Source organism: Aplidium turbinatum, chromosome 8 (genome assembly GCF_918807975.1).
Source record: "Aplidium turbinatum chromosome 8, kaAplTurb1.1, whole genome shotgun sequence".
NCBI lineage: Eukaryota > Metazoa > Chordata > Ascidiacea > Aplousobranchia > Polyclinidae > Aplidium > Aplidium turbinatum.
Window position 1 is genome coordinate 14,436,927 of NC_137479.1, and position 72,089 is coordinate 14,509,015.

Sequence of the window (72,089 nt, forward strand, 5' to 3'; positions counted from 1 at the left end):
TGTTATCTTATATAGCCTACCCCATGGAAACTACTCTATTAGGCCATAACTTGCTCTTCGTCAAATTAGCCGTTCATAGTTGAGGCTCTGTCACAACTGTAAACTCTTCGGCCTAGTTTAACCACTAGGCTTTGAACATCTGTGGTGTAGTGTAAATTTTTGTCCGACTTAAAAAAAAAGCTAAAAGCAGGAAAATTGCTGTGCTTGACATGGCTAGCTTCTGAGAATTTTGAGCGGTTATAAAGCGACTAAAAAGGCGAAAACAGCTGTCTGCACTCCAATATTTTTTCTATACATTGCAAGCTTGAACGCCACTCTCACAGCTTGCAGGAAGCTCGTCGTACACAGTTAGTAAAATGAAAAAGCTGTAAACGCCCATTCTTTTTCAGAAAAAAAAAATTCCTTCTGTCGACATTGTTGATTTGGCTGTAGCGGTTGATGGCATTTGTTTCTTCTTTTCACTATGAAAAGAACGCAATTGGCTGAGTATCATCCACACCATTGGCCCGGAAAAAGTTTCAAACAGTCTTCAAGTTTTACGTAACTCAACTTGATCTTGCTTGTGAAACTTTTGACATCGCCATTATTGGTATAAAGTTTGCAAAGTTTTAAGTCCGCAATCATTCGCAACTACCGTTGTGTTTTAAAGCGGTACACAAACCATAAAACCACACGTTTCAAAGATCCACTTTTGAAAAGTATGTTAAGGGTGGAAACGGAGATTGGTCATTGTTATTTTTAGACTACATAGAAACAACTTCATGTTTGGTAGACCACGTTTAACGTATCACAGATGTGAAAAGATGTTATCGAACGTGAAAAATGTCCTGTTATCAGAACTATTCACCAAGATATACGACCAAAAACTTGGTGGATTTTCTTGTAATTCAAGACGTGAAGAACCGCTGTGTTGGTTGGCAAGTAATCACGTAGGTACGCAGTGGAATGTCCAACTCGGATAGCAAATCCTACCAACTGTCAAAAATCTGTACGTAGCCCATCTCATTTGCGCAAAAGTTTTTCAAGTCGGCTGCTATGCTGCATTAACTTGGCTGTAGACTGGATGTAGATGTAAAAAGAACTGGTTAGCTGACTGAGTAAAAGTGCGCGAAACAAGCAGATAGAGCCGCAATACTCATGAAAGGATAGTAACTTCAAATAGAAATGCACACACAGAACTTGGTTTACCGATTTCGTGTCAAAAATTTATTTCAATGTTGTGCAAAAGCAGTGACGTAAGCGATGCACACCCATAAAGCAATGGGAACAGTCACCGTGTCTAATGACTGAGTTCGAAGTTGCATCATACAAAGTGAACAGATGATTCGAGTCAGATGTTTGTTGACATGCACAAAGTATGATAAAGTGACGTCACACAACAAAACCTTCAGTAAATATTGCACGCCCAAAAACTGTTCAATGTGAATATACAGACGCTCAAGAAACGACAGATAACGTTCTTGCTTGAGCTTTGTACAATTTTTTAAGAGATCCATCGATGTTTGCTATTGTTTGTGTGAGCCTACCGAGAAGTGACTTTAAATTTTCAAAGTAGGCCTACTACAAAAGGAAATGTGACAATGCCCAAATGTTACCAGCTTAAGTCTCATTGTAAAAGATACAAAAATACGAGTACACAAAGGACAACAAGAAGTCATATATATCGATTAATACAAAAAGGCGCACCTATCGTACTACAAAGGTTCTGCTTTTTTTCAGTATGTTTCATAACCAGACTTCCCAGCTGTGTTACACATCACGATGGCACAAATCATCAAAAATACCTGAAAAAGAAGTAGTGCACAGTTATAATTTGCAATGCAGCACAGAGCGCTGAATTTGCAACATAACAAACCTCTACGTTTTCTTAAGCGAATGAAGAGATTTCTTGTGTAAAGCAAGTGGCGTAGCTAAAAAGTTAATTTTAAGGGGGCAAAAGCAACTATTGGGAGGGGGTAAACATTTTAATATTTGAAATAGCTTGTTTAAAAATGTAGCTACTAAATGGAGCCAAACAGTTATGAAACGTTATTCAACATGTAATACATTGTCATTAAAACGTTAGTAGTAGCATTAAACCCATTTCTTGGGGGGGGGAGGATAAATTTTTTTTTAGGGGATTGCTTCTCCAAGCCTCCCGTGGCTGCATCCCTGTGTAAAACTATGGTTTTCCTTGCTGCGATCGCAAATTAACTTCCACTGTACACTTAACCTGGCGCCAAGAAATTAAATTGACAGCTAAAGTTATGTTATATCGATTGTCGAGCACTCAGCATGAAGCAAGACGTGAATAAGAATTATCATCATCCTTCAGTATGAACTTTAACAAAAGTTTTGTCTCCAGTGTCATAGAGAAAGGCATTATCCACAGCTCAAACAACTCAAAGTTTCGCGCGTGAAGAATGATATTTGTTCTGTATAAACTATAATTAGATTGATATGTTGGTACTTCGGTCACGAGCAATCAATCGAGTAAACATCATGTGATTAGTCAAGCGAGTAGTCACGTGTCGCCGGATGTCTCGTGACGTTGTATTTCAAGAGTGTTAGTCGGGTGATTGAAATACTTTTTCAACTATAAACGCTGTCCTTATGGGGTTTAACAAGGCAACATGTAGTTAAAACGACCAGCCACCAGAATAATCAATATACAAATGGCACAAGAATGACTGGAAAAGCCAATCGGGGAACAGAGAGTCAGGTGCCATCATACGTAGGCCTACACATGACAAAGGTTCTTATTGTGACACTCTCAGCAATGATCACGTGACAAAGCGGTAACTTACCTCGGCTACCGCAATACCGATTGCAACACCACCGAAGATGGCGATATGATCGTTGATGAACTGGACTATGGCATCAAAGCAATCCTGCAACATGTTAAAATTCATTAAAGAAAATAGCGAACAGAGTGTTAGATCAATTCGTAAACTGACCTACGTCAGTTACTCAAATCGCCACACGACAAAAGGTTGAAATTTACCAAAAGTAACAGTAAGTAAAGTCAGTGGCGTAGCCAAGGGGGGGGGGGGGGGTTTGGGGGTTACAACCCCCCCTTTTGGCACGCGTGTGACGTCACGATATTGAGAATGATGCTTTCAATTTTAAAAAAATTGCCTAATTTTAAACAAAATTGCATTAAAAGAGCGAGTTTTGCCAATACCAAACGTTCAAACATCTCAGCCAGGAATTACCAACAAGAAAACACAGAGTCTTAGCTTTTTTTCCGAAAAATGCCGAAGAAAACATGATCTTATCCTTTTGCTATGCTACCGGACAGCACCATTTTACAGGAATATTCGTACCCACATTTTTGTTGAAAATGCTCTCAGAATGCACCAAATTCAAAATAATTTTTCAAAATTTTCTGGGGGAGGCCCCCCGCCGTTGTGTGGTCAAAACCCCCCCTTTCAAAATTCCTGGCTACGCTACTGAGTAAAGTAACAAAAGTAAATCAGCGCGTAGACTAGTTTCGTTTTATAAAATACTCATTGCCTTTTATAAAATACTCATTGCGTTTAAAGTCAATATATTTGCTAAAGCATCAAAACACGCATGAAGTCACTTACGGTGGCATATATGGGCTTGCCTGGGCTATCACCGTTGGTGCAAGTAGTGGAAACCTTGCAGGTTGTATCGTTGGTGCCCTGTGATGAGCAAGTGCAACCATAGGCGACCTCATTATTCCAATCACCGCATCCATTGACCAATCCGCAGCATTTGAACTGGAATTAAACGCTTTGATAAATAGGAGAACTTGAATCATATCAATTGCGTGATGCAGCAGAGGCAAGTTGAAAGAGCGAAAAGAATAGGATATCAAATAGCTGAATATTTAAAAAAAAAAGTCAGCTGCCGCTACTTAAAAGTTGAACGGTATTCTGGGCACCAGATCGTCACAAATAGTATTCTAATATAGAGGTTCCCAACCTAAAAGTTTTTCTAGTTGTTTTTTCAAAGAAAAATGTTCGATGTGAAATACTTGCTTTTATAATGTTCAAAGTAAGCATATCACCTTATGCTTAGGTCGCAAATTTTCGATTTTTTTTTTTAAAAACTCTGAGTGCTTCAAAAAAGGTTGGAAACTACTATTCTAATCAGCAATTGAACACAAGCTCCTATTAGCCTATGCTAGGCACAAGAGTGAAAACGCAAATACTTTAGGAACCAAAACGACACACGTGGTCGGCCTATTGATTCTGTGGCACATGCCTTCAATTTAATTGCCATAGCAAACGTTCTTATGACAACGTAAAGGTTTTTAGTAAACTCACTTTTACAAACGATTGAAGTGGGTGCGATTTACTTTTGAGATGTCGGAATCAGCATGTGGTAGCTAGGTGTAGATATACATCGAAAAAAATAGCAGCAAGGCATCAGGCTTCAGCAATCGGTATAACCAGTAATTAAAATTGCTAAATATTCGCTCACGTTCGCCTGGATGGCAATCACTGAATCCGTTTGTGACTGGTTGTCTGTGCCGTTGATGGGCAAGGTATCGTTAAGGCCTTTCTTGATCACATCTTCTATCTGTAAATGAAGCATACACAGGTTATGAAACTTGTGAACTATAGGTTAGTTAAAACATTAATAGGCTGATGCAAACACATCTTGTAACCTGATAACGCAATGGCTTCATTTAAGGTTAACAAAGTATGGACTAAAAAGTTAACCAAGCGCTTATCAACTCATAATAATTAAATGTTTTGTACATGTTTGGCTGAGCTAGAAAATTAAATGTTAATAATCGCTTTCACGTTATCAACGCTATCATTTCTAGGGCGTAGCTTATAGCAAAGTGGGCATCAAAGTACTGTAGTTTACTTTAAGTCTCTCACAATGTATGGAGCTGCGGTTCTGTATGTGAAGAAGGCGTTACTTCAAGGAAATTGTTGGCTAACCCTTATGCAAACTCAATCCATTGTTGCGATGCAATAGCTTATTCAGACGAGAAATAACATTAGAGTGACATCGCTTTATGTTGATTTAAAGAAAAAATAGCGATCGCGTAAGCTATGGGATTGAGGTTGTATAAAACTTTCTCGAAATTTCTTATATTGTGCCACGAGCTTGTTTACAATTCGCATTCACAACGAAACCCATTTCAAAATCATCGCTAGGTGAGGTTGATAAAATACTTCTGGGTGGAAGCAAGGTAAGCGTCAAAAGGAATGCTGTTGCCACCAAAACCAGTGGAAGATGGATTGGCAACAAACGTCGCGATAAGTTCGTGGACTATCACAAACACCAGTAATTCAACGTCTACAGACGTTGATGCAATGTAAAAAAGACGAATTTACTAATTGAGCAAACGATCGACTTACAGTGGATTGCGACACCAATGCCCAGATTCCAACTCCAAGTTGAGCCAAGAAGATGATCAGAACAAACGTGAAGTACTGTAAACAGCAGATTAAATTAATAATAGCGCAATGGTCACAAATGGTAGCATTACTAAAGCACACTTACTGCATAACATCAATTACAAAATATAAAACAACCCACACTGTTTACAAAAATCAGAATGCATCACCTGAGTTGATGCCTGGGAAAATGAAAAAAATCTATTAGAAAAGCATGTACTTAACATCTAAAGAGTGTCGTTCTATTTTATATCACTGTGCTCTACAGTAAGTCTAGGTGTGCACTTCGTGATCTCGTAATAAGACCAAAATCTCAGGATTATTTCCATTGAAACTCTGAAATTTTGAAAGAAATAGCTGGAAAGTGGGAAAAGTCATAAAAATATGCCCGTGTAACTTCGAAAGGTTTCTTATAAACAACATGAAAATATTACCGTTCCCAAAAGGCATCTGCTTTCTTTCATGGCCCCGCAACAACCAAAGAAACCGATGATGAACATGATGCATCCCAACACAATGAAGCCCACGGCCGCTGAAACATAAGACACAGTTTAGCACAAGACGACACGACCTGGGCTTTATGGAGCCAACTCAAATCCAAACGACAAACAAATAGAAGTAATTGAGCAACAGAGCAGCAATTACTAATCAGTAATCATAAATAAGACGAGAACTGTTCGATACTTTTTGGATCAAAAATGAAAACACACCAAGGATTTGACGTTGAAATATGAGTCAAATGCAATGTTTTTATTTCGAATTGTCACATTTTAGGTGTAACTAACGAAAACCCCCATGACATACATAGATATGTCCACAAGACACTTGGTAACAAGAGCAACGGAACACTTAAATTTAACAGACATCAATAAACACAGTGCAATCGAAGACCACATTTCTCGTCTTAGTGCGGAAAATGTTACCCGCTTAAGCATTATCATAACAAATAACGTTGGTAAGTGTACAACTGTACATTCTTTTAGACTGCAAGGATTGGTCAAATCTTCGAAAAACATGGTTCAATACCACTTAAAAATGTCAATATTTTTCTTTTGCATTTTTGATGTAACGTTGGACATTTGTGCTTGAAAGTCAAAACGACATTGAGTGAAAGATATTTTGAAACGGAATCAAGACAAAAGTTCACTTGAAACAAAACAGTGTATTAAAACAAAAATGAAAGTAATCTCACAAAATTCACTCACCGCCTTGACTGAACGACACTCCAGCAACTTGAATGATGTTGTCAATGTTAGGGTCAACTTTTAACCAAATGCCTACGCCCAGCAAAGCAGCTCCAGCAATCTGGCAAAGTATCATTTAAACATAAAACCACGAGTATAAATTTAAGATTTTTGGTGCAAGAGCTGTCCCAGAAAGGCTATTTCATGTAGATCCTGAGAGCGGTCAGAAAATAGATGCATGTACGACTCCGGCTTCATAGTGAGAACAATCAAGTGTTTCTCGGCAGTCGAGTGTTGAAAACAATCAAGCTGGTTTGTGTAATGCATGGAGTGGAATTGATTACACAAAACATTGCAGTTGGATAGATCTACAATTGTACTATCTTCTTTGTGGCGTGAAATTGCTGGCAAAAGGGGGGTGTTATCATACCGCCAACGTTACACCATATGAATCTCATGTTACGCCGGTCACATGACAGCGTTTCACGTTGGAGTATCAGGTGGGTTATTTGGCAGTTTAACGAAATATATGAGAGACCAAAACTATGAGATTATCGAACTAACAAAGTTAAAGCAGTGACATGGTTTGAATGACGTGCAACTCCCTTTATGTATAGCGACGACATAACGTTTGCAGTACTGCAATATTAGGGCCTACGTCATAAGTCATGCATGTTGTTCACATGACAAATAAGACAGCAACTCACCCAGAACAAAATGTTGAAGAAAAACAGAAAATACTTGATGAGACTAGTGCAACAACCCATTTTGAAGATAAGACAACACTCAAAATACAAACGAAAAAACTTATCTGCTACACAAGATATATTTGCTGAAAAAAAAATCAAAAGTTGGTCTAGATTTTAATTTTCGTGTAACAGTAACCTGCAACAGTAACCTGCAACAGTAACGTGCAACGAACCTCTCCAAGATTATTTTCCTTATGTACACATTACTTCACCCTTAAGCTTCTATACAAATTTTGTCATCTTTGCATGCAGTCAACGCGTAATACGTTCTGTCACCTTCACAAAAACCGAGCAAGTAGGGTTGGTTCAATAAAGCCTTCAAGCAAAAGGGTTTTTGTATCGTTTTAACGTCGTTAGATGTTTCTTTTACAGGCTATGCAGGCTTCCGCTAATCTGTTTCTCAGCAGTGAGTTAGCTTTGCAGTAACTTCATCTCTACAGTTCTACCTTCTGTGAGTGAGCGGATGTCATAAAGTCGACAAACTAGCCTGTTGCTTTGTTGCCAACTGGTCTCAAACTTTTTAATGGGGTTTGAGTCAAAACTACCAATGGCGACGACAAAGCGATTGTTCCATTAGCACCAAATGCAAATATTTGCTTTGTATGTCCGTGTACCAAAATGAAGCTTTCTGCATTTTTATAACAAATGACTGAAAGCCTTTGAAAGTACAACACTCAAGAGGCCAAACTGAACAGCCAGCAAACATTAATCTACGGAATGCGATTTTAAATGAAACTAAAATTTCTGAAAAAAAAATTTTGTTCTAACAAAAGAAACCAAGGCCACGATATTTTGTTAAGCTAAAACTTCTTTTTGTTAACTGTAAATTTTGATTTTTTTTGTTCATTTTGAATGTTTTTTTATGCTGATTTTCCAAATAAGTGTTGGAAACAAAACCAAAACACAAGGAACTTTGTGTCAAAACAAAATCCAACCAACCTTGTTAATGCTTTACTGAAACCTTACTGCATGTACGATGATTTAATCGTAAGACAAACAAGAAAAAGAAGCAAAAACTAAACTTATGTTTCGCATACAAACCGTTTGGACAACTATAGCCTACTGTTCATCTTTAACCCAACCTATCTCTGCATACAATGCGCCCATTTACCCTGAACTAGTTTCCATACTGCCCTTGTAGAATTTTATATCGCATCAAACCTCAGCCATTGCACAACAACCAGACCAGCCAATGCAATTAAACTGCTGCTTGCTCTCAGCACTACCAGCCACGAGACTGAAATTAAACAACAATCACATTCATGTGACCAAAGGCACTTGCGAACAACGTCAAAGCATGTGACTAAGATAATGGAGCAATTTTACCTTCGTGCGTTCTATTAATCTCGCGACCCGACTCAGGTCATACAAAACAGCTTTGTCAATGAATTTTTTGTACAAGCGCCTTTAGCAAATTGGTACAAAGGCCGATAAATGAGAAGTTTGAATTATTTCAGTGTTGCAACATCTCAACCATAACCTAGACCTAGCCAGTTTAATTCGCCTTATTACATCGTTTCAACGTCGCCAGACTCGGTGTAAAGGCAATCAAAAGACGGGAGATTCTCGTGCAAACTGGTGGCTTAGTGGTTGGTGCGTCCGCCTCTGAATCGGTAAGCATGGCTTCGACACCCTGTCGGGTCATACCAATGACTCTAAAAATGAAACTGAATCAAATTCCTGCTTACATAGTTTTCATCCCAATTCCATCATTACCATTCTAAGACGTTTTTTTTTAAACATAAAAAAAATATCGTAAATTAAGTCGAGTAAAAGTTGTCTTTTGATTACGTTGTTCAAACTGAAATAATTCGATTTTTGATTCGTATTAAACCAACGCGATGGTTGCTCGAGAAGTCAAAAACAGTCACAAACAAAGCATCCTCGTAAGTAGCAGCATAGTTTCACTTCAATCATTTACTGCAGGGGTCACCAACCTTTTTTGCATGCGGGCCACATTGGCACTAAGGAGAGATGTGGCGGGCCGCACTAGACGCGACAATTTATCGAAAGACAGTTTATCGAACACTTCATCGAACGACAGTTTATCGAAAAACAGTTCACCGAACGACAATTCATCGAAACGACAGTTTATCGAAACGACAGTTCATCGAAACGACAGTTCATCGAACGACAGTTTATCGAAAGACAGTTCATCGAACGACAATTCATCGAAGGGGCTAGGGGCTAGGGGTTAGGGTTAGGGGTTGGGGGTTAAGGGTTAGGGGTTGGGGGTTAAGAGGTAGGGGTAGGTTTAGGGGTAGGGTTAGGGGTAGGGTTAGGGGTAGGGTTAGGGGTAGGGTTAGGGGTAGGGTTAGGGTTAGGGGTAGGGTTAGGGTTAGGGTTAGGGGTAGGGTTAGGGGTAGGGTTAGGGGTAGGGTTAGGGGTAGGGTTAGGGGTAGGGTTAGGGGTAGGGTTAGGGGTAGGGTTAGGGGTAGGGGTAGGGTTAGGGGTAGGGGTAGGGTTAGGGGTAGGGTTAGGGGTAGGGTTAGGGGTAGGGTTAGGGGTAGGGTTAGGGGTAGGGTTAGGGGTAGGGTAGGGTTAGGGGTAGGTTTAGGGGTAGGATTAGGGGTAGGGTTAGGAGTAGGGTTAGGGGTAGGGTTAGGGGTAGGGTTAGGAGTAGGGTTAGGGTTAGGGTTAGGGGTAGGGGTAGGGGTAGGGGTAGGGGTAGGGGTAGGGGTAGGGTTAGGGGTTAGTGGTTAGGGGTTTGGGGTTGGGGTTAAGAGGTAGGGTTAGGGGTAGGGTTAGGGTTAGGTTTTAGGTTAGGTTTTCGATTAACTGTCGTTCGATAAATTGTCGTTCGATAAACTGTCGTTCGATAAACTGTCGTTTCGATAAACTGTCGTTTCGATAAACTGTCGTTCGATGAATTGTCGTTCGATAAACTGTCGTTTCGATAAACTGTCGTTCGATAAACTGTCGTTCGATAAACTGTCGTTCGATAAACTGTCGTTCGATAAACTGTCGTAGTACCTAAAATTTTAGGTAGGTTGATTCTTATGCAAGAAAAGAACGCACTTCGTACCCAGTATTCAGCGTTACATGTTGTTAATATTTATCTTAAAGTCGAACAACGCTACTGCCAGGCCAAGCTCCTTTAACAACACTTTTAACTTTTTTAACAATGCCTAATACACGAGCCACGAGGCCACTTGTTTTGCGCACTTTAGCGAGGCGAGCGAATATTCATCGCCAAGCAAGATTGGTGTTGTCACTTTGCTTCGCAAAAGATATCTTGCCATTAACAGTTTCAGTAAACAAGGAAATGTTTGACACATCGCAATACAGGCAACAATAGTGACCTGCAAACAAAGGCTATCAGCGAAAAATAGGCTCCGAAAACAGGGGAAAGAAACCAGGCACCATGAAACAAACGCTTGTGGAAATCACCGAAAAAACGTTTTTATGGTAACCCATGAACAGTGTTTCCTCTAAAAAAGCAATGAGTTGGTTTTTCATCCTTTTTGTGAGTCTATAAAACCGTCTTTCTTTGATTATTCGACAACTGTCACTTGCGGTGCTTATGAGCATGGCAAGAATTGTTGATTAACAACATTTCACAGCCTACTAAGCTAAATATTTTCATAATACAACCAGAAAAAGTCTTTAAATTTTTCATGTGGTTAATTGATTTTAAATTATTAAGTTCCATTTTGACAGTTTATTATAAATTAAGTTGGCACACCGACCTATTTTTCCAACAAAAACTTGCATAAAGGGAACCACTGCTCGTGAAACACAATAACGGTGAAACGCACACTAGTGTTTACATGAAATTTACAAACTTAAAGTAAGTAACCCTATACTCACAGACAATTTCGAAAACAGACGTTTTAATTAACCACTGGGACAGTGTGGCTGGACATCGCATTGCAATAACTTTAAGCAACCCCCACCTAGAACTACAATCTGATTGGTCGGTTGGTGGAATCGTATGCAAAGCGAAACTATGCTTCCCGGAAAGGATATTTTGCCTTCATGATCTTTAACTGTTCAAGAAAAGTAATTTTGATTATACTTGTACGCTGATACCTTCCGCGGGCCGCACAATAACAGCGTGGCGGGCCGCCAGTTGGTGACCCCTGATTTACTGTAAATGCTCTACATCGCTCTTGAATCATTTGTGTGAAAATGTGAACAATCAAATCAAACAGTTTGAGAAACAATTACATCGTGTGGCAGCAAGCAGAGCACTTTGAAAATCAAAGTGCTAACTGTGATAATAATAACAATTAATCAATAAGTAAAGTTTATTTTAGTGTAGTTTCACATAACGGTAAGGTACATGTGACAAAAGTCCGGGACGAAAGTAGTACGCTATATTAAACACATAGCCTAACTTTTTAGCCATATCGAAGCTACATCTTAGAGAGAGATACCAAAAAAACAAAGCATGCTGCTATCCAAGGCAATATGCCCCCACAAATATAAATAAAACTTGACCGATAGAATAGAAAGTAGCCTAAGCTTGCCCCATCACAACCTCCTAACACACAATGGATAATTGGACATACATCAACGCGAAAACAGAACACATAAAAGCAGCCGCTCTTACTCTCCACATCCATTTTTGAAGAACCACAAGAGTTTTGCTATGAAGTTTGATCACACAGCTAAGCGAGATATTGAAGAGCTGAAACTCGAGATCATCTTCTTATTTAGCTTACTTGCTTGCCTCAAATCAGGATAGCCTATTCAAGTACTAACGGTGCTCGGATCCACACATCTTTGCTAAATTTTCCAATGCGACTGCAGTCAAGACCAAAGACTGTGAATTGAAGACAAGCTGTCATTCGTTGCGCAATTTCTAAAGTTAAAACTCGTAATAATAGTTATCTAGTTCCTGACAAGCAGTTTCAACTGCAGTTTTTTCACTAAAATGTAAGCTACCATACTCAGCAAATAAACAAAATTGTTTTTGGTGTTACACTTGTTCAAAGTAGGGAGGGGGGCGCAAAGCAACAAATGTTAAGAACCACTGCCCTATATCTAGACTTACCAAGATTTTTTTCAAAAAATTTTCAGACCCTAGATTAACAAATTTATCAACAATCCTTTCAGAGATAATGAATTTGTTGTAAACTAACAGAGTTGCATTTTTGATTCAGAAGACACCACCAAAAATGTAGGCTATGACATCCAGTGTTTTCTAATGCCATCATTATAAATATCAAAATGCATAATAGAATAAAGAAACAGAACATATAATCTAACGATTTAAATTTCTCAACTATCTCACACGTTAGAGCAGAACACAAATATCTACTGTGTAACCCACTCTATAAAAGTCACAGAAATTCACGTCACGTATGGTACCATCCGCTTTTTTAAAAAAAATCGTGCGCGTATGTCATTGGTGTTAGCAAACTTTGAGGAAACCGGCAGAGTTGATGAAACGCTTCAGTGAGTCAAAGGCTTTGGTGGAAAGTAAACTAAGCTAAAACGTTTTACCCAAATTTAGATTTTGCCCATAATAGTTTTTCTTGTGTGGGCTTATTCTTCGCTTCTTTTTCTTATCGTTAAGCATGGGTTTGTACAACCTATCGTAAGCCTACTCTCTTACATTCGCGACAGTGTTTTTTTAATCTGTTTTCATTTGTGTGGCTAGACAACTCAGGCCAGTGGTTTCTAACGCATGGGTCGTGACCCAAAGTTGGGTCGCTTGTTTTTCAGGCATGTTTTATCTTGGGCGAAAAAATAATAAAAAACATTTAAAACGTGAAAAGAACAGTCAAAAGACTTTAAACTGTCTAAAATGGGCCATGTTTCCCCGGCTGGGGGGAACGGGGGCAGTTAACACGGCCCTAAATATGCCTGTGTTATGGGAACGCATTCTGTTGTTTTCACGTTTTATTTTTCAAACTTCACATTTGGCTGAACATGAAGTCGAAACCGATAAATCACCAAAATAACACTTCCAAAAATTAAAAAATGAACTGACATTCTCAAACTTAAAAACAAATAACGATGACGTAAGCGAACTTAAGCTTGGAAATAAGATACTCGGCAATCTTAAACTTGACTTCGAACAAAAATAAATGAGGTTTAAACCATTTACTTACTAGTTGAAAGAATAAGTGACACGCGCAATTAGCCTATACTGGTATTTTAATGATGTAACTGCAAAGTAAAACATACTTCTTTTAATATTAATTATTTTAATAACTATTATTATTATATTAATATTAATTATTATTATAATTTTAATAACTACGGTTACTTCTTTTAATAGATTATAACTTTTGTGAAAATGACACTTAGTAGCCTACACTTCGTACAAAAGACAATTTGCACGAGTCAAATGATATTTGTATATCAACATCTTGTGACTATAACGTTTTTTTCCCTCAGGACCCTCACACAATGAACACAAAAAAGCACCAATATCCCAACACGCAACACGCACAGTTTGTGAAACAAATAATCTTAGGAAGATATTGGATACTGGCAAATAAACCACAATTCTCGGTTACAAGGCACATCGTTCCACAATCTATGCTTTGTAGCATACTCCATGTTCACGCAGTCTTCGTCGCCTAAAGCGTCGTTAGGTTCTCCCTGACTCCACGCATTGAAAATGCTGGCATCCAGTGATGTGCTATCACTAAAAAAATCGTGCAAAACTTAAATTTGAATACTAATAGTTTAAAACTTAATTACTGCATTTCGATAAAAGTCATATTTTGCTTGTTTGTGCAAAATGAATGTGAATTTGAATTTTTGTGGGCGATGAATGTATTTACTGTAGGCTACATTATCACTAAGAAGAATGATGTGAGACTCGACACGTTGTGAGACTACATCAAATTAATCTTGTTGTAATTTTAAACAATAGTACTTGATGGAGTTGTAACTGAATTTGGATAAAAGTTATACAAATCCAAGCTTTTTAAAACGAATATTATGTTTAAAAATCTAAAGGATAAAATTAAGTAAAAGATACACCACTGCAGCGATTGAAAGATGAAATAACGTTTTTTATCAACCTATAAACGAAGACACCCTCTTGAGCTCGATCGTCCAATCCAATCCAAAACAGTGTCCACTGATTTCCCTCGCCGCTGATTAGATCCTACAAACACATGTGATCAATATGCAATCCTGTCTCCTGAAAAGATAGCAACAAATGGCCTTGTGGCTTCAGTTCAGTTCGGTATGTTTTTATTTCTGACCATCGCAACAAAAAAACAATATATGCTAACATAGCAGACGTCTAGAAAAAGGTAGAAGCGACAAAACGCGGACGTTATAACGTGCATGATACTAAAGCAGGACAATCAGTTTAAAATGTGGCACGGTCGCAACACCTTAAACAGGCTTTATGATCAATGGCACATTCAGTAGTCTACTTAATTTTTTAAAGTATCATTTCTGAAAAACTAGTTAGCCATTAAAAGGACGTGTATTAGTCAAGTTATCCACCAGACTCATAATACTTTTATTTAAAATACGACTGGTCTTGAAACATTAATTGACATGAAAGTTTCAAAGCAATCAGTGACGTAGCCAGAATGGAAATTTTTTGGGGACAAAAAAAAGATTTGTAGTAACAATTATTTTTAATGGCTAAAATAAAATATATTTAAAAGTATAAGTAGGGAAAGACCTCCTAGAGTGCCCACTGCCCACCCCACATTCATTTAATGTTTTTTTGTAAAGATTTTATTTGTTAAGTTGACGGTATTAAGTTTTTGCAACAAGCTAATTATAGATGCTAGAACACAATTAATAAAAAAAATTTGAAATTTTATCTAGTTCAGTTATTTACTAACTGGCATTTGAAAACTCAGTTCTAAAAGTGGGCAGTTTAGGGCATGTGTGTCTTTTCTGCCCACCTGTAGTTCCAACCGCCTTTTATTTGAGTTAGGACTTAAGTCTTTTCGTTGATATTAACTTTTATTTCACTAATAAAAAAAAGAAAGGAAACATTTGATTTCCCATGATTAGGCCATACTTCCGTTAATACAAAACTTTGGCTGTTTGCATTGTAAATGTACGCAACTATTTTCACTCGAAATTGTTAATGCAAAAACAACAGAGTATGGTTATCAGTCAATGCGAGTGCTTGGGTTGTTTGTACTGGTCAACTGGATATCTTACTTTTCTGCTCACAACATCAACCGCAAAAACATTTGTTGTAAATGCCAGTAAAAAATCCTTATTGGAAATAACATTGTCATCAAAAAGCCTAATCCTGTTGCCCCAAAGCCAGAAGTTATATTTTTGTAGAGTGTACTTGTGGTTTTGAAAAGTACCCCAAACCTTGTTTTCACATTTCGTAAGACGTAAGCGATGCTCAAAAATACGCACTGCTCATAAACAAAGCCATGCGTTAACCAAGTTAATGCAGCGCAACCCGAGATTATGCCAGTATTATACAGTAGCCTACGCATCAACCCTATAATTATTAGATTGGCTATGGCTTACAGAATTAAATAGCGAAATTCTTGCGCAAACGCTGCAATAAAATATAGTTTTTGCTTAAAAATGTGACTTCTGTTATTGATACGTTTCGCAACGCGATGTTTATTCAACCATATCACTGGTGGATTTCTTAGGAAATGACTAGAGGAGTCTAAAATGCAGCTAAAATGCCTTTCAAGTGTTTACTTTAGACCAGGGGTCGGCAACCTACGGCCCGCGGGCCAGGTCCGGCCCGCCAGGCGCTTCGTTCCGGCCCGCGAGCAGTTCCAAGCAAAAGCACGCAATTCGGCCCGCGACGATAAATAAGTTGTTTTTCGCATGCTAAAATCATAGTGCAACAAAACCACGGATACTACCTCGTGCTACAAATTATATGCTTCATTGCACACGTTTCATTTTTGTGCAAAAGTTTAACTAGATTCAATAAGACGATGCAATCTTGAACAAGCCAGATGACATCACAATGCTGGTAATCAAGAAAAAGGAAATTTTTGCTGGAAATCAAGAAAAAGAAAAAGGGAATCACACGACTGTGATTGCAACTGGTTGAGTGGTTGATATATTTCAAAATTTAGATTCCAACAGTTGGTAGGAGTAACGATGGCAAAACGCAGAAAAGTGGATTTGGAGAAACGAAGTTTTCAGCAAGAGTGGACTGAGAAATACTTTTTTATCGAGCATTATGGCAAAGCAGTTTGTTTGATATGTCAGAAAAATGTGGCGGTCTACTTTGGCAATTTGGCAAAAAAATGCAAACAACATCAACATTCACATTAAATTGTTACACACATTTGTTCTTTTAATAATCGGTTTCAAAGTAATAAATTCCTTTTATCATATCAATGAACATATTATATAAGCATGAATAGGAGTGTAAAACGCCGTGCAATTAAGGGTAAGATATTCGCGTTTCACAAAAGCTGTCCCGGCAGTTACGGCCCGCCAGTATATTTTATTTTATCAAATTGGCCCGCGGCTCAAAAAGGTTGCCGACCCTTGCTTTAGACTTTAACTGTTTTATAAAAGTTTTGGTTTACAGGAAAAACCAAAGCAACACACATGTTGAACTAAATAACGCATAACAAACACCTAATTACCGTTACAAAATCTTGTTGTATTTGGGTTTTGATTGATACTAGAATCCCACCGGCAGAGGCACAGAAATTTGTTGCATTTTGGTATGACCTTCCATTCTTTTCCACTTTGTAGCATAAATTTCCAAACCTCACCCCAATAGGACAATCTAACAAAAAAAAAATTAAAAAGGTTATAATTTTCTGCAAAGGTGGACTTCCACTGTCTTTAGAAATACAATCAATTTATGAATTAAGATCATTCTTACCAAAATACTGCAGCGTTTTAATTTGTATAATTATTGTAAACTTGTTTTCAATATTGTTTTTGTAAGCATGTAATCCTTCCATTACACCACCATTTGTAAATCCCAACTAAACTACACAACCGTAAACATAAAGTGAAAGTTGGCAAGAAATAAATAGAAAAGTAGTTATAAAAATATGTAGATAAAAATTTCGTTTTGTCAGGCTTCGTGGTGCGAAAAAATTTAATAACGCCGTGAATGCAACAATAGCTAGGAAATTAATTGCAATACATTGGCACAAGATACTTTATTTTTATATTGATACGACTATTAGGCTATTTCTCTTTAACACCAGAGGAGTTAGAATCATGTCCAGAAGATTTGAAAGTGTCCATGCCATTACATGTTTAGTAATTAGTCAGCGATTTACGGGCTCTTGAAAAGATGTCAAACCTGCATCGTCTTCACCTTACCTGGCTGGTCACATTGACCTTCTGTGATGGTGATGTCATCAATTGCAATGTCACCATGGTAATCACTGCCTCTCACTCCCTCGATAACAACCTGAAAGGAATCGGCCGAGGCCATTGTTGTTCTACCGAGCAACCATTCGTTTCCTGAGTGACAAAGTTATCTGTTAGTGTTGGTTAGTTTATGCCTGCCAATGTCCAAGATAAAAGGTGAAATTTTAAAACTACATTACAACTCTTTTATGGAGATGTTTACCTTAGAATCCCAAGATTTTTCGTGATGAGCAATGCAACGTCAATATACAATGAAATAAACAAAACGTATTAATTTCGTTTGTGCCTGCAAGGAGCGGAGGTTATAATGAGAGGCTACTGGGAATTGTGGGAATTTTTATTGTCAGACTGAGAAAGCTTCTTTGGCAGCTTAATCCTAGTAGTGTCGCATACTGGTAGACTCTTTGAACAACTAACGCAAGCCGGTCACCGACATTGACAAAGTGAAGGTTTTGTTTGTTGTTGAAGTTTTGTTTTTCTGCAAATTATCCATCTAATAGATGATACTGTACTACATAGAGAGCTCTTATTGAAGCACACATCCCAAGAGTCGAACCACCTCCGCCTGATCTTGCCGTTTTTCCTTCACATTGTTGAGAGAAGTTAATCAACTGAGCTGTTCGTATGTTGAAGTGCACCAACACCTATGCCGGCAAAGACACGATTATAGGTTGCGATGGCTTATCTTTTACGGATGTATTTCCCTACTGATGGTAAATTTTGATGGAAAAATGTAACAAAGCTATTAGATTAACTCATTCATGGTTGACTTTCAGGTCCGTATAGGATAAAAGTCTACAGATGAGATATTCACCTTGAGGTCCTGACTTGCTCCAGATCGGCGTCGCGAGATTTGTCGGATTACTGTCTTCGCGAACATAGACATTCAAAGCACCAATGTCCACTCCCTGAAAATCATTCACAACAACCAGAAAACCTATTAACTATTGCTATCGATGTTTTTCACTAAATTAATCGGATCATCGACTCACGTGCATATGGTAGTAGAATTGCAGGCATTGTGCAGTAGTGGGATTGAAGGTTTGTGACGACAGACGAGTGACATCTCCAAAAGCTCTGTGTGTATGAAGTGATTGATTATAAAATCACTTAAAACCACAAAAAAAACTTTCGAAAGACTTTTCACAAACAAACCTTGGAGTAGAAGCTTCCAGATATAAATAGAAACCAGGCACTGTTCCGTACGTGTGGTCGGCAATCGGCCCAGTATCAGCCGATGAACTTGCACCACTAAGTCGTTCCCAGTCAAAGTCGTCATCACTGTCCTATTCGTACACGTCATAAATTGGCCTGGTTTTAAGTTATTTCTACATTTCATTTTATGTGACACTGATTTATGGTAAGCCTCTTGAAAGTTAAGAAAAATATTTTCACATAATAATGCTCCTAAACTGAGGGTTTATTTAAGTTGGAAAAAAAATACAACAATGAATATCAAAGGTATTCTAAAGTAGATGATTTACAAAATTATTAAGGTGCAAAACTCTCTCTACAAATGATACCTGTGTGAAGCCACACATGTCAAGACTTTCGAATCCGCATTGCACCAGCGGTTTCGGGCAAGGCTCGTTGCGAATTGTAACGTCGTCGATGGCAGTGTCCGCGTGATAATTCAGACCACGAACAGCTTCAAAAGCCAACTGTAAATGTAAAAGAAAACATAACTCCAGCTGTTCACTACTCGGACAAAATGTTTGCTATGAACAGTGAGCAATGAGCAGCCATCGGCACTCACCCTGAATGGATAATCAGAATCAATTGTCACTTTTGCTTTTTTCCATTGGTTACCAAGGTTGCCTGTGTCACTCCAAACTTTCTTGCTAGAGAGCCCATCAGCCCGTTGCACCAAAACGTTTAAATCACCGGTTCCAGCGCCGAACATGTGGTAGTAAAACTCCAAGCAATGGCCTGTAATGTGTCACTGGCGCTTTATACAGTTTGCATGATGAATCAGACCATTTTGAAAAAACAATAAAGCTTTCATCAACCGTTAATGCGTTTCGTTTAAATTTTATTCTGCTGATGATTACTGTATCAAACAATAATTGAAAACATAAAGAAATTGCGACAGTTAATGTCCAGAGGATAAGAACTCACCCACAGTCGGTTCTAAAAGTGGTGATAGCAAACGGGCTACATCTCCACTTTGTCGGGGTCGGGATGCTTCTATGAACATGTAGAATCCAACGACGAATTGGTCTGATCAATATAATAAAATAAAATTGCTAACAGAATAAGCGTTAGGACTATTTAGATGCGTTTTTTATAACAAAAACATAATTAAAGTCAAAATTTTATTAAAATAATTGCTCATCATTATTGTCACGTCAGGATAACAATGAAAAGTTCCTTGATGGTGTTATTGCTCAATGTTTACAAACTGATGTCACAATGAAACGCGGTGATAAACGCGTTTCTTGTGTTGAAGGTTACTCAAACTGATTTTTTTGTTTGAGACTTCTTCAGTCTAAGGGTAGCTGACACTGACAGATTGGTTAATTATATTATAGCTTGTGACACAAAGGAACATTGGAAGGAAGAAGGAAGAAGGAAGAGAGATTCCCAAGAACACAGAAATGTGTTTGTTAAAGTTACACTCAAATTAATTGTGTTAGATTGTAACGTTACCTACCAATCCTTGTTCCTCTTGTATGGTCACGTGATGGCCCGGTGTCAGAAGAAGGTGTGGAACCATTGTTTCGGGTCCAATTAAAGTCGGCTGTGGGATCGTTCAAGAAATTGCAAATGCCATCCACGTCAAAGTCGCAATGCAAGACTGAAGAGGTTCAATTATTGTCTCAACGTTAATATAACTATTTGAACATTAACTAATGTAATAATTTATTATCTGCTGTTCCTTCAAAGAGTCTCTTTTTTTAAGCGTTTCTTGCTTAAACTAAGCTTTATAAATTGTTTTGCTGAGTAATAAAATCTTTACACGTCGTTCAAAAGGGCACCAGTACTACACCTCTCAAGAGCTTACGGCTGCATTTTTGGCAGAGCTCTAAATAGTAGTAATAGCATGCCTGAAGCTGGGCACGAAAGTTCGCTTCCTTGCCTTCTCGTCACCTTAATCTAAATTCTTAACAACTGGGCCACCAGCTCAGTGGCCGAGTGGTTTCGCCTTCGGCTCTGGTGCTGGTAGATCTGAGATCGATTCCAGGTCGGGTCAAACCGAAGACTTTAAAAACGGTACCGATTGTGTTCTTTCTTGCATAGCGCAGTGAGAATGAGTCGGGTAATAATGTGATAACATCGTAAACCTGATACAAATTAAAAATGAGCCCTGTCGCTAAAAGACCTTAGCTGTTGTAGAGCGACAATAAATAAAACCATAACATTATTATTATTACTATTAACAACTGGGCGTAAGCCTAGATTTGACGAAAGAACTTTGAAGTGAAACACTTGTTACCTCTTCGAACGCTTTGCAGTTGATCTAAAGTTAAAACTAGGAGAAAAACTTTTAAGAAAATGAAAATCTACAACCTCGAGTTGATAGAACCACTGTCTTGATGTAGTTTAATAAACAAAAAGTTAAAATGAGATATTCTAAAATCAATGTTCACAATCTTTTTAGATACATGCTGCATTGCTGCAACCCTCTAAAGAAATGACTCTGATAACTGCTCCGATAATGTTAATAAGTTTGTGAAACCATATTCGTTTCTCGTGTGAACCAGTCATGCAGTAAATGTAAGATTTTATATCGATTATGACTTCTGATGACGCGTTTCATACAATTGTCTTTCAGCATGCATTTTTTTATAGAATTTACTACTTCACGAGTCGCTACTACATAGCCTACCTGTCATCCTATGTACGTTAAAACCGGGTGAAAGATTAGCTTCAGGTGCAAACTGATTAGAATGCTCCGTGACAGTTGATGAGGTTGCAGTGGTACGCTCCAACGTTGTCAATGAAGGGGCAGTCACTGGCCTTGCATTAACTCTTGAACCTAGAAAAGTTGCAGTTGTGTGTTTTGTGGGAGAAACTATTGTTTTCAAAAACCTTTAACTGTTGGTAACTTTATCATTGCTGTTGTTTTCCGACAAAGAAAAATAAATTGAATTGAATTTTATGGAAAAACGCCTTACTGGTTTCTATGATTTTGGATATGGATGAGCTGAGTTCCTGATACGACACGGAATGAACTTTTATGAGATACCTCGTAGCTGGAGACAAACTATCAACTGTCACTGGCGGGGCAACTGCGGCAATCTGTGAAGTGTTCAATATCCTTGATGTATATTATAAAAAAAATGATTGCCATTTCGTTCACCAATCATTTGCGACTTGAAGTTGTCGAATGTGTGGAATTTCTTGATTGTTCAGCACTGCAGCCGAAAGTATTAAAAAGTTATCGACCCAACTTGACTTTCACTAGTCGCCTAAAATTAAATTGCAAACAACATTATTCTTGTCCAGTCTTGTGAATTATGATCCATTCTGCTAATGTTTAAATATAAAATTGTGAACAGGACAAATTCGTAATCTTGTGACTGTAGTACCTGTAGAACGTCGTATCGATTAACAACGCTTTGGATGATGATACGGTATTCGACTATCCTGAAGTTTCTCGGAGGAAGCCATGAGATAACAATTTTTGTTGGAGTAGCCAATATCACTGATAGATCAGTTGGAGGAGGAATTGAAGACGATAGTGTGGAGGACCGAGGAGCTAATCAATGAAATATCATCAAATATATATGTTGGGTCTATACGATCAATTAAATTAATAGACACTTGACTGTGCATATCGACTAGTGATATTCAACTCTGGGTGTGCAACAGAGCAGCACACTTCCTGTGACAGTTCTTCTTTCTGTGATATCTACAGTATTTTGAGAATATTAATCTTCATACCACTGAGAAAACCTCTTTGGAAGGTTTATCCTGGCAGTTGTTTATACTTATATGGCACCGTTAAACCACAGTTGACAGCACTTCAACAACAATCATAAACGATCTGCTGATGTAAGCAAACGGAAGTTTATGATTGTTGTTGGAGTGTGGTCGTCAGAAAATTATTTCATCAGCTACGTGCTACAAACGCAGAGCCGAGTAAGTTGCTCAAGTTGAACCTCGAGAGGTGAACCATTGTTTCTTCATTTTGCATTTTTTCAATTTGCGATGAATTCTCAAATTTAAATACACATTGATATTGATGTTCTACAGATAACATGTCTTAAAATCCATGGTAAAATCCAACGCCAAAGGGGCATATTATATCTCAAAACTAGAGCTGATGAACAAAAACGGTTAGGCCTACATTTTTAGAATCAGTGCCCAAATATATTCCAAAGTAGGTCTAAAATTTCAGGCACAATGTTTTGCTGGCCCGTATAATCAACAAGCGGTAAGTTGATTCTTGCTTATGCCGCCCCGATAAATCAGTCGGTTAGCTCGTAAAAACTTCAAGATCAAGCGGTGCTGGTTCGACTCTATGGGTGTGCTCTTGAGCAACGCATTCTAAGGACTGCTCTCGTTTCAGCGGCACGCAGTGGAATGGAATAATTCCCTATACTTCAACAATCGAAAAACTTTACTCTGTCAATCTCGGTAACCGGCCCTGCATTAAAAGCTTTTGCGTGTTTGCGAAACTAGCTACCAGGAATAACCTATCAAGGCTTTGTCAGTCCGAGGATAAAGATTCAAAACAAAATCAGCATATTTGTAGAAAAAAAAATCTAAAGCAGCAACGAACACTATACTAATTATTCAAACATGTTTCAAAATTTAAGTATTTTTTACAATAATTTCACTTAAAAGTCCAAATCCCGACATACGTTTGTATGTAACATTTGATACTGACCGCTTGTGGTTGATGTGGTTTTCTGGAAGGAAGGAGAATCATCGGTTGGAATCACTATGCGAACAGATCCTGAAGGATTTGGTGGTCGAGAAAGCAGAAATAAAATCTAATGATGATCAGAATGGAGAAAGCTCAATAAACAAAACAGATGGTAATTTATGGAGTTTTAGAGCTTAAAACTAAATTGATAACTGAAAAATACACATAAAATGTAATCCCTTTATTTGAATCCTTTTACACGGTGTTTCCCTGTCGTTACACGACTGGTGTCGAGAAGAAATTGGAAATACCTGGTTTTCAATTTGTTCAAGTTTCAGCGAATGATTTGCCATTATTTGAGACAGGTTGAATATGGTATCGAAGTTTCTCGCGCTCCCTTCTAAAACTTGTCCAGTCAGGAAAGTCACTTGGTTGCTGTTTAGATTCATCGAGTCAGACATTGCACCAAGCAATGCCTTTTCTTCCTGATAATTACAGAACTGTCAACTGTTGATCAGGACAGAAGTAAGTTTGAAAAAAAAAAATGATTAGCATTTTCTCTTGAGAAATAAAAACACATCAAAAGGGCATGCAATAAATACCCGAAGCATTGTTGAAAGCCTCTTCAGCTCTACCGAGTGTCGCATTATAGCGAGTTCTAATGTTTGCTTGGCGATGAGAAGACTTTCAGTTGTTCTTTGAAGATCAAACAAATATGAATCTTCTTTTTGTAAAGTTGTGTTGATCCTATCATCTAACTGGTTATATCTGTGATCAGTTTGTGTTTCCAAAGCTCGCATCCTGGAATTGACTTCACCTGTCACATTGTAAAGCAGCTGGACGACCAAGTCCATTTCCTAAAAAAACATTGTATTATCAAGTTAACTTATTACAGTTTTTTCCTGCTGGCTGCATTTTTACAAAAAAACAAAAAAACTTCGGTCAAAAAATACACTTTTAATTATTAAAGTAGCTGAAAGTATAAGTAGTCTATGCTACAATGCTATTAGCGATTGTATCACGACGAATTTCTTTAGATTTCTCAAAAAAACGTTTATAAAACTTAAAAATGGAGTTAAAACTGCTTTGATATAAAACGACATCCTGAAAATCGATCAATAGCAGGACGTACTTGCTGCAGCTTTTGTTCGAAAGATAGAGAAACATCCATTACAATAGTCGTAAGACTTTGACTTTGGTTGTTCGAAACTTCCACTTCCCATCTCAGATAGTTTATGTTTTCTTCAATCACTTTTAGATAATTTTCGAACGACAAAACTGTTTCCGCTGCTTCTTTAGCATTTCTGTGAATTTGATTGCATGCAGTAGATACTAATTGAATGTAAATTAAGCTACTTATCTTAAATCATGTTTTATGGACTTGGGTGAATTTAAGAATTTAATTATTATTATCAATGTTCTGAAACGTAAAGCTTCACAATGAAAAAAGAAAGTACTGTATTATCATAAAAAAGTGTTGCCAAATCTGCATTATTTTAACTTGGTATGAACAATTACAAGACAAAAAATATGGTTTCTTACATTTTCTGTTGCTGTTGATTTTCTCGAATGCTCTGAAGAGAACTTTCAATACTCTCAACCGCAGCTTTCAACACTGGTATTTCTTCTCGCGCAGTTTCACTTGAACGAATATCTAAAGATATTTTAAAAGTTGCATTAAAAGACCAATAACTAATTTTACGCTGCGCAAAGCAAAACGGCCCAAAGTGGAACAGCAAATACAATGTTGTCTTTCAGGAGCTTTCAAGCTCTGAAATTCTTTTGACTTACCTTCTTGCAAATTGCTCACTTGTCGAATCAACGACTTTGATGTGTGATTGAGAGCGGCTACGTCATCCATAAGGTTCAATAATCCATCTCTTGTGGTCGCATCCTTTGCGTCTTGATGTTCTTGTTCTTCCAAGAATCGCATTGAAATTCTAACGATTAAATTTATTTCAGCAAAAGAACGACGTTTGTTTAGGAGAAAGTGAATGTCGTTGCATTTTTATAGCTGTCATAGAGTTAAATAGTCCTTCTACCGTGCTCTGACATAAAAAAATTAGTTAATCTCATCACGCATTTACTGGCACTGGAACTTGTGACGTACACCTAGAAATTGTAACTTTAAATCTTCCACCACAACAACAAATGGACATTCATAGACCTACTAACCTACGATTTTTTAAGGAGTCACACCATCTAATATTTATTTTAACGTGTTAAAACAGCATGTAAAATAAAACAAAGTGGTTTTGATTTTTGTTCTTAGATGAGTTAGCAAAAACTTTTTGACGTCTATTTTGAAAATTAGAAAATACTAAACAAAACAAAAAAACTTTTTTTAACATTATTCATGTTTTACCTATTTTCGTAATCGCGCAACTTTTCTTCCACTTGCTCTACTGAAGTTGACAATCTTGATGATAGATTTCTGGAATTGTTTTTAAAGTCCCAGATGTACCTTGAGTGCGTGTCTTGCAAGAGTCTGATGTTGTTTATTGTTTGCTCCTGCAAACACTTATAGTCTTTAGTAAGTAACAAAAGCACAAACCCAGATGTTCAGTAAAGTCGTTTAATTTTTTTAAAGTTTATTTGTAGGGTACAAGCTTGCTCTTTGCTGGATATGTTCTCTTACAAACCCCTTATACAAACCTGAATTTCTCTTGATGCATGGCAAGAGGAAACAGTTTCATCCAAAACTGACACATTCCTTTCTAGAAGTTTTCGTTCTTTATTTGAAAACTGCACATTCGTTCTTAGATCCGTCATTTCGCTTTTAAGAGACGTCAGAACATTCTAGAATATAAAGATGGTAAGCCAACATTAAATGTTTTGTTATAGAAATCACTTGATACGTTTCTAGCATTAGCATAGTTAAGCTTTCTTCTACAAACGTATTTCACCAAAACCAAGAAAGAGTTTATTCCAATGAGCTCACTCGACATTATAAGACAAAGCAAAAAATGTTCTTCGCTCAAGCAAATCTCCAAACCTGAGTCTGATCCAAAGCTGTAATTTCTTTTTCCAGTCCATAAACAGCTTGTGATAAACGACTCGTGTTAGCAATCAAAGAATCTAACATTGAACTATTCACCGACGGTTTTTGGCTGAGAGTTGTAAACCCTGTGAATAAAAAAAAACAAAAAAACGTAAACTACCATAACTCAACTTGAATTCAGCTGCAAAAGAAGATAATTTCTGAAAAATATGCAAAGCCACGGTGAAACTATAGCCCAGTAATAAAACTAAACAAGCTTATGTAAAAAAAGGATTAGCCTACATGCATATCAACTGTCACAATAGGCAACTTCTCACTTTCGACTGTTGTTAGTCTTTCAAGGACATTTTCTAAAGTCTGGTTTATTTTAATCATCAAATCCAATGAACGCGAAGTAGATGCCTCTCTACTCCTCTTCTGGGTCAGTGGTGGTCTCGCCACAACCAAAACTTTAGATATTTGGCGTAAGGTTGAAATCAAGGTGGAGGAAATACCAGCAGTATTGCGATTGGTGTCTTGTAAAACTTCCTATTATAAATGCAAACTTCTGTTGAGAATAATATGAAGCGATTAACTTACAAACAACAAATCAAATAAGAAGCCCAGACAGTAAATCAGTAGGCTTTTATATTGATTCAACGTCTGCTGACGTTGAATCAATATAAAAACGACTGGTTTGCTGTCTGGGAGGCTACACACAAACTAAAAACGTTTGATTTGTTTTTGATGAATAACAGACGTTTGAACAACAGAATTGACTCATGAACACATTTACGTCAGGGGCAAGCAAAATGGGTCCCACCACTTCTGGTAAACATGGGTTTGATTCTCGGTCGGCAAGAAAAAATGACAAAAGAAATTTGAATAATAAAAAAGTTGGTTGAATAGAAAAATCAACGTTCTAACTTGGCATGTTTTTTTTTATAAGCTTGATTGAAGTTTTAATTTCGGTTTCCCGTTGACAAAGTGTAAAATCGACGTAGGTTACAGCAAATTTCAAACCTCCAAATTCATGAATTTCTGATTGAAATAACATCATCACTCGAATAACTATTGTTTGAGATAAAATAAAAATAATTTTAAAAAATAAAAGAATTATTTGACATGCAATCTTTCAAAAATTTACAATAATTCTACCAAAAAAATCGGACTCCCACAAAAATTCTAACTTTTTCGACAAAGTAAAACTACTGGGAATGTTGAGTCACCTGTAACTTTTCTTGTCCATAGTCATTAGAATCAGAAGGAACATATACTTCCGATCTTTCTATGCCACCCTAAACAGCAGTTTACATTAAAAAGGCTGAGGCGTATCTCAGTTAGCCTACCTACAAGAGTTTGCTCCATACTGATGCTGATGAGTGATTCCGCTAAAAATGTAGTTTTGATATGGTTGGTTGGTTTTGAATTTTTATTCTCGGACTGACAAAGCCTTGATTGGTTATTCCTGGTAGTTTCGCATACTTGTAGAGGCTCTTGACACAGGGCCGGTTACCGAGATTGGCAGAGTGAAGTTTTCCGATTGTTGAAGTGTTGTTGCTGGTGAATTATTCCATTCACTAGGTGCCGCTGAATGGAGAGCAGTCCTGAAAGTGCTTTGCTCAAGCGCACACCCCGAGAGTCGAACCAGCTCCGCGTGATCTTGAGTCGGCGCTGTAATCCAGCGATTGTTTCCATAATTTATTAAACTATACTTACAGTTAGTTAGTTACCTTCAAGAAGTCGAAATTTATTGCATTTTTATAGATATTTTCAAATTCATGATGGGGGCTTAAGTTAAGCCGAAAACGTTTGACTGTTAAACTATTTGTAAATATGTAAAATATATTGTTATAATGCTCAAACTTGTTGTATTGTTGTGTCTTGCCTGTTTTTGGTACAAGAAAGCAAACTCTCTCCCGAAACATTATCAAACTATTCTGTGTAATTCTGTTTTGGCCATTATCGCAGATACAGCAAATACACCACATTCCAGTAACAAGAAGAGTCATTAAAAAGGCACAGGGGACAGAACGTGAACGTAGTGACATGCTTACCACCTACACGGTGAAAATCATATGGTTCCAACCAACACCTAGCTGAAGCAGTAACTCATACCTCAGTTTCCACATAATCGTACGATGACGGATCGTCGTCATACGTCAGAGATATTTGACTAGTTCGGTTGACAAGTGACCACGTGATGTCATTGAAACCGTTCAGGTCTTCTGCTAAATCGTGCAGAAGCGGTGAAACGCGGCCGAGCGTTAAATAAAGACTTTCCAAATCTAAATCCAAAAAATAAAGTTTTTCATGGACATTGAAAACTCCAAACTGTCTTCACTCTTTATCAAAAATGCACTCAGGTTACATTAGCTTTTACTTTGTTCGTAGTAATAGAATTTTATTGCAATGATTAGTCTGATTATACTGGGATAATACAAAATGTAAAATAAGATCTTTGCTTGACAAACAAACAGGTAGCTGTTGTCGTTGCTATATTTCATTAAATTTATTAGTATTGTCAACGTATTTAACTATTCAATGTAACAAGCATTTTGTTTTGATGTAAGATAGCCTATTATCATATTTCAAATTACTTTTAGCTAAAAAAATAATATTTAATGCTATGGCTAAAAACTAATTTGCATGATGTCCTTGTGCTTTTATGATCCATCCCTTTTTTGTAAGATGATTTTTTCGTTTATTTTTAATAATAAATATACCAAATGCATTTTGGCCTTGTCAGCATTGCCCAATGTCTTCTCAATGTAACAACTTGAAATTAAACATAATGTAATATTGTAATCAACTACCCTGTCAAGCCATGACACCGCATTGCAGTGCCGAAAAGCATAGAAAAACTCTTGTAGGGCTATCACAATTGTTTAAGTCATTGCTTCTAACTCTTTTTGTATGATACGCCGAACGTTTTTGCATCAAAAGCAATTTTGTAGAACTGCAAGGGAAGCTGAGAAATGTCATAATTCTGCTGTAGCAAAACCGTAGGCTTAATTGCAGGTTATTGATTTTCTGTTTTAGTTGCTTTTTTTCAGTGTGATTAGACCCGTTTTACTTTGATACTGTCAAGTGTCAGATAGCATCAACTAGGCCCACTCGTCTGCAATCACGCTGAGGCAAAAATATCACCAACTTTTGCATTTAAATTTACCTTTATGGAATTATAGCACTTAAGATTAAAAAAGCTCCACCGCGATTACAATTGGACAGGGTTGTAGGCTACCGCTTGAGAGTCAGAACTTCATCATTTCACGCCCGACTGTCTTTTACCGAAGACTGTGTTTCGCAGAAAACTGGTTAAAATTGCTGGTTTAACTCAAGCCTGAGCTTATATAACAAAGTACAAACTAACCATGATTTCTGTTTATTAAATCGTCTTCTTCCATCGAGATTTGTGACGTCAAGTCGAACAAACGTTGATTGGTTGAAAGTATATTGGAATTGTGGGTATGCAGTATGTCGCTTTGGCTGGCGACACGTTCCGATAACCTGTGAGGTCCTTTTCACGTTAATTTTTATCAAAGATTAGTTTACCTTTAGTGTAAACAGTTTACTTTATATCTTCGTCAATTATTCAGTTAAAGAAAACCAACAGCCGGATATTTGGTAAGCAGACATTTCTTTAAGATTTTGAGCTAATAACTTTAAATCTAAATTTAACAATGTTATGAAAAGAAATCCTTCAAATTTTCTAACGGTTGGAGAATCGCTATTTGGCCAAATTTAATTTAATTACAAATAGGAAATGGTATAAGCTAGGCTAAATAGGCATAGTAGCATAGAAAACAAAAATGTTTTAAAATGAAAAGAAATTTGGCGAAAAATATGTTTGATTTTGTTTTCTTTCATTTACATTCATTTTAAATTAAGCTTCTCGGTAAACAACCGTTTCGTTTCTCTCAAATAAAATAGGTTCCAATAACCACATTCATTTCCTTGCAGTTTAAAAGCTTAAATACAGCGACACAAAATTACACTATCACAAATAAAACGAAAAGAATGAGCTATCTTTGATAAATCTATTTGAAGAGTAAGGTGTAACGTGCTCCAAAATGCTATACATGTGCAGGGCTACGTAAGCATACCTTTTCACATCATAAAATTTTACTGAACAGAAGCAAGCAGTATAAAGTCTATTTTCAACCTACCGATCAATTGCCTTCCGATTGTCTGCCGAAATTTTACTAAGTGAATTTCGAGCTTCAGCACGGTGGCGCTCAAGAGCAATCAATCTGGAGCTAAGTGAAGCAATTTCTGTCTGGAGTTCTTGCATCACAACAGTGATGAAATGAACCTTGCACCGTATTTTGTTAATTAGTATTATTGTATTATTGATAGTTATTAATTTGACAACAGAACATATTTTTTTACCTTCGCAACATAATATTAATCAAATGGCAATGAAATGCATTTTTGAAAGTCTGAAAGATTGCTTTGGCCTTTGAAAGCTTGCAACACGACAAATTGTGGTTTAAATCTATGTCAAATTGGTCACTGGTCAGTATACATTTTGTTATATATATTGGGCTTTAATAGTTCAATAACATAAACAGAGTCTTTAGTTTTAATTTAAACCATTTCTTGCCTCCGTTTCCACTTGTCCATGTGAATGGTTTTTCGAACTTTTGTCCATAATTTTTTTGTCCAAAACATCTGCTTTTTGTTGAAGATCAGTGACCGTCCGCAAAGTCTTTTCAAACATCTCATTTAATTCGAAAACTTGTAACGAAACATTTCTTAATGCAAGCTTTGTGTGGTTTAAAACTTCCGCATTCATGTGCTGATTTTCAACGGTGATATTCTTTAAACTGTCGTAATTGTTTTCGCTTGTTTTCGAACCAAACTTGGAAAGGGAGGATGATACGTTACGGAAATGTAGCACCAAATTCTAATAAAAACATCAAAATAGGAAGTGTTGGCTTTAGAACACTACATGTTAATTACTGAAAATGGGACTACAGTCTTTAGGAACAAGTTCAGTTTTGCTTACCCAGACATCTACAAACAATAAATCAATATGAAAAGGACCAGCTGTACTCGCTGCAATAATAAGACATTTGATTTCAGGCAAAAAATAAATAAATGAATAAAGTAAGTACCACAATTTGAAATGGATAGGAAAGAAGTACACAGTTTTGTTGTGGATAAACTAGAATGTATGTCACCTCTACGTTTGTTTCTAGTTCACTTAATGTTGATCGCAAATTATCGACATCATCCCTCGCAGCGCCATGAAGGGCTCCTGTTTCCAACTGGACATGCAAACTTCTTACGTCATCGGCCATTTCAATGACGACTGTGGTGAGGTTCCACATGTCCTGGGTTTGTTCAATGAACCTATTGAAAATCAGCAATTTTTTAAAATCCGACAAGTTTGATGAGAAAGTTTTTTTTATCTTAATAATTTCAATAAAATACGAGCCACAGAAAAAATTGTTTCAAGAACAAATTTTAGAACGACTTTTGTCGGCAGCAATTGATTTAATTAAAAAAATATTGCAATGGAAACTGTTTAAAAAATCATCGCAGCCACGTAAATTGGCTACACCAGAAATGTGAAGCGAAAACTGGAAGTGACGCTTGTTAAGTGAAGCTGAAGTGCTGATCTGGAATCCGCTTACGCTTCCAACTTAAGCCAATCGGCTAGAACTTGAAACAGGTGCATTTCATGTGTGAGGCGATTTTCAACAGTCTTTACACGATTGTTGCCAGGCTGATCGCATATCTTTTCTTTTCCAAATCACATTAACAGCAGTTAATTATGTAAATAATTTATAGTTACAGAATCTATTGAAATTATGACGAAATAATGCATATGCATTTTCACTATTTATGATATACTTTAAGGCATGAAAATTTGATGTGGAAGCGCAACTTGCGAAGCGGTGGGAGTGGATGCGGTTGGAAAAGTAACAGACATGTCAGCAGGAGAAAGGCATTACATAAATACCAGCTTTCACATCCCTGGGAGTGGGACATACAGTATTACCATTATTGCGCGGCACCTGGTAGAAAAGGTTTGTTCAATCTCTAATAGATCTTCCTGTGTCTTTGAGGCTAATTCTTTGCACTTTTCGTCAATTGTTTGAGAATACGCTTCTGTGTTTCTGGAAAATTCTTCAGCAGCGTGGAACTTTAAGGAAAGGTTGTCCATGCCAGATTTAATGTCAACAAATTCAAAGGAAAGGTTTCCCATACGGTCTGCTAAATTGTTTACGTGCATTTGAATAGTAGCGAGAGCAGATGTCTCAAGCGGATCACTAGATTGAACTGTGCTCAAAGCTGATGCACTCAGTACCTGTGTATATGCTGAAGTTTAGTATGGAATTGCTTGATGCCATAGACCAGGGTGGTCCAAACCCTGGCACGCGGGCTGCATGCGGCCCGCGAACACTTTGTGCATGCCGGAATTGTCAGTGCTAAATCCAAGGTTTAAAAATACACCTACGTTTTATAAATACATTACATTCGCCACAACCCTAAATAAGTCGCGCATAATCAAGTCAATAGGTAACTATGAGGGAACAATGTCGGTTTGTGACGACACAAACGTGCGTTGATATTTTGCTTTTGTTGCTAGCACTTTCTCCGTTATGAAGGCACTTTCTCCGTTATGAAGCGATTAAAAAGCGACACACGGAACAGAATGGCTGATGAAACCCTGGATGCCTGCTTACGTCTGTCGACCACTGAATTTAAACCAGAGATCAACACTATATGCAAAAGCAAAAAACAATAAATTGTTTTGGTTTGCTAATTTGCTGACGTGTTATGTATCGTATCTTTTTTACTAGCTGAAAATCACTTTTTGAGTCGCAGGCAGAGATTAAAAAGTGAGTTAGGCGTGCAGCAAAACATTAGGTCGATCAGAACAGCAAACTCAGTCCTTTCATTGCAACTGCATTTTGTCAGCGACAAGATTTGTTAATGTTTATAGCCTGCGAACAGTAAGAATGTAGCTAAAACAGATCCAAATCTGTAGAAAAGAAGTTCAAAATCGCAACTTAGTTAAGTTTTTATTTAACAACGTTTCTACTTTCAGCAACGCGTTGTCATTTCTCACTATGCGGCCCGTGAAGTTTTTCTCAGACCCTAATGTGGCCCTTCATGTTCGCAGTGTTGGACCACCCTGCCATAGACTATGCACACTATAGAATGTGTTAGTAGTCGTTAGGCTAAACACTTTTACAAGTGAGCAAAACTATCACTTCAGACCTAAACTATCATTATCAAATTTTTAGAAGAGGATTTCTAAAATAAAGACAAACAGTCTATCCAGGGGCGCCGGAACGATTTTTGACTGGGGGGCAAGATTACAAAAAAGGGCACTTTTGTTTGCTAAAAGGCCAATCTTTTTTCAGGTTTTAAGATAAGATATAGCGATAATGCTAATCTATCAGCTCACTATGTAGGCTATTGAGTAATGATAGCCTACAAGTGTCCGGTATACAAAGAAAGGCAACATGCTATGTTATAATGATGTAACCTACTGTTAAGCCTTAAAGCAGCCTGCGGCCATGGCCGCTAAGTAGTGCTTGAATGACCGCCGGTGCTACCTATTCAATCGGCCAAGTTTGGCCGCCGGTCTCTTCTAGCCAATTATTTAATTTTGCAATAGAATGATCGTGGATTAACTGTCGAAAATATGTAGTATCAAAGAGTGACGCAAAATTAGGTCAGCGCATCATAATCGCCACTGTTGCATTGTGCGGGAATATTTGTTATTGATGGAATATATCCATTGTTTTGTTTTGTTTGTTTGTTTTTCATATCTTTACCCTGCATTGCGGAAAAGCGGACTTGAGCGCTATGCATCGGTGTACGCCTTCCGACGTAGGCTACACCTGACCCACGCTGCACTCCATCTGCGATCACCAGCGCTGGAAGTCTTGTTTGTAATTCCCGACGTTTATTTTAACAAAGTCTTAATCCGAAGTGCTAATTTACATCGGCTGGCAATATTGTCGTTTTTATGTCGATTCGATGTTGTCAGACATTGAATCGTTGTTAAAAAGGAGAACTAGGTTAGTTGACATTTGAGAGGAAAAAATTTTTGATCATAAGTTATTTTGCAAAAATTATACTTCTTTTAGTAATGTCCTTTACATCATTGAAATACTTATTTTATTACCTTGCCGTCATCGTCAACACATGTCGAACGTTGTTGTTCGTTGCTAAAAAGAATTCTAGGGGAGTGGCAAACTTCTTTAAAATCAGCCACATTGGCGACACTCGTGCGAGTGTCGTTAGATGGTCCCGCAATACTGGATTACAATCCCAATGAAGCAGTTATTGCGTGGTGCAACGATTCTATTGTAGGACGTCGCCCAGGCCCAGACTTCAACAACGCTATGTGATCATTTTAGTATTGTTGCAAGTTTAATTTTATTTACTTGTGCTATCGTTATTTTTATTTTGTATTTTGGCCTCCAAGCACGCAGATTTGGCCGCCGAGAAGGAGCTCTCGGTAGGCCACGATGGCTGCCGAAAAAAAAACGAGTTTTAAGGCCTGTACTGTGTTGCAGTTGCAAAATTTTGTGCCGTAAATATTATTTTGAGGCAAAAATGAAAGATTATAAATAGGCTACAAGCGAATAGCCGAAATTGTTATATTGCAAAATGTGCAGTAGCTTACATGACTTTAAAAGGGTACCATTGCCCCCCTGCCCCTCCATCTGCAGAAAAACTAAGGGCAGGGGGGCATCCACCCCCCCTGTCCCCCCACTTCCGGCGCCCTTGAATCCATCCGTCATTCAAATCCAACTGGAAACTATTTTAGATAACTCAATCCAAAAAAATTACTATATAAAGAAATATCATGTCTTTTTGCTATTGCGTATTCACCTCTTCAAACTGATGCATTTTTGCAGATAATTTGAAAACGCCTTCCACTTTATCGCTGAGGTTATCAACCGTTTCTGATATATTTAACATACGGAAGTTGAAAGATTTCAAAGCTTCTTGTATTTGAGTTGTGTTTGACAATAATTTCGAATCGAATTCTTGCATAGCATCTTGAGTGGATTGAGTTTCTTTCCAACCTGAAAAGATCATGCTGGTCAAGGCCAAGCTACCCAGGCAATAGATATTGTAAGAAAACACTTACACTGGTAGCAAGATTACTTTCCTGATCTAAAGGCGGTGGCCAAACATTTTCTTAAATATAAGCATTGCAAAGGATATTTTTGCTATGACTGAAATTTGAGATCAGTCAACGAAACGAAGTAGAATTGTCTTTCTTAAAGCACACAAAAAAAATCCCAGACTTTTCAACTCTACATACAGTAAGACGTCACAGTTTTAGAAAAGTCGCAAATAAGGAGTAAGCCTCTTTTGTAGCAGTAAGATACATAGCGTGCCATACTAGCATTCAGACACATTCTAATAAAAAAAAATGGTCGATTCCTACCAGAGGAAGAAGAGGCAAAGACTTCATCGTCTTCCAATGAGTTAGAAAGATTATCTTCTCGAATTAGTTGAGGTTGAGGTGCAATGGATAGGAAATCTTCCAGTTTGCTGTCGACATCAACTACTCGCCTAGTAAGAAGGTGAAATCTCTGGTTGTGTTGGTGCACCTCGTTCTGCAACATAGCTTAAGAAGTAAGTGAGATAAAATAAATTATAGTAAACTACTAATTTTACTTCACAAGATCCAGATAAAGGTATAACCACATAGGCCTAAAGTATAAATAATGCAGAAACACTAGACAGTAGCATCAATCAGCCCAAGACATGCCTAATGATTCTCAACCAAGAGTAAACTTAAGCCTCAGAAGAAAATTTCTTATTTTTTTCTTCTTCTTTGTGTACCATGCCTGTTCCAAACTTAGACATTCATGCATAGTTCTTTCCAGTTATTCCGGTATTTAACTGTATTAAAAATTGTTAGGAAAGAACGTGAAGATGATCTTTAAGGTATTGAGAAAAGTGAGGCGCTGGTTTCCACGAGGTCGTTTTCTATTTATATATCCACAAAAAGCAGTGTGTTCTAATTGTTCCGCACTCATCGTGACCATGACCAAAAAACTTGTTTGTCGCTTGATGGTGTTTTTCAAAAGGGCTCTGGTTTGATTGGTTGTTTTGTGACTGATCTATGATATTCGTTGTATTTTTGGAAAGAACCACATGTTAGCGGCGTTTACGTATTTCTGTGTTTCCTTGCTTAGCATCCAGGTTTCACATTCAACAGCAAAATAGGAAACACGTTAACACACGCTTCCTTGTTGTGAATTGTAAACTTTTGTTTCGAAGAATGTACGCAGTGTTTTGGAAAACCTGTTTGGCTCGAGGAATTCTTGTTTTAATCTCTTTTTGCATTCACCATCATTCGTAATGAACGATCCAAGGTATAGTATTTAAACGAGTTGACTTGTTTAATTGGTTTGTTTGAAATCAATATATTGCAAGTTAGCGCATAGTTTGCTTTCTTGATAACGATCATGCTTTCTGTCTTTTTAGTGTTAATTGTCGTGCCAAAGTCTTCTCTTTCATCTTGAATTGTTGTCACTAGTTGTTGAAGTTTTTTTTTTTTTCGATTAAAGGAATAAAATTAGTACAGAAGAAATGCCAGTCGTCGGGGTAGCCTACCTGATAAATGCCCAAAATTTAATCTAAAAGAAACTGTTAAAGGATAAATTTGTCTGTAGACAGTCGACGGGGTAAGCAAGAATAAAAAGATTGAAAACCTACAGCAGGCTATATGTTAACCTATTTCATATCAAATGGGGTTCCAAAAAGATAGCTCAAGGTGATGATGCGGGTATTAAAAGAGCAATTATTGGAAAGCCTTAAAAATAAATATCGACACTTTAAGACACAAAAATGGTAAAGTTAGCTTGATTTTAAATTGTGGAGCTTGGTTTCAAAAACTTCTTTGTGTTTGAAAACTGCATAAAAAAGTTCATATCAACGGCGACCTTTTTGTCTGGTTGTTGTTTAGAAAAGCTGTTGTAATGTAAAAAAATATGAAGAACATAATTTCTTATAAACCAAAAACTTTCTCACTTTTCTTGGTGCACTGTTTGAAGCTTTGTAGGCTACTATTTCAAAACTCATAGTTTGTATCCTTGAACCTTAAAGTTGGTATTTTCTCTCGTGCAGGAAAAGCTTGATGAAATGGAATTATAAATAGCCTCTAGTGAAAAAAGCAGATATTGACAACACATTAGCCTACCCGGATTGAAGCTAGCGAGGTTGACGTCCGACTGAGTTTTTCAACAACGTTCCGCATTGCGCCAGTTCTGGAATGTTCGCGAGTTCGGTCTTCGTTGGCTTGGTTTCGCATAGCTGTGTTGATGTTATCAAGGGAATGACTCAGGCGTTCAATCAAGTCTTGCATCCTTTCAATCTTGTTCTCGTTTGTGTTAATTGTTTGTGTTGCTTGCTGCATTTCTGACCTTATCGCCGATGTTCTGAAAGTTGATATGAATAATATTTCAAAATGAAGAATACATTACTGTAGAGTGTAGAGTGTATTAAATGATTCGAATCTTTTAGGGTTACGCATCGGTTGCTTAACCGACAGCCAGCTCAGTGAATAAAGAAACAAAAGCTACAACTGACGCTACCGTCGTGTCACATTTAATGTGGACAGATAGGCCTAAACAGCGCATTTTAAAGACAGTTTTCTTTTCAATAGCATGGAGGTAGATAGAATAGCAACGACATTAAGCTACAAAGCAAAGTAATCACACTGTCAGCTTCGGTGACCAGGTTTGTGTCTTGCCTATGAAAAAACTGCCTAGATGAAGCTGAACAAAGCTTTTTCTCAGTAGGAAGACAAATATCCATTTAATTTACCATATTTTATGGTCACTGAAAGTTCTGAAACTACCCTTATTGTTCAAGAATATAAACATCAAGCTTACCCCTTCTGTAGTTGATTTATTGATTGCGGGAATCTTTATTCCCGGACTGAGAAACCTTCCTTGAAAGCTTAATTCTAGTGGTTTTACTTATTTGTAGAAGTTTTGAACCACTGACTTAGGCCTGATCACCGAGATTGACAGAATGAAGTTTCCGATTGTTGAAGTGTTGGATAGGTATAGTCACCTGCGTTCTATGGTAGGCACTGCAGATCGCACATCTGCTGCAGCATCAAATTCCTTTTTCAATTTCGAAAGATCAGAAACTGTCGTACGTAGAAGTTCTTCCAAGTTACTGGAAGACTGGAAGATTTGGTCGATGCTTTCCTGGAAACTAATCTTGTCTTGACGAAAGTTTCTCAACGTTATCTCTTGTTGTTCCATACGTGAAGTTAAACTAAACACCTAATGTAGATGCATTTTTAAGTTGACTGGTTTTAAATGCGATCTTAAAGGTAGCCTACACTTTAATTTAACGCAATTTCAATCACAAAGATAACTTTCTTTGCTTCACTGAAAAGTAGTTTGCGGCTGAACATTGCTAGGAAGCAACGTATAAGATACAACTTTTCTTATTTTCAGAAACAATATGTTTTTAACCTTCGTGTTTAGATTGTTGATTGACCGCTGTGCAGATCTTGTTATGTTTCCTTCTTTCAAAATAAATTTCGAAAAATCCTTTTTTACTCTATTCATTTCGGAACGAAGATCTCCCAGTCTTAATATTTCGTTACCGTTGGCCATCACTACCTGCAAGAAAAATATCTTAATTTTGAACATTTGTTACTTTGAAACGGTGAAAAAGTAGCAACTTCTTTTGTAAGGTGAAAAAATAATGAATTGACAAGTTTTGCTTTTACTATGGATGATTATTGCTACGCGCTTTTCAAACATTTAATAAAACAAAAAAATGAATAGGCCTACCGATTGCCATTAAACTCCACAAAATGAAAAAAAGACCACATACGTTACTACCTGTTGCAAATCTTCTCCGGCAGTTTGCTGAACTTGCAGATCACTTTCCGCAGTCCGTATGCGCTCGCCATACCTGCTGATATCGCTTCTGATTCGGGAGATAGAGTCACCGTTTGTTTGAATATTCTTCTCGTCTTCTACCAGGCTGTTAAAATAAAAACTCAGTAATTTATTAAGAAGAATAGTTGATGTTTGTTTTGTATGTACTATATCTATTTGCTTGATTGATTTTGTTTACTATCTAAACTGAAATTCAATCGCATGATTTGAGAACATGATCATTGGTCAGCTTTAAAAACAACAAAAATGTTTTAACCTTGCAGCGAGTTCCGATAGCCTTCCTTCCAGTCGAACTGAGGTATTTTCTCTGATGGTGGTTTGTCTTTTCATTGCTGCTACTTCATCCATGAGACCTTGCAGATTATAATCTAGCAACTGCACTTCAGATGAAAGTTCTCTCGTGACATTCGTGTAGGTTGCTTGAAGTCAAAAGAAGATTTTTAATGGTTTGGATTTTCTAACACTACCTAATGGAATTGTGAAAATAGTTTTGCATGCCTTGGAATGAGTTTTCTATGTTTCTGTTCCTTGAAGCTTTGCAGGAAGACAAAAATTTACAGCTTGGCAAACAAAAAAGTTTAATTTCACAAGAACATTGTTTAACAATTTGTTAAACAAGGTTTAATTGCTTCAAATTGGTTGCATATTTCAAAAAGTATTTAAAAAGAATTATAAACCTTTGGTGGAGGATTCGTTTTGTTGAACTATAGTCAAACAAAACAAAGTAACTTTAACGGGTTTACGCAAACAAATAAATAAATACAGTATAGAACTTAATTAAAATAAACTCTAACGTTTTTGACACATACTTGTGTCCTAATCAGGTATTACAAATCTGCAATATACATAAATTGAAAAATTATAAGATAAATCTGACTTTGCATTGTAACAGTAACGACACTCCGAACTGAAAAGCTAGGGATTGTAGATCATAGGGATGCGAAACTTCATCCGCTTTTGGCTTATCCACAACACTAGAAGGGTTACGTTTTTTTCTAATTTACAAAATATTTTACTTTTTATGGGTTATATCAGAAGAGTTAAGTTGGTTTTAAAGTAATTTAAGGTTTTTAGTTGAAAGCGAGCCTGCAGTAAAGCATAAAAAAATGTCAAATTGGCAATTGACCCTTCTAATGTTGAAGGAACAACGGAGTTGCGCGTCCCGTAATGTACCGTCCCTACGAAAAGCACAAACTGAACAAGTTATACAAGAATGATTACGAGTAAATAACACTGCAGGAAACAGATCACATGAGATATAAAAAACAAGCATGTGACAATAGTTAGAATATACACAGAAGGAAGGACGAGCCACAGGCAAATAATAGCCTGTTGAGAGACGGATTATTACGTTTGATTTCTAAAGCTTCCATGATCTTGGTCTGGTATTCAGATCTGCCTCGAGACGAGAGATGATTTTTAATTATGTTATACCGTACTGTATATACATTTTTTTGTGTAATACATTATGTTAAACACGTTAAAGTTACTTTGTTTGGCTGTCTATTGTTCAATAGAAAAAATTATACAAAGTAAACATATTCTGGTTTGTGCCTCAGGTTTCGCTTTTTATGATTCTGAGTCATCTACGTGTAAGAATGAAAAGTTTGGTGGGGTGAAGGAGCCCCCGGACTTTCTCGATCAACTTTGATCTCAAGACAAGTCTTACTGTTAGAGTTTAAAAAAGCCAATTTAAATTGAATTAGTCTGTAAGACGCCAGTAGCCTATAATAAAAGATTTTTATCAGTGATTTCACTTTTGTTAAAATTTGCAACTTTCGATTTTAATCTTTTACAAGTGTTTTTGAATGTGAAATTGTGTTTTTATTTTCACGGCAAGAAAATTAATGATAAGTTAATAATTTGAATAAAATATTCCCTTCACCTTGCTGGCCTCCAGCCAAATGCTGTTTTAGTATCTGTAACGCCACCGAGTGGTTAGAAGAGTGTTCGAGAATAAACGCAATATCAGATCTGTGCTTTTCAATGATCTGCTCAGCTCTTCGCACAAATGCGCTGTGGTTCTACAAACAAGATTAGTTGTAAAGTGCATGACACCCGTTACAAGTTTGGGACATGACAAGAAACAATTAACAAGTTCAAACAATGAAATAAAAATTCCTCTTACAATCGGGGCAAACAGCTGTTAGTTTTCATGTTTGAACCAGACAAAAAGTTGCTGTCGCATGGATTACCAGCTTTCAATATCCACGACTACTACGCTATTTCCAGTTCCAGCAAAATTAATACATAAAAAATGGTGAAAAGGTTTTAGTACAATACAGTAAGTAAAATGAAAAGCAAAAATTTTAAATCAAACCTGAGAACTTTGTTGCAAGGAATTGACTTCATCGTTGATCGCGATCAACGTTTGACGAATAGAAAGAAAGTCATTCGACTAAACAAACATGATGTTACTATGTGCTAGTATGTAGGCTATATCAAATCGCATAGACCAGAAGCTGTCAAACTTTATCTTTAGACCCCTTTTGGTGCCCTAAATGCGATCGTGGACTTTAAGCAAATTTTATCTTAAATTTTAGTATAAACATATGTTTTATAAGTTCCGAAGAGACACACTGAGAAAAATTTGCTGAACTTTGCGATGCACTTTTGAAGATTGATGACATTAACAAATATATGTTATAACTATATTTTGGCAAACAGGTTCAATAATCTGGTTGACAACAGTGTTGTTCAATAATTTATTCAAAAATTGTAGAGAATTTTTGCTCCTTTTTCAAAGAATATCTATCTTTTTTCATTTGTTATCAATATTTCGTTGTAACCACAGTTATGGCAAAATCGTGAGTGCTAACAGACTGCTGACTAACGTTTGCATTTCTGAATAAAGCATTGATCAACAATCTGCTGTCTCAAAACAATGAAGTTAAATATACATAGCCTTATAAAAAGATTGAGGCTAACTCTTTCATATAAATTTTTTTAAATTAAATAAAAAACAGTGTGACGCCAGAACCATTGTGGGACGCCTTTAGAAATTGCAAACGACGCACCAGGGCGTCGAGACGCACAGTTTGAGAATCACTGTAACTTAATACACAAATAAAGCACAACCAACTTTTTATACCTGTCATTTATCAATCATGTTTTAAATTTGAAAACGTTTATGGACTGTTTGAAAACGTTTTGCGGACCTTCGGTTGAGAACTGCTGACATAGGCTATACATCTTACCAGATAATTTAACTTCAACAAAGAAATATGCAATATATACAACTTTGTAGCACATTATGTTAAAAAAAATCAGCAAAAATTGGATTTAACTTGAATATAAAACAAAAAGCAAGCATACACCTAACAGCTTGTCCAATTGTAATCGACATAAGCCTATAACCTGCATTGTGTTAAATATAATGCTAGTGTAAGAATTGTAAACGTTATGCATTTAAATGAGGCCTAGCCAAGAATTCGCGTGTACAAATGGGCATGCAACTACCTTAACTAACTAGGCAAAAAAATACCTCAGAATGCGTGCCCCTCAAGTTTGCATTGGTTTTAAAATATTATCCAAGAAGCAAAACAACTGCCATCGACTATTGTTTCACCTGTGTGGCAGAAGATGTTCGCAAAAATGTTATGTCGTCTTCGATATTGTTCAATTTGCCTTTTAAAACATCTATTTCACTTCTTGCGCTCTCTAAGTCCGAGCTACTGTCTTGAATATCTTTTCTCACAATTTGATAATTCTTTTGAAGTCGAGTAACTTCACCTGAAACGGTAAACAGTTAAATTTAAACAAAAATCTATTGTTTTAGTAAATTTCGTAAAAAATTCATATGGTTTTCATGCAAATCTGATTGACTTTAATGACTGCAAGCTCTCAAGCAGCAGCTTGTCCCGGATGCATATGTGTAAACATATATCGCTATGTGTAAACATAACTTCTATATAATCAATGTATAATCAGAGCAACAAGAATCTACACCAACCTGACGTTCTTTCTCTCATCGCAGAGAGTTCATTCAATCTGTTATTTGATTCAACAGAAGTTTGCTGGAGACTAGTAGCTTGAGCTTCCAAGTCGCCAATAAGTTGCCTTAGTGACTGAATAGCGTCGTTGTGATCAGCGAGGGTTAATCTGCGGGTATTCGCTTCTTCAGCGAGAGAACGTGACACTGATGTAACAACGTCATCTCTTCGAGTTGCATCTTTTTCGAGACTTTCAACTCGGTTTGCGTTACGAGCAATACGTGCTTCTATGGTGTTGTGGCGAATAGATTCCGTCGAAACTTGCTGTTGCAAGTCACGCTCGAGATCTCCGATGCGATCTGATATCTGGACTCTGGCTAGTGCGACATCATCTAATCTATCTTGGTGTATTTCTACTTGGTCTTTCAGTTCAGTGGCATTTCCCGCCAAAAATCGGCTTAGTAATCGGATTTGTTGTTGGAAACCATACGATTGGTCATTCATCCGATTCATCACGTGCCTTGTATTGTTCATGCGTAGCCTACAAAATACAGTGTGAACAAGTTTGTGAAATAACAGACCCATGAAAACATTTAGGCTACATCCATGATTCTTTATTCTTAGCATTGCATGTTTTGCAGACTGAAACATTGAGATATGACAAAATCTTAAGTTAAGCTTTAACAATGAACCAGCCTTTTTAGTTTGTACTTCAGAAGCAGAGGGTCTAACCGTCACCTCCGAGATAACATGTTATTGTGTTCCATTTTGGTAATAAGATCGTCTGAGTGGCGGCATTGTTACTAGAGTAACCTTAAATCTGACTCTATTAGTTTATTCCTGGCCTTGTTCTTTGTTGCCAGCAATGCTGAAAAGCTTGAAAAAACGACTTCCACAGGGGTCGCCTCGCGACCCCCCGGTTGAAAACCACTAACCGATGTTTGCCTGGACTATGCACAGAAAATTTTTCAAAGAGTTCTAGCCTACTTAGTACGAATACAACAAAAAAACTTAGTTTTAAATTGAAGAAAGACAATTCACCGAATGTCGTCTTGGTAAGAGTCTAGTCTTTGATTCGTAAATTCAACCAAAGAAAGTTTTCTTTCAACACGATTGATGTCTACTTCCAAGTCCGCCACTGTTTGATGAAATGAAGTGATATCGCGAGCGTTTTGGAAGACCAGATTCCGCATGCTATGGAGCGTTTCAACTTTATCGTTTAGCTGAGGTAATCTTTGCAATGCTTCTTGAAAACTATTCACCTATTACAGAAAGTTAGTTTACTTCAACTCTTTGCAACTTCTCAATATTAACTTCACAAGTAAACAAGCATCAATCGTTATCGTTTTAGGTCTGCTTATTAAAAGCTTTGTAATATCAAAATATAAAAAGAAAAAATAGTCTCAAACCCATTTGAATAAAACGGTGATAGCACACTTCGTAATGCGTCACACGTATTCAGCCAGAGACTGTTCTGTTTCATTGTAAAGTAGCCATTTTATTGAAAAAGACTTTTCTCGGTAGAATGAAAAAAAATTCTTTTCATTTGAATATGGTGTTGTATGATTGTAAAGCCAGCTGCTACAACCGTCTGATGAACGCCCATATTTATAAATTTGAGATGAAAATGAATAGTCTAATACAATAAAGTCAAAACCCTCGTGAATAAACTAAAACGTTGGTCCAACGGTGGTTGAACAAATTATAAAAACATAGAAGTATCAGAAATTTAAGCATTAAAATAAAACTTAAGTCATCCGACTAACTCTGGAGGCATCCACACGCCTAAGGCTGAAAGCAAGAGAGCCACTGTGGTAAGGAATGTTCTGCATAAATCAAACTTTTGCTTTTTTTTCTGCAGTTTGCATTATACAATCAAAATCTTACCTGAGTTTCAAGCAATCGAAGTGCCACAGGTAACGTTCTTATATCTTCATCAATGACCACGTTCTTTGCGGTGTTGTTAGAGTCAATACCACTACTTTTCTCTGCTCCGTATTTATCAAATCTCCGAGAGAGAGCTGCAATTTCTCCTTGCAGCTTCTCAAATAATGTCGAAGGACTTGCTCCACGTATTGTTGAATTAGTTGTTTTATTTGATGTTGCCTGAAAGTAGATAAAAAAATGCTCGTTAATTCTTGTAGATTGTTACCAGCTCAGAGTACAGATTGTCAATATCTCCGGTATGCCTTAGGTTGTTTCAGAGGGGTTTCAGCAAAGGGTTTAAACAAAAAGTAGTCAAAGGATAATACTTTTTTTGGGTAAAGCTGTGAGGAAGTGAAAGTTGAAACAATAATGTGGTGACAACACACCGATGATGGAAATTGAAGACATACGGCAGCCAAATATCTTCGCAATTGTAAAGCTACTGTAAAACAAAAAATTACGCAGTTGTTTAAAACTGATATATTATATAGTTTTTTAATGTCGTGTGACCATATGGGAATGAAATGATCACAACTACCTACTGCATGATTATAAACAAATTACACAAAATCGTGTCATTTCGGGTCAGAGAGAAGCACACCTACAGCTAGCGATTTTTTTTAGTTTAGTTGTTTCAAGCAGATTTCAACCTAAAAAAATTCAAATTTTTTTTTTTTTGGGAAAGAGAGGTATGTAGCTTTCACATTTCTAAATTGCTTCTGGTGAAAAGTCGAGAAAGTCTTCGCTAAAAAGAGTCTTTAAGTCCAACACATCATTAGGTGTGACAAAGGTCCTGATGATCGTAGGCCTACGTGACAGAGTTGGTAGCCAACTATCCAAGGAAAAAAAATTTTTTTTCACAGTATTATCTTAAAATTTGAATCTACAACTAAATAGCTCATTTGCCAGGGTTTAACAAAATAGCAGCTTCCTATTTTGTAAAACATCACTGAAATCAAATAAGCCAATTTGAAAGAAACTTTATAGGCTACCATTTTTAAATCTAATTCAGCCAGGAAAGTTATCTTTTTTGCGTATTTTCAGCGTTTAGCAACCTTAAAACGACGTAAAATGTATTTTTGTTGGCTAAAAATTAACCTGATCATATTGCAGAAGAACAATTTATTACAATGTTGTAACAAGGAGTGATTTTGTCAGATGTGTAATGAAAAAATGTGATATGAGGGTTGAGTGTGTTTTAAAATTTCAGTCACAGTGTGGATCAGCAGTTTGCAAGTTGTCGATAATTATCATCGAAAAAATAATAACTTTGAACATTTTAACAAAATTTAAGAAAAAAAAACATTTACAAATTTTCCGTGCTCTGTATCTGAAGAAAAGTCTGACGACATCTCTTCATGGATGCTTCGAAGCTCCGTCAGTGTTTGGTTGATTTCGACTATGTCGACTTGCCGCGCAGATAACTGCAGTTGCATGTCTAAACAGAGAAAACAGCAAAAATGGAGACTGCAATCCATCACATGTACTTTAGTATAGCCTACTCCTTGGAAACGTGTTCATTGTTCAATTAGTACAAAAATCATCAGTTGCTTAGAGAACTCACCTTCTAAATTCCTTATTCTCCTTCTTTGATTACTAATCCACTTTCCTTGCTCTTTCACGTCAACTCGTAACTCTCTCACGCTGGCATCCAACAGCTTTATAAAATCATTTCCAAAACCTTCTATGCCAAATGTTACAGTTTCATTTACTGTTAAGGTTTGTAGTGATCGAGTCAAACTCTTCACTTCACTTTTTATCTCGTTGCTAGAACTTGACAAGCTAGCAAGCACATCTTGATGCAACTCAACAGTATCTTTTGTGGTGTTGACTTGTTTCCAAACTTTTTGCAATGACGATATAATAGCATCATGAGAATGGTTTGCGATAAACTCTTGAGTTGAGTTGAGCCGGCCACCGAATGATAGATACAGTTCATTCGTTGCATCCACACGTTGTGCTATTCCAACTATAACGTCTGCGAGGTTGTCAAATTCAGTTTGGGTCACATAAGTATTAGAAAAACTGGTGCCATGACTATTTAGTTTGTCAGTACTTTGCAGAGGATCAAATTGATTGAAAGATCTGGACAGCCGTGTTTCCTTCCCGGGAAACCCTTCACCATGTTGATGCGACTTCGATGCAAAAGTCTTGTTCAATTTTTCCAGCGCAATTTCTTGTTCATATATTTGCTGATTCATATCAAGTAAGATGTTTTTCTCCATTTCCAGACTCTAGAATTATAGCATCGATGTTACGTTTGAAGACAAAACAATTTTATGAAATTAACATTATTTCTATCGCAATTTGAAGCCAAGAAACATTATCATTCACACTCAACTTTTACACTACAATAAAAAATAAAAAAATGTTTGGTAAAACGAGGTTAAGGTCGTGAGTTAAACAAACATGCCTCAGAAATACTTGGAAGCATAAGTTCATGTTTAGCAACAGACAAGCTCATCTGTGACAGAGAGTCGGTAGCGTTAGCCACGAGAACTCTAATCTCTTGCAACTCTGTTGCTGTCGTTCTTCCCCAATCTTCGCGCTTTCTTAATCTGCATTAAAGATCTTTCGTTATATGTTTTGTAAATATTAAAAACGTAGGCTGCAACCAAGTCGGAAAATTATGACGTTGTACTGTTTAACAAAGCGGGAGTGGTATAAGTTTTTCAGAAATACAGAAGTCGCATAGTTAACGCTATACTCAATGCTACGTAATTATTTATCAAGATGATTATTTGTCCGCCCCGATAGCTCAGTTTGTTAAATCCTTGACTCTGTGCACGAATAAACCATAACACCAAGCGATCGTTGCTCTGCTCTCGGGCTATGCACTTATGCATTACGCAACGCATGTCAAAGAACTTCTCTCCATTCAGAGGCACCTAATGAATGGAATAATTTACAAGCAACAACACTTCGACAATCGGAAACTTCACTTGGCCTATTTCGGTAACCTGGTCTGCGCGGCCTGCATCACTAGTTCAAAGCCTCTAAAAATGTATGAAACTGCCAGAAATAACTTATCACAGGCTTTCTCAGTCCGAAGATAAAAAATTCAATCCAACCAAAATGTTTTCAAACCTTCTGTTGAAGTCTCCCATTGCACGAATTCCTTGGCTCAGCATGGAAGTTTGAACTAAAGCGCTGGCATTTAGCGTTTCAACTTGAGAGCGTAACTGATCTAGTACAGTTTGATCCAGGCTGGTTTCAGGAGGAATTGGAAAACCAAACGCTGAAGGAACATCTTGCCGTGCCGTCGCAGCCACTCGCTCGTCTAAAACGTTTACAAGACGAGAGACACCGTCTAATCTAGACGATTGAAGCCGCAAAGAATTTTGCAGCTGCTTAACTTCGTCCACCGTTCCTTCCCCTTCATAATTATTGGTAGTGAGGTTGTTTAGCAACCGTTGCAACCGCTGTTCCAAAAATTCTGCAGTGATGAAATCATCCGCGGAAGAAGCGGAAAAGTTGAAGTTGATGTCGTCATCATAGCTTTCGCCAAAATAAAACTCGGGATCGTTGGAATTTTCTTTTGTAATGCTTTCGCTTTTAGTAGAAACAGATGGAGAACTACCATTGATTAACTCGGTCTCAAAGTGACGCAACATCTTTTCATGTGTGGTTGAGGTTAAGTTCAAGCTTTCCACATCATTCTGCAACGTTTACATAAAAGAAACCATGTCATGATCGTATACTTATACTATGACAATCAATACAGCAGGTGATTAGCATTGATAAAAACTAGACTCCTAATATATTCGATCAATACTTAATCTATTGCATGCGAAATGAGCGGAAAGTCCTTCTATACAAACTGGGAGTCTTTTGCAGGCGTTATGCACATGTAGGCCTAAAAATAATGTACAAAATAATTTAATAAAAGATAAATAATAAAAATATAATAGGCCAACCTGACTTAAATAAGAATATGTCATCATAAAAAGTAAATTCCGAGGGCTCATGTAACAAGGAAGTAGGCTAAACATTCCCTATTCAACCTTTTTTAATTTCAGAGCTTTTTGTAAAATCAAAAAATTATACGCACAGCTGGTTTTCAACTCATAGCTTTTCTAGGCATAGCTTACGAGCACTTTATCAAAAGGAAATAAAGAGTAACTTTCTAAGGGCATGTGCAACTGTACCCTGACTTGGAGTAGTATACACATTTGAGACACTTCAATTAAGATTATATTCAGTTTGCAAAATGCAGTTGTTTTTACTTACAGGTTACAGTATTTACCTTATGTGTTGATAAGCATGCTGTCATGGAGCGTCTAAAAGCCATATGCTTGCATGTTTTTGATGTAGGCTGTTCTGCACAAGCTTACCTACATCGTTTGGAAAGGCTTCACATTGCATATTGCCATGTAAACGTTTACTGGACTCGTGAAAAACTAACATAGACCAAAACAATAACGATACCTACCCTGACTGCTCTGAAACCTTCTTCCAACGTAGAGATTCGAGTTCGAATATTCCTGACATCAGCGGTGCGGATATCTGATGATGAAGTGGCTAGATCTCTTAACTTTAAGTTTATTGTTTCGGACGAGATGGCTTGATTTTCTGACAAAAAATCTCCATGTGAAACTTGAAGTAGCTGAAGAGATGCTTACACGATAATCATACAGATACATGTTGAGTGTAGCCTATGTTAAAGTAAATTTTCTAACCTCGAATTTTCTTTATGGATTCCTCCATTCCAGCTACTGATGTTGCAAGCTCTAATACCATTTGAGACTCATTCTGATTGTCATTAGTATAATAATTCATGTTTTCTGGGTATTCAGACGATAATTGCTCTGCAGATTCTTCTACTGAAGCAGTGAGATTCTGAGTTTTAAAACACAAGTAAAACAGGGCATAATATCAATTTAAACAAACTCTTTTAAACCGGACCAAACTGAAATTGGATCCGGCACTTTACATTTCGTGAAAGAAAGTTGAAGCCGCCATTTCTTGCAAATCTTGCGATTGCTCAGGAATTTTCAAGTCAGCCACATTTCCCACTTCAATAGTCAACTAAAAAACGTTTTATAAATAAAATATTTGTTTATGACGTGTTGTCCAGTCAAACGTAAACGTAACTTACGTAAACGTGATGTAACGTAAACGTAATGCAGTTCAGTCAAACGCGGACACAACGTATAACAGAATAGACCCACAACTTAAAAAACTTAGACGAAGAAGCAATTTTTTTTATGCCTTTTTAAAATTCTAATGGTGTGATTTCCTTGCTAATTAATCGCTAATCTAACAAACGTTAGTGTCCTCGTTTGACTGGACTGTATTTATAACGAGATTCGAGAACTTATAACTTACTAAAATAAAGAAGCACTAATGTGATGTTGTAAAAAAAAATTAATGGAGAATATCACTGAACTGTTACTGTCTTGAGCATATGTAAAGCAATATAAGCACACTCTATTTGATAAAGAATCGCAAAGAGGAAAATTTTCACCTGAAGTTTTAAAACTTGTTGGTCCTGAATTATTTGTATCTGCTGTACAGTAATGTTCAGGGTGTCAAGTGCTTTCATTACACCATGGATAAATTCAGGACTACGTTGTTGTTCAGGAGGGTTTCTTTCCCTGACTGTAGAACACGATATATCAAACAAACTCTTTTCAAATTATAAATATGCTTAGTGACATATGATGGATGCGGTAAGAGTAGTATTTAAACATAGTGTCCAATACTAAACTAATAAACAATATTTCAAAGCATTTGAAATTTTGAAAATCCGTCAGAGGTATCTCCATGTTCCACCGCCATATCCAGAGCACATTTCCTTTCATATCTCTATTAACACTGGAATAAGTTAATTCAATTCTTATATAATTAAGTGAGCAATGTGTTTATGCCGGAATTTACTTTCTTATTCCTTGAGGAAACATACAAAACTTGTGGTTTTTAATCCATTATTGAGTACGTGGACGCCCAGTACTGCATTGCAAGTTAATGAACCGAGGTTAGGCGAGTGATGCGAGCGATATAATTTTGAAAATACTAGAAAAGAAAAAAACCCTTTCTCAAGTTTGGGGGGCACGAGACCAAGTGCTTCTCCCTGGTTTCTCTACTAAGTAGGCCTACAGACTAAGTGAAGCACCTTGCAAAACTTGTACATCCCGCTGAATATGTCGAATGTCTTCCCTCGTCCGCCTCAGTGTTCGAAATGTTGCAGCAGCATCGCCTGTGAGTAAAACGTCACGAGTTTAGTTAACGAAAAGTCATGTCAGATCAATCGTAGGGTTACGTTTCCCAATCACCCAACACTGGATAAACTATTCAGGAATGAAGTAGTTCTTTTAGTTGAATTATAGTTCTAAAAAATAAAGTAATAATTAAAACAAATTAAACGTAACTATAGTATTTAAAAAAAATCCTGGTCTTCAGCGCATTTCTGTCATGTCACGTCTGCGTAACTATGATTAGATTTTTATAAAATAAAAGGGTTAACTTATTGGTACTGTAATAACTAGGGGTTTCATTATAAAAACAAGGAAACACATACAACCGATGCAGTCAGATTAAAACGTTAAGAATTATCTTCAAACAAGCTAAGACTACCTAGAAGTCCTTCAGTATTCTGGCTCAAGGTATCAATGTTAGCAGCAAACGATTGAAAGTAAGCTTCGTATCCTTCGATGATGTCATCAGTGTCATTCATCCTGCTTTTCAGCATTGAAATATCAGTGAAAAGAGTGTCCAGTCCAGATGTATCTGCAGCAGACAAGGAAAAACAACTTCAGCATCAGTCGTCATGTCATATTCACAATCACAATATAGACGGCCAGTGGTTTACGCAAGATTTTCTGAATGAGGGAAGGGGGCATTCGAAATTTTTTTCGAATTGCAACAAAAACGAATTGAAAAAACGCCAATTTGCTAATAATAACCAGTAAGTCATATTGTGTAGAATTATCCTACCATACTTAGCTTGCATTGACGATAGTACTTCAGTTTACAGCAACTAGTTTACTCATTTATGTAGATTTTTGTATTGAAAACAAAAAAGTTGGATATAATACTCTTGACGTCACATATGATGTTTTACGTAGACGACATAGTTAGCTTACTCTTTAGTTGTGAAGTCGGATCAAAAACATCAGACTTACTCCACATTCTGTTGTGACTCCGTCTTTGACAACGTAACAACGCAAAGGGCTATGGAGTTTAACTAAAATAAGTAAATGATTTTACAGTACCGTTTTAGAGGATAATTTGACAATGAAAAAGGCCGTCTCTAAAACATGTGATTGCATCACTATCGAAATACAAAAATCAAAAACTAAGGGAAAAAATAACGCAGGTAGTGTTTGTTTTGAAAAAAAGTAAGACGCTGGGTTGAATGCAAAGCAGTAAACTTTAACAAAGTATAATTACAAAAAAAACGAAGTGGAGTTTTTCCTCCCCCCCCCCCTCTTAAAAAGTTTTTGAGTTAAAAAATTCATCTGGAATGCAAAGTATACGCTGAATAATCCCTATCAACGCTTCTGGATGCCAATATTGAACATCTTTGTCGTTTCACAAGCATTTAATTTTGGACAAGTCTTATGCTATCAACCGTTGAAACACATTTTCCAAGGAAGCGAGAGCGTAGTATTATTTCTTCTGTAAACTTCAACAAAATAACACAGATTAACTGGTTTCGCTATCATTCCAATTAATGATCAATACAAACCAAATGGATGCAGCCTAACCTATGAAATTCGAGTTTTTGTAGCAGTATTGTCATATTGTTTATTTAAAATCGACGAAAATCACTGCAGCAAGTAAATATGAATATGGGTGGCAGGGTGGGTCCCTAAACAGAGATGTGGACCCACTAATCAGGGATTTGGAAGCAGTAAATAGGGCCTTGCGTGATTTAAGCTATTGAATAACAAGCTTCTGTAGCAATATTTACATATTTCATATTTAAAATAACCAAAAAAACATTAAACAAACTGAAATGAGTGCTCCTCTAAACAACCGTGACCCCCTCCTCCGGGGGTACGAGGGGCAGTTAATATGGCCCTGCTACACAAGACCACTCTTGAACAATAACATGTTTGCACTACACAATCACAACAAAATCAACATTTTTCAGTAAAAAAATCAACATTTTTTTACGGGTAGCATGGCTCGATGCCTCTCCCCCCCTGCGTACACCCCTGCACACGACTGAAAGATGACTGAGAACAGTGACACGGTAGATCCGACTGAAGCGTTTGACAGACAATATTTCAATATAAACTTCTCAGTGTTGAAAAACAAAAATATAACTATACTTAAACAATGATATTAAAATTCCCAGGAATTTTTTTATTGGTTTATGGTAACCACAAATAAGTAATTAGTCTATGCTAGCTTTAAAATAGCGAGACAGAGTTTCAACTGCTATAGTATTAACGTTTTAAAATCTACAAGTTTCAAGATGTACAATTTTTTGTGATCAAAAGTGTGCATTGTGTGGACACAACGTCTTTGCTAAGTCCTATCGATGAGTGTCGATCTGATCATCTTTAGAGCATTGGTCAAATGCTCACAATAGTCCTACTTGGTCACTGAATTGATAAGTCAGGCAATTATTTGAATATCTCTGACACAGCAACAAATTGGTCCATTTTTGCATTGATTGAACGTCCACAGACCTTGAATCACAGAAACAAACTGATTTTCTACCTGGGTGTGAACATTTATACAATACAAGAATACACAATTACTGGGCGTTTTACAGCAGGTCAACAAAGTCATTATTTTAAGACTATATGGAGTTAGTTTGTTTCGGCAATGCTATGACAATAAGAATGGCACACGCCAACCAACAGGCCTCATATTTAATTGTATTTCTGTTTACATCTACAATATCGTTTAGTACAGAATGTGAGAAAAATCAGTTCCTGAATGACTTCGATGCGTAATATACCAACCTGTAAATTATAAATAAAGTTGAAAAGACTCGAAATAAAAATAAGTCTACCTTTTTTTAGCAAACCTATGCTTGGAGATGGTGGGGTTGTTTCTGCATTGGGTGCTGAAGTCATTACCGCAGACACCTGCTCTACGTTCTCCACAGACTGCTCTAGATTTTCTATGGTTTTTTGTTGTACGGCCAACTTTGCTGCAACATAAATTTCATATTAAATTTTGTAAAGTTTCTTTATTTGAAATTTTCTCGTACCTTTGAAGTACTTATCAATTAATAAAACTTATTCTCGCCAACTTAGTGCAGGTTTTAAACACTTGCGCGATAAACTAAAGTCATTAAGGAAGGTAACCTACAAAAAACATCATTCGGCTTTTCAGATTGTGAAATTATCGGGATTAAGGAAAAGTCTCGAAACTAAACTACGAATTCCTTGTAGGACAACATGTTTTTGGAATATCGTTACAAAGCAGTCAAGAATTCAATAAAAATCAAATTCAAATGTTCTGCTCAGTAGGTCTGCAATATATTTCATTATTAAATTTTATCCGTCTTGCATCAGTAACAACGGCTGCATTTGTGCTCAACGTCTTCAAACTTTACTGCAAATTATCAAATATTAGAATCGGAGGAAGCTGACGAATAAAAATGTTACAAACGCGTCACTGTGGAGTGTGCAACCCCAGACAGCAAAGCCTGTCATTTTTACATTGATTCAACATCTGCAGACGTTGTATCAATATAGAAATGACAGATTTTGTTGTTTGGGACAGGATTTCTAAATAAGTTATAAATGTGAAAAACTTAAATATTGACGTTCAAATCATTTTGTATTAAACAAAGGTGCTCGCTAAATATACTTAATACTGTATGTATTTTGTGTGAAAAATTGCTGCAGATTAAGCTACTTTTTTTTTTATAAAATTGAAGTGTCATTACGCAGTACAGCACGTTTTGCCATGCGGTAGGCTACAATATCATGCTCTCATCTCCTCGAAACATGGTCAAAATATAATAAAATAAACAAACCTCTTGTTTACTAAAGTGCCAATGGGAAAGCGCAATCAGAAAGAAAATCCAGTAAAAAGAATTTTAAAAAGCCAAATAGAAAGTGTTTTGTATACTTCGAAGTACGTTTATGGTCTTCAAGATTACACTGGAAAGTTTGGAGAAGTTGGATAATGCCGAAAATGTACCTTCAATTCGATCCATTCGTTTTTGCATGTTCGCGTTGCTGTTCTTGATGTATTCTTGTTCTTGACTTATTCGATCCACGTTTTCTTGATTGTCTTCGATTTTCACTGAGTGGCCCTGTACGTCTTGTTGCAAACCTTCGTAACAAGTCAAGCCATTTAAACAAAACTCATTTTACGTCAATGCGATGTTTTGTTACATTTAATTGTCGTAGAGTTGGTAGGCTACAGAGGAGTTTCTTGTTTATTTGTTGCCGAACGGATTGTGATACAATCAGTGAGTTAATTGTTTCTAGTGCTTGAAATTGCATTCAAAAGTAGCTTATTTCCTGGTCAATTCGATTTCATTCGCGTACAACTACCAAGTGACCTTCGATAGCGTTTCCGTTTCCTAAATTTCTACTCATGTTGTTTATAAAGCTACCACGTCATAAATCACACTGCAATTGCAGTCCCTTGAAATTGCTAAAGTACAGTAATGTATTTATAGCAGAGTGTGATATTTACAAAACTATACAACTCTCTACAATACTTTCAGCATATCTTTTCTCACATCGTCGTAGTTGGCTTGCCCAACCAGCGAAAAGTTGGCAATTTTAGATTGTTCTGACTTCTAACAACGTTAAATCGATGTAAACACGTTTCAACCATAACTTTTGTTGGCTTTAAAGGACTACGCAAAAAAGAATGCCTTTCGGTCGAAACCAAGCAAACTTTTTCTCAAAACAATTTCACTCGAAAAAAGCCAAAGCACAGAATCTTTTATCAAATTAAAGTGTTCAGAACTTTCTAAATATGATTGTTTCGAACAGCTCTCTACAAAACAAACCCCTACGAAAAGCTCACACTCTGCAGTAGCAAATTCACAAGTCATATAAATGTAAATGACAAAACGTTTGTAATGAATTTGTTCATTTGTTTGTTTGAAATGTTTTGTCTTTTTGACAAATGAATCTTTCCATGACATAAATAAAATTCTTTACTACCGGTTCTCGATTGCAAGTTAAAATCTGGTTAATTGTTAAATTTATGAAAATAATTTTGACTTACGTTCAAGCCTCTCTGTTGTAGCAGTAGAATGACTGGTTGCAAGATTGTTGGACATAGCATTCATACCAGAAGACAAGCGATAGATCTCACGCTCTAATTGAATGACTCTTTGAGCCAGAAAAGCTACGTTCATGTAAGTAGGGTTGGGAGCAAACTGGTTAAAGACAGGTTGTTGCCGCCTTGGTGGAATCCGAGGTAATTGCTGTTGATGTGCTGATGGCGCTATCCTCGGTGGATTAATTCTTCTATCATTCTGTAACAGTTTGTGGCGAAATCTTATACTAATACGGATTTCATGCCAACTACCCAACGCTTTGAAGAACGACCTCAACACCATGCTACTAGATATTGCACATCAGTGTTTTTCAACCTTTGTTTGGGATACAGAAGATTTATAAAAGGCCACGCAGAGATTTATAAAAGGCCACGCAAAGATTTATAAAAGGCCATGAAATGCATATCGCAATCTGCGACGACTTGTATGCAATTTAAGTCACAGTGAGGTAAGATATTATGGCACAACAAAGTTAAGATGTGTTTCAAAAAAACACTGCATCCTAAAAATTACAACAACCAAAAAAACTGCTCTTTAAACAAGTGAATAAGTAATTTACAATCTCACCATAGCAAAGGATGGTCTGGTTTTTTATACGTATAAACATTTAAAATCTCATAACTTCTTTGGCCTTGGTTAACATTCGACTTAGTTGTCAAGTTGACCGACGACGACGACACATTTCCATTAAAATATGCTACAAAATCAAGCAGAGCTAAAGGAATAAGCAGGCTTTTTATTTGCTACGCATTTAAGAAACAACCTGGGACAACCCTCAATCAAGAAAAACTCAGCATGTTTGCTTGCTGATTTGAAAATGATGAACGAATTTAAATCATTTTTATAAAGTTGTTATTTAACGGAATAATTTAAACCACAGCTTACATGAAAAACGAATTCATACTACTAGACTTACCAAGTTTACGCCATTGGAAGGTAGCTGAGCACCGCTGAAACCACACAAGAACACCACAGTAAATAAGCACAGCAAAAACACAAATAGTCCAGTCATTTTGTGCTGCTGTTTATTCTTGATTGTCAACAACAGCTAGAAACACCATTTTATTTGCTCATTGAATCAAAGATTACTAAAGTAGTCTGCAGCAAATGTGTACTGGTAATTGATTAATTAATTTTGCAAAGTGGGTGTCCAACAAAATCAAAAATGGTCTTTCGTCTGACAGTTTTAGCAATTGCGTTGACACTGGTTTTCTTGCTGACACACGCGCGTAGTCTACTTATGTTCACAGTCGTTTTTTCTCTCAAGCAAGTCAACCTAAGAATAGTCTTTCTCCATTGGTGACTTTTCTTTAAAATTTTAGTTCAGTTATTGTGATTTTTTTGTTGTTGGTCTCTTAGCATTTGCATTAAGCTGCTTGAAAGGATCATAAGTAAATCTTTCAATGGACTCAAGATGGTTTGTATTTTTTCAGAATTTATTTCTTTTTTCTGAAAAAAAGTTGATGCTTCACTTCCACACTTTAGCAAAACGTATAGCTTTTTTAGATTGCTACAACTTTAATATATCAAATTGAAATTTTGATTACCATACATTGATTTAACGATTTGTTAAAAACCATGGTATCAACTTTGTCTACAAATAATCAAAAACCGACCTTTAGACTACAGCAATTTGGCCTATTTAAAAAAAAATATAGAAAATGATTGTCCACATGTAGCAGAAACTTTGAACTACTGACGTAGGCCGGTTCACCGAGATTGGCAGAATGAAGTTTCCACTTAGGTTGTTGTTAATTGATTTAATCTTTATCTTTCGGACTGGGAAAGCTTCTTCGAGAGCTTAATCCTGCACTTTCACATAAGCTACTTATTTATAGAGGCTTTGATCCACTGACGCAGGCCCGGTGGCCGAGGCTGACAGAGCGAAGTTTTCGATTGTTGTTGAAGTTTTGTCTGAAAATTACTTCATTCACTTGGTGCCGCTGAATGGAGAGCAGTTCTTAGAATGCGTTTCTCAAGCGCACACCCCGAGAGTCGAACCAGTACCGCTTGGTCTTTTTGTTGTCTGTGAAATGTAATCGTCCGCAAAACCTTATCTTGCCTTCCAAAAACATATCAACGTGTTAATGACATTATCATCATCATGTGCCGTCTCCGAGACGAAGGTTGGCTGTCAATTGTTCCCACACGTCACGTTCTTCCGCTATACTCTTTTTCCTTCTTCGATGCTTGACAAGTCAGTCCACTGTTGTACATCATCTCCCATGTTTTTCTCTTTCTTTCCCTGCACCTCCTTCCTTCCACCATACCTTCAATAGCGAATTGACGTAGCTGTCCTGCCGATCCTCTCAAAATATGTCCCGTCAATTTCATATTTTGTTTTGCTAAATCGTTTGCCAATCTATCCTGCACACTAATTATTTTTCTGTTTGTTTTGTTTGTGATGCGTTTTTTTATATGATATTTTTTAAATTCTTCTGTAGCACCAGAGTTGAAAAGTATTAATTTTTTGTGGATTTTTTTGTTATAGATCCAACGATCACTTTCTATGGCATAACTGGTTTGATATAACAAGATAAATGACATTATAGGCAATTATACGTTGAGTGATGCTCCATAAATGCTTGGCTGCATTTAGTAGAGCTATATTGTCAAGAAAACTTTCTCTTTCAAACATAACAAGCTACTCGCCCTCCCAACAGTTCCTTTTGCTCAGTGGCGGATCCGGGAAGGGCGATTGCCCTCCCCCCCCCTAAAATACAGAAAAGTAATTATGCATTGTAGCGGAGACCGGGGCAAGTTGTGCAGCGGGGCAAGTTGTGCAAGTCCCCGTTTGAAAGGAAATAAAGAGCGTAATGAATCTTTAACACCATTATTATATTTTACCTATAATGCCTTTGAAGCACGTGAATTGCAGTTATCAGTTTTTTGGGCAGGTTAGGCTTGATCAACGATATAAGGTGTTTAGGTCTTAGGATCTAAATTCGGATGCAAACGAAATTTTGATTTTTTTTGGATGCACAATAGAACTAGTCAAACTTTAGCAGTAGGCTAGGGGTCAGTAGACATGAGATGCAGTTGTATTTTCGCAGGTAAAATTTGTTTGTACATTTGTTAGTTTTCTTGAAATTTTTTGTTCTTTAAAAAAAGTGTGAATGGGGCAAGTTGTACAATTGATGACGGGGCAAGTTGTGCAACTGTAATATGATCGTAATATGTTGCTCAACTTGCCCCTGGCACTAGTGTTGCTCAACTTACCCCATGGTGCTACACAGCTTGCCCACCATGGTGTTGCACAACTTGCCCCGGAAAATAATCCGGGGCAAGTTGCGCAATCGTTACTTAAACTTGAATACAGTGCAAAATAATGAATAAAACCAACCAGTTTTTGTCTTAAAACTTGGCTTATTAGCATGTTTTTGAAATGCAATACTTGAATCTTCGAAAAAGTTAGTAAAAAAAATAGATTTAGAAAAAACCTGCTCAACTTGCCCCGGCCTCCCCTATACTTGAAGGTCGGATTAATGAATACTTATGCGTCCTTGTGTTTTGTTGAAATCGCCTCCCACTCCCTCTAAAGCTACTTGAAGGATTCGCCCTGTTTTTGCTCTACTAAGTCTTTTTTGCTACCTATTCTTTTTCTTTTTCTTTCTCCCTATTCTTTTTTGCTACGTCACTGGTGTGAAATAGGCCATGTAACTCCACCAGGAAACTTAATGCCTTGGTTAAAGTTGGACACGAGGTTTCCTGTCTACCCAACTTTTTTTTGACCACCATAGGCACAAATCTAAATATGAAAAAAGAAATTCAAAGATTTTCCAGACCATCTCATGTCATAATTAACTTTCATTAACAGAATCAAGATCGGAGATATGATACTCCGGTATAGTCCGAGGCTAAAAGTGGTTTTAAAGTCAACCTATACTGAAATAGCCTACTGAGTGGAACTTTTTTGTTGAAATACTCAGAGGTGTTCTATAGGAACAATTTTAGAGATGTTGCCACCTTCCAAACCCTAGGCAACATCCGATTTCGTTCGGTTTCCAAAATCGGTAAAATTTGCCAGGACAAATTTTGGATAAAATTTCAATTGATCTAAACATAGGCATGTTATATGACATTTTAACGGATTTTCTGTCCAGTTTAAAAATATTGAGATTTGAAGAATTTTAATTACTTTGAATTTAAGTTATTCATCTTAAAAATTTCGGATATTTTTATAGAAAAACGTAAGAAAAAGAGGAATTTGGAGAAGCATTATTTTGAAAAACTACTGAACTCTTCTTTTTGTTTAGTAAAATAGATAGTTATTTTTTAGCAGATGAAGGTTCTACGTCACTCACATTGTCATTCTCACTCACTTGAACTATTGTCAACATTCCATTCATTTTCGCAATCTCTGCATTTACATACGTCGGCACAGTCAAATACGAACAGGCTAATAAAGAAGACAGTTACCGGTTATCTGCTGCAGAGCTCATGCTTTTTCCACTGTAACAAGTAGCTACAAAGTTCTTGCATTTGTTGATATATTCATCTTCGTCAGCTGTTTCGTCGACAAGATGTAGACAGGGTAACTTTTTGATGTCAACTGAGGCTTTCTTCTTGCCCATACAATACTGTATATCGTAGGTACTATGCTGTCACAACCGATCATTACATGCATGGACATGATCTGAAGAATGATATATATGAGCTCTCAAACAGACTCTTTTATGGTTTGAAATCTTTATCCTCGGACTGACAAAGCCTTGATAGGTTATTTCTGACAGAGTGATAATTTAGCATACTTGCAGAGGCTTTTGACTCAAGGCCGGTTACCGAGATTGACAGAGTGAAGTTTCCGATTGTTGAAGGGCTGTTGCCGAGGAATTATTCCATCCATTTGATGCCGCTGAATAGAAAGCGGTTCTTAGAATGCGTTTCTCAAGCGCACACCCCGAGAGTCGAACAGCGCCGCTTGATCTTGAAGCTTCTTCGTTCACAAAGTCACGCAATAACCAACTGAGCTATCGGGGTGAAGGTCAGATTCTTTCCTTCTTTAAATCTTTCCATGAATACGATCAAAAGTGAGAAAAACTAGCTGTAAAAGGCAGTGGCGGCTCGTGGTCTCAAAACATGGGGGGGCTGCATCAACCAGTAGGCTAACTTAATATAAATAACTATAAACCTGTACCGGACTGAGTTATAAATGCACTGAGTTAGGGTTAGTAACACAGTAACATATTCTTTTAATTGGCTGTCGTTTAATGTTTTTATCATTTAAAGTAAACTTTTGATAATTGCTTGAATTTGGTCAAGTTTAGGTGGTCACCAGATGGAGCTAGTACTATTTTGGGATTTGGTATTAACTTAGTTGGTTAGATCTATGCTTGTGCTTTCCAACGATAGCAAAGTTGTTGAAATTGAACAACAAGTGAATAAATGGGAGACAATTTCCTTCAGGTGTTTTTCAGTGCATTTCCACCCCGTACTTCCTCCTTTATAATAGTTCATTCCAACCTGTGTGACGTTTCATGATGTCATCATCCCAAATGGACGAATTGTGAAAGAGCACCAATAATTACAGTAATTGGCATTACTTCACATCAAAACTAGTCTGTCTCAGTGACTTCTCAAAACACAAATCAAGTAAAGTAACCTACGATCCCTTCACCTAATCACCGATAACTTCCACACGCTTACCCTAAAGATTTACGAGAACCAAAGTTGGAATCCCTGACCAGGGTCTGTTCTATTTGCAGTCCCTACAGCGCTTGTTCAGTGACGCTAGATAACTTTTTTCTGAAAAACCTACGTCATAAAAAAAAGAACAAGCAACACCGGTGTAACGGTCCAGGAGTTACTGCGGTATGAAAGTTACCGTAACTTCTGGACCGTGTATACGCAGTCTGAAAGTTACTGCCAGTCCCGAAGTTACTAAACCAGAGTTTTCAGATTTGACGCTTGCAGCAGATTTTTATAAATGATTTCAACATTGGAAACATGTTGAACTTGAATTAAGACTTATCCACCATTGCATCTTAACAACATGATTTACAGCAGAAACGTAATTGGGAATGAAGCGAAAATAAGATGAAAGTTAAAAGATGAGTTTTGTACCAGAAGTTGTTGCTGTTTTGGAATGAAATTTAAAGTTGTAACCTAACAATTTACGTAGGCTATCATTTTAACCTGATTTGTTTGTATTATACCATTTGAAGTTGTGTCCGTGCCTTACGTGCGTTGGCAAATAAATTTGCATGGGGAGGTGATTGACTAGATGACCACTTAGCCTATAGTCTTTTGCGGTCATCCTGATTGTGCTATGATGCAACCTACGATTCAACAGTGTTATGAGTGTTTTATTGACTCATTGTAGGCTATATCGCTCTGTTGAAACAAATAGTTTAATTGATCATCGCTCCAAACATTTCAAAGTTTGAATCGTCGCTACGTGAAACAGTGGCATATAATAAGCTATACAGGCCTTAATATATCGTGCAAAGTTTGCATTTGAAGGCTGACTTGTTAGCCTCTATATTTTATGTAGGCCTATTTCATGAAAGTTAAAACCAAAGTTTTCCAGTGAATGAAGCACTGAGCCTATTTTTGGTCTGGTTTTTTATAACTACCGTTTTGAAGAAATATAAAGTAACTTAGGCTACATGTAGGCACTAGGCAGTGGCGTAGGAGCATATGCTGCCGCCCCTGGCTTTCGTTGAAAATGCCGCCCTAAGTAGAATGCAGCAAATTTTGAAATAGTTTCATGTTCAAGCAATCTTATCACTAAAAATAATTACAAATAATGTGCCGCGTCTCAGAAGTTCTATATTGCTTGAGAAAGGAAAGAAGCCTCATTGTCTCAGCGTTAAGGCCAAAAATAAAAGACAAAAAATGGACAATAAATGTATTAGGCAATAAAAGATCAATAGCTAATAGGTCTGACTACAGAAACTACTGCTGAGATAGAGAAAATGAATCGTGATTATAACAACAGATTTATGACGTAATAAATGTTACTAAGAATTGAACAACAGACGGAGTACAGGAACAGCTATCCAACATCACGCAAGAAGCAACTCCAGCTTTTTAGCTATTGTTCTATCCTTAAATTTTTTAAGGTGTGCTAGCTGTCTCTTTGTAAATCATTTTCTTGTTTTACTTTTTATTTATTTTTGCATTACTTCATTTCTCGTGCTGTGTGCACTGTGCAGCCTCATTTTGCCGCCCCCTTGCAGCCTGCCGCCCCTGGCGCAGAGCCAGAACCGCCAAGTGGCTGCTACACCACTGCATGTAGGCCAACCGGTAGTCAAAACGCCATCAACCTTCAGTGAGTAGGCTATCACAGTCTCACACGAGGGGAAGGCTTTAACTTTTACGAAAGTGTTGAACACTTTGAGATTCCAATGAATTTCCGTTGGACTCCCATCGAAAACACGTGGCACGAAACTTAAAGTCTAGAATTATGGTTTCGTGGTGAGAATATTTATCCTTGGGATTCATCTTTCGCATACTTGCAAAGGGTTTAATCTACTGACCAAGTGAAGTTTCAGTCCATTTTCAAGTTTTCCAAAAAGAATTTCGAAAAAGCACACCCACTTACAATAGCAGTAACTTTTGGACTGCTTCTGCGGCGTTGCAGTCTGGAAGTTACTGTCAGTCCAAAAGTTACCAGCGGTGCCCGGCGTTTTCACAATCGATAGAAAAGCAAAAATTGTTTCAACTAAGTGTAATGAATTCATTGCTCTCAAACTAATGCAAGCTTTTCAGTTAACATTACAAAATACTTATAATTATTAATCTGACCTTTTGAGAGGTTAAAAATTTAATTATTTTTCAAAACAAAATAAAATAAAATTTAAATGAAATATTTGGCAACTCTTGTAACTTTTGGCATGCAGTAACTTTTGGACTGCTACACCGGACATGCAGAATTTGCAGACCCAGAGTTGCCAATTAATTTTTGTAACACAAATTTTTTTTTTATTACAAAAAAAATTAATATTAAGAGTTTTTTTAATTCTTCAAGCGAAATAAATTAAAAAAAAAACAAGGCAAAACTATCTATATGTAATATAATTCACATATGCACAAAAATGTTGGGGGGGCTGCAGTCCCGCAGTCCCTTATGACGAGCCGCCACTGGTAAAAGGTGATCAGGTACTATGACACTTCCTCAAATGGGCGATCTACCTAACATAGAAAGCAATCATTAAGAAAATAAATCAATACTTTTTTTTCAAGTCTAAACCTTAAACCATTTGACCAGGTTAACACTCACAAATGGTTTAACGCTCCGGTATAACACTCGTATTAACACTCGTCAAATGGTTAAAGGCTTAGACTTGAAAAATAACTATTGATTTATTTTCCATGAATACGTCAGCTTCTCACTGCTTGATTTGATACGAGCGGCACTGAAGAACGAAAACATTCGTATCTTTGCAACAAACTGTGGTTGGTTATTTGCCATCAGTGAAAAACCTGACGAGGAATGATAACGTCAGTTTCTTCTTAGATCATCAGCAAATCGTGTCTTTCTAATGGTCCACGAGAGTGAAGTTACTCAAGGATGTCATGTTGTGAGGTGTTAAGTCTGTTGCTAGGAGATTCCCATCAAACCGCGGCTTCATCCATTTCAATAAGTTGGACTTTGGTTTGATAATAATACAACAGCCGGTGGTCTGGGGGCTATCTCCAGAAAACTTTGAAACAATACATTTGATTTGGTGCATTCTGAGCGTATTTTCAGCTCTGAAATGTGATAAAAGTTTAACATAAAACTTGGCTTATTTAAGAGTTTCGCAATTGTGTAATAATTGAAGGGGACGATCAACAAAGAAATGTGAATAACACGTTCTAAATGGTAGCCTAACAGATAAAACGCTTGTTTTTCTTCATTACCTACTCGACAAAAAATTCTTCCGTGGCCTATATCACTTTACTTTTTGGATGTAGATTGTAGAATGTAGATACGTTGCTTATTGCATGACACATTAAATTCAAGTAGTTTTCTTCAAGGATGGGAACTGGGAAGTGGACCCATCCTAAAAAGTATCAGATTTGTTAGTGCCTCCCTATTAAAATTTGGTGGCCGTGCTTAATTTACTTTCATCCACGTAACCTTTAAATCTGCATCGCATGCATGCTTTAAACTTCTGTGGTTTTGCCACCCTTTCCTTTTGTTGGTTTTGTTCCCGTACACTACTTGTACGGTAACTTCATCATTACTGTTGTTTTCCTACAAACAAACAATAAGTTGAATTGAATATGCGTTCTTTTGTTACTAAGACTAGCGTAATACAAGTCAACGAAAATGTAACTACTATTGGTTTATTGTGTAACACTCAATCCTTATTTTGTAGCACTTAAACTTCACAACAACCTCACTCTTGCGTTTCACTTGGCAGGGTATGGAATGGAATAGAATGGAAGACGTTTTTGCCGTCTTCCATCCTGAGATTTTCTTCCATTCCATCTCCATTCCATCTTAGAAATCTGTCACTCCATCTTCCATTCCATCTTCCATCTTCACATTTTGTGATCCCCACGTTGAATATGCCACAAATAAACTATAGGCAAAATTTAAGCTAAAAATTTAACAGCAATATTTTCCTAAGGATTACGTACCGTTTAGTGTTAGGCGTTGGTTCAGCGGTTCTCAACCGGTGATGGCTCACTAGTGGGCCATGGAAAGATTTTGAGGTTGTCCACAGACCTATTTAAAATTTGCCAGAGTTAGAGAAAAAATTTAGTTTCATTTGTGTTATAGTTAATTTTACATTTGTGTGTTTTGTTTAATTGTTTTGATTGTAGCAACAATGAATGGTGCTGCTGTAATTTGCTGCAGAATGGTAATTTCCATTCCATTCTAATTATTGCAATAATCATTTTGGTGGCGTGATGTAATCAATGACGTCTGTAGCATAACACTATGTAACAAAAAAAGAAAAAAATTTTGTCCTTGGGAAATAATTGCTATTTTCTGTTTGCTTTTGCCTAAAAAATACAAAAAATCTTTATTGTACCACAATAACTTCAGGTTTGTGTTCCTCAGATTAGTTTGAATTTTTCTCATTTCTCATGAAAATAGGCATATACATAACGTTGAAAATTTACTGTCAGCTGCTTCCAGCAATAGTTACCTAATGATGGGTAATTGGGTATAATTAAGTAACACTTGGATTCTGTTTGCACACAAACCTTGCAAGGTTTTACTTTTGTGATGAAACAAAAAAGGCTGAGCATTTTTGCAGTCGCATACTTTTCTTGAGCAATTTATTAATATTTACTGCTTTGCGAGATGCAACCCTACACGATGTGTTTGTCTTGTCTTCAACTCCAAGTTACTGGTGAAAAGCGCCCTTACTACCGCCATAAAAAAGATATAAACGATAGTGTCGGAAAATTGTCATTGACATACAAATCCAAAACAAGTAGGCTACTATCTTTATAAGTCCACTGCTGAGTTACTCATTTCTACATTAGAGCAATGGGACTTAATTGGATGACAGTGTTCAACTTATTTCACAAGGAAGTTTTTCAGTGTTCTACACATTTAAAAACAGTTTATGCTACTGCCATAATATTGAAAAACTTTTTCAGGCTAAATTGACATTTTCTGCAATCCTTGAGTGGAAGCTCTTCACCGACAGCTCATCTAGAAGTCTCACAGCTGTATTGTTGAGTAACGCAGACAAGTGTCCCTCCATTCTTCCGACTTACTCAGTTTATATGAAGGAAGAATATTAAAACATCAAAATCGTGATGAGTGCATTGAAGTAGGACCTTTACAATTGGGAGGTTGTTGGTGATTTCAAGATAGTGGCCTTCATAATGGCGCTTCAGGGTGGTTCTATCAAGTTTCAATGCTGTCTTTGTCTCTGGGATAGCAGAAACACAGCTTTTCACTACAAGAAGAGGAATTGGCCTCCAAGAACCAGCTATGAGATTGGACCTTACTATGTAAAACAACAACCTCTGGTGTCTCAAGTTTAACAGACAGCTTGGACCTGTTTCATGTTTGTAGTTAACAGATTTTTGGACAATCACAAGACAGAGAATTACAGGGTGCTTTTTGATCAACTCAGAGATGCGTGTTAGAAAATGGGATGCAGGATGTCATTGAAACTACACGCACTACATGCTCACCTTGATCAATTCAAAGATAAAAAGGGCGACTCCTCAGAGAAACAAGGTGAAAGATTTGCTCAAGATATCAGGTTTTTGAGGAACGCTATATAAAGGCCAGTTGGCCTACAATGAAAGTATGATGGAGGACTACATATGAACCGTTTACGTGAAAGAAAACTGATATATCATCTCATCGCCAATCTCAAAAAAAAGCAACATTTTTTTGTAATTATGAAGTGCTTTACGTGATGACGTATAAGTTTGCTCAGGAATTTTAATTTTGACCAAAGGCCTGTAGCAGGGTATTCAGGCCTTTAGGTCTTCTATCGTGTTTGTAACCTAAATTAAAATCGCGTTCTATACATGTTTTTGTCTTGTTTATGTATTTAAAGAATCTCTGAAACAACGTTCATCGTCATTATTTTAGAATGACAACACAGACAACAATAAGTAATCTTAGATTTAACTTTTTTATATTGATTTAAAAAGATATAGTGGGAGCCAATGCATTAAAAAGGCACAATTAGCCAGAAAATCCAATAAATGAATCTTATTAAGTCAAAACCGAAGTTTGAACTTTATGAATGCTCATTTTTGTTGATTTAGGCTATATTAAATCAGAAAATAGTAGTTTTAACTCAAGGACAAATTTTGTGTTACATAGTGTAATATACGAACTTTGATTTTAAGCAACTACAACAGTGTGGTTCTTTTAGGGAGCCACTTGGCTCCGTAAAGAGAAATTTTTAACTTCAAGGAAGGAATAATCGTGTTGAAAGGAATTGGGAAGAAGTGTAAAACTTTATCTAAATAATCTATTGAAATGGTTAATTTATTTATGACTGAGCACATAGTTTTAGATCAACGTCGAGTTTTTATACAACACTTTATGATGTAACAGATCACGAAATTGACAATAACATGATAATGTTCAATGGGATGGATGAGCTTGGCGACTTTTACAAAGTTTTGAAATGTTTGGCGACATCTTCGTAAGATAGAGTCGAAGATCATCTCGTTTATGAACTAGCAAGCGATTTTTTTGCTTTGAAAGCATCAATGTCACAGCCGAAAACCCCTTTTCAACCATGAAGTAGGAAGTGACAAAATCCACATTCTAGCTTCTTTCCAGAGAAACTCATATTTGCCAGCAACCTGGCACCAAAACAAATCGTATCGATCATTTCTGAATTTCACTCTTGACTCATCATCTGTTTGCATATCAACAAACTGCTCTTGAAGTTCCACTTTTACAGTACTATGTCTACAGAGGTGGGCAGTAGCGCGCTACTTTTGTAGTGCGCTACTAGCGGCGCTACTTTTTCGGTAAAAGTAGCGGTAGCGGCGCTACTTTTTAGTTGGAGTAGCGGCTGCAGTAGCGGCGCTATTTTTTTTCCAAAGTAGCGGTAGCGGGAGAGGCGCTACTTTTTTTCAGTCGCACTCGCACTCCCGCTACCCGCTACTTTTTAATTTAAAGTGAAAATAATACTCGTTTTTTTGTTCGTAATAATAATACTCGTATAGTCTTGCTTCCAACCATCATAATTTGCGCGAAGAAGTTGACCGAGATCAGTGATCTTGTGACCTGTGAGGAATTGCGAGTGAAAGTCCTTGAAGGAGTGAAGAAAGGTTTCAGCAAGTGCTTCAACGACATGAAGTGCGTTATGGCATCATGTCTTCATCCCTCCTTCAAGACGTCGTGGCTACAATTTCTGCACTACGTTTCCACGGATGATGTTGACGCACTGCGAGAAAAAGTCAAGACGGATTTAATTCGACTGTTGCGGGAGACATCAAGCCAGGTTGAAACCGAGAAGAGTGACACCAACACCAGTCACGAATCCGAAGATGAATTTTTTGGTGTGTTGGCGCCATCCCGTGAAACGTCGTTGCAGAAGGAAACAGCAATCGTTGACGCCTTTTTTTCGGACAGGAGCAAGTCCATGAGCTTCTCGAATACCGATTTGAAACGTCTCTTCATTAAGTACAACACCCCCATTCCTTCCAGAGCTGCGGTGGAGAGACTTTTCTCTGTTGGAAAGGATGTGCTCAAGCCAAAGCGGGCAGGACTTAGTGACACCCATTTTGAAATGCTCGTGTTTATGCAAGATGTGTTATTGCTTTGAAATGCTCCTGTTTCTGAAAGACAATGAATTTCCCTTATGTGTTTTCTATAACGACGTTAAAATGACAGTATAAACGATTGATAGCATTCGTTGTAAACGATTAAATAGCATTCGTTTACACTGTCATTTTTTCGTCACTAGGGACTTGAACAGTGTTTCCTAGTGTCATTTTAGACAAAAGTAGCGGTAGAAGTAGCGGTAGCGCGCGCTACTTTGGTCCGAGTAGCGGTAGCGGGTAGCGCGCTACTTTTGTAAATTGGTAGCGGCTAGCGGTAGCGCGCGCTATTTTGGTCCAAGTAGCGGTAGCGGGTAGCGCGCTACTTTAAAAGTAGCGGGTGCCCACCTCTGTATGTCTATAGGTTCGATAGAAAATGGTTGTACCACCCAGTTTGGAACAAGGATGTCCACGAGACCTGCAAAGCGAAGTTTCATGTCTTTATGAAGCATGTCTAAATGTGAACAGTATTTTTGCCGTTGTTCTTCTGTAATAACATTCTCGCTCAAATAGGGAAACTGAGTTAAGACATTTTGACCTGCGCTTTTATCTTGTTGATGCATTTTATCACAATATTCAGTGATTCATGCACATCAGGACTGAGATTACGGGCAACCAAATGCTGACGGTGAATTACACAATGTAGCCTATTGCAATAAGTCCAGGAATTGCTCTTTTCATCAGTGCAATGAACCCTCGATGCTTTTCAACCATTGCTGGAGCACCATCAGTTGCGCATTGTAGAATATTCTTCAGTGGAATCCCCTTCTCTTCGTAGAAGTTTTTCACTGCATTAAAGATGCTTAATGCCCTAATATCTGTAGGAAGACTGAGCGCAAAAATCTATCTTCTTGTTCTCATATTATGAAAAAAACGCACTTATCCAAGCAGCAGCAGCAGCGACACATTGTCGGTCAAGTTGGAATCATCTATTTGCAGCAGATGGTTTGCGCGTTGGACTGTTATTGGTAGTTTTATAAATTCGCCCCCTACAAGTGTTTTCGCCCCCTGATCGCCCCCTTTGATTTTTTCGCCCCTCTGGCGCTCGAAATCGCCCCCAGGGGGGCGATTTTGCCCATTTTGAGAAACGCTGGCCTAACTGAAAGGGGTAGCTTATGCTAAAGTTTGTGCAGATCTGTTTTTAGTATTTTTTTGTGAATTATTGTGGGGAGAAATTGACAATATTTGTGTCTTTCAAAGAAAGAATACGACATTAATGTTGAGAACCACTGTAACTACAAGTTGGTCAATAACGTTCAGGAGCACGCGTCTCATTGATGCACGGCATAATCTGTTTTGGAACATTTTCTGCTGTTTTTAAATCTATTTTGCAGTTGTTTCCTTGCATAAACAATGAATGGGCCATAAGAACTTTTGTGCAACGAAAATAGGCCACGAAAGAAAAAAGGTTGAGAACCACTGCGTTGGTTTAATACGAACCGAAAATCGAATTATTTCAGCAAGCAACGTAATATTTTGCATGTCTTGACAAAGCGTTAGAAAGTTATTGATGGAATTGGGATGAAATGATGGAAGATTCCATCCCATCCCATCATCAAGATCTTCTATTCCTTTCCATCCTTGACATTTTCCATTTTCTATCCCAAAATTTGTCTTTCATTCCATCCCATCTTCCATTCCGTTCCATCCCATCCCATTTCCTGCCACTTGGGATAGCATCTTGTTCATATGTACTGTCTGAACACCAGAGGTGGGCACCAGCTACTTTTAAAGTAGCGCGCTACCTGCTACCGCTACTTGGGCCAAAGTAGCGCGCGCTACCGCTACCCGCTACCAATTTACAAAAGTAGCGCGCTACCCGCTACCGCTACTCGGGCCAAAGTAGCGCGCGCTACCGCTACTTCTTCCGCTACTTTTGTCTAAAATGACATTAGGAAACACTCAAGTCCCTATATAGTGACGCAAAAATAACCTTGGAAACGAATGTTATCATTCGTATGTTATTACGCTGTCATTTTAACGTCGTTATTTTAACGTCGTTATAGAAATTATTCTAAGGGAAATTTATTGTTACGCATCTTTCAAAAACACGAGCATTTCAAAATGAGAGTCACTAAGTCCTGCCCGCTTTCACTTAAGCACATCTTTTCCAACAGAGAAAAGTCTCTCCACCGCAGCACTGGAAGGAATGGGGTTGTTGTATTTAATGAACAGATGTTTTAACTCGGTATTCGAAAAACTCAAGGACTTGCTCTTGTCCGAAAAAAAAGGCGTCCACAATTGTGGCTTCCTTCTGCACCGACGTTTCCGGGATGGCGCAAACACTCCAAAAAATACATCCTCGAAGTCATGACTGGTGTTGGTGTCACTCTTCTCGGTATCAACCTGGCTTGATGTCTCCCGCAACAGTCGAATTACATCTGTCTTGACTTTTTCTCGCAGTGCGTCAGCATCATCCGTGGAAACGTAAGTTAGTGCAGAAATTGTAGCCACGACGTCTTGAAGGAGAGATGAAGACATGATGCCATAACGCATTTCATGTTGTTGAAGCACTTGTTGAATCGTTTCCTCACCCCTT

The 72,089-nt window shown here is 37.2% G+C and overlaps 2 protein-coding genes across 2 annotated transcripts; both read right to left on the bottom strand.

The window, feature by feature from the left end:
* Positions 1-1,179: 1,179 nt before the first annotated feature.
* Positions 1,180-7,381, bottom strand: LOC145775397 (tetraspanin-8-like). Its single transcript, XM_082586690.1, has 8 exons — positions 7,255-7,381; positions 6,569-6,668; positions 5,798-5,895; positions 5,325-5,399; positions 4,432-4,530; positions 3,570-3,725; positions 2,787-2,870; positions 1,180-1,784 (listed from the first exon to the last, which is right to left on the bottom strand). The coding sequence occupies exons 1-8, from the start codon at positions 7,312-7,314 to the stop codon at positions 1,716-1,718; spliced, it is 741 nt and encodes a 246-aa protein (XP_082442816.1). The 5' UTR covers positions 7,315-7,381; the 3' UTR covers positions 1,180-1,715.
* Positions 7,382-12,328: 4,947 nt separating this feature from the next.
* Positions 12,329-57,365, bottom strand: LOC145776085 (uncharacterized). Its single transcript, XM_082587489.1, has 56 exons — positions 57,270-57,365; positions 56,299-56,551; positions 55,252-55,386; positions 54,125-54,250; positions 51,715-51,867; positions 51,254-51,337; positions 50,606-50,739; positions 49,818-49,977; positions 49,571-49,710; positions 48,226-48,797; positions 47,552-47,696; positions 46,703-47,372; positions 46,449-46,576; positions 45,100-45,318; positions 44,254-44,474; positions 43,233-43,753; positions 42,849-43,012; positions 41,601-41,678; positions 41,166-41,304; positions 39,537-39,699; positions 39,221-39,365; positions 38,846-38,995; positions 38,433-38,650; positions 37,555-37,792; positions 35,791-35,962; positions 35,226-35,422; positions 32,387-32,679; positions 31,655-31,718; positions 30,530-30,675; positions 29,734-29,870; positions 28,479-28,648; positions 27,590-27,658; positions 26,699-26,909; positions 26,376-26,506; positions 26,036-26,179; positions 25,746-25,891; positions 25,172-25,320; positions 24,923-25,034; positions 24,513-24,684; positions 23,983-24,237; positions 23,692-23,865; positions 23,402-23,507; positions 22,098-22,267; positions 21,684-21,807; positions 21,395-21,544; positions 20,219-20,362; positions 19,684-19,785; positions 19,322-19,494; positions 19,089-19,226; positions 18,721-18,851; positions 18,558-18,642; positions 18,380-18,473; positions 17,515-17,658; positions 16,818-16,963; positions 14,283-14,368; positions 12,329-13,900 (listed from the first exon to the last, which is right to left on the bottom strand). Exons 1-56 carry the CDS (start codon positions 57,363-57,365, stop codon positions 13,723-13,725), a joined length of 9,765 nt encoding a protein of 3,254 aa, XP_082443615.1. The 3' UTR covers positions 12,329-13,722.
* Positions 57,366-72,089: the final 14,724 nt, after the last annotated feature.

Bases quoted from the DNA above. Each gene is read 5' to 3' on its own strand.
- LOC145775397 (XM_082586690.1), bottom strand. From the start codon at position 7,314: ATGGGTTGTTGCACTAGTCTCATCAAGTATTTTCTGTTTTTCTTCAAC. The intron at 3,726-4,431 runs GTGAGCGAATAT...GTTTAATTCCAG, and splicing joins TGATTGCCATCCAGGCGAAC to TTCAAATGCTGCGGATTGGT. The intron at 1,785-2,786 runs GTAAGTTACCGC...CTTCTTTTTCAG, and splicing joins TCGGTATTGCGGTAGCCGAG to GTATTTTTGATGATTTGTGC.
- LOC145776085 (XM_082587489.1), bottom strand. From the start codon at position 57,365: ATGACTGGACTATTTGTGTTTTTGCTGTGCTTATTTACTGTGGTGTTC. The intron at 29,871-30,529 runs GTAGGTTGAAAA...AGGACCTCACAG, and splicing joins AATCGGAAGGCAATTGATCG to GTTATCGGAACGTGTCGCCA. The intron at 25,321-25,745 runs GTAAAACATGAA...TTTAATCGTTAG, and splicing joins TTGCGCGATTACGAAAATAG to AATTTCAATGCGATTCTTGG.